Genomic DNA, 72,089 nt, shown 5'->3' with positions numbered 1-72,089 from the left:
AAGTTGCCCAGCAAGTAACTGGCAATGGTGTGTAGACCAGCTAAATTTTCACATAGTGGTGCTTGGTTATCAACGAAGATAAGAAATCAGCGCCGGCGTTTTAGTCTAAAATATCAAGTGCGCACTAACCGATAAAAGTGGTACACGCCTTTAGGAGAAGTGTCAGGTAGAACGTTCTAATTCTAACCCATCACTCTAACGAAGCACTCAACCACACGAATCGAGTTCAAACAGCATTCAAAACTTATCCAATCTGTTAACTGAAAGTAAACTCTGTGTTCGGCCTTTCGTCTACCTTATGACTAAATGAACTTTCTAACCAAGGAATTCTGAAGCGTATTCAGGCAATAGAATTTATTCTGGTATTCAGTTCAGGTAGGTTCGGCTTATCGGCTATGAACCTTTTAGTGAGCTTCTGCACAGGGCCGCTACGCTTTTGTTCATTGGGGACACTGGGATGACGGCGATGCATTGAGGGCCAGAGACTTAAGAATCTAGTTAAGTACAGTCGAGCACATTTCAATCGTTATATGGCGGATAGATTTGGGGTAGTTTTCGACACCTGAATTTCTACAGTGATTCTCGTTTTAGCTGGCAACGAGTTTATCCCTGAACTCAATTAGTACCTTGGCAAAATACAGGGTAAATTCCTCGCTACAACTGTTGTCAAATGATTCATTCAGAACTGCAATACCCTGAACGTACATCAAATTTCGTTGTTCTCAAACACAAATGCCGAGCGCGTGTGCTAAACAAAATGTGCCAGTAGAACTTTCTAAATCAGTCTTTGTCTAATGAAAATGTGGATGTTGTGCGGTGGACTAAGTTCTCAAACACAAATGCCGAGCGCGTGTGCTCAACAAGTTGTGCCAGTAGAACTTACCAAATCAATCTTCGTCTAATGAAAATGTGGATGTTGTGCGGTAGACTAAGGTGTCCCTTCCTCTTTGTTTCCAAACCATTTGTGGTGTTCGGTTTTCGAAACCGGTTAAATACGACACATTCGACGAGTGATGATTCTTTGGGATCACGTTTCAAACCATTTACTTCGCAATTAGTCAGGCGTGGGATCTATGGTTTGATTAACATTCATCTCTTTTTCGGTGTCCATTCAAGGATTCAGTCATTTTCAACTAAATCAATAAAGTTTTTTTTTTTTAAAATGAAATACTTTTGAAGGAGTTGTTTCGTTTTGAAAGTTTAAAGAATAAGCCGAGAATTCGGAAACTGGTGGGCACCAGGTTTTGGCATTTTATTATCGGTGCCAAGGCCAATAATAATAATAATAATCGAAAGAAACGGATTTCATTGAAACTTTCGGATAAGTCAGCCAAGCAAACAAAAATATGATCCGTTGCGCCAAGGCGTCTCTAAGGATGTGAACAATCGAAGCCCCTGTGCTGCGACTTATTGAGACGGTCTAGAAGCAGGAAAATTTGACTTGCCGTGTAGGTGAAGTACAATCCCGAAGAAGCTGTTTTCGAGTTACTCGGAGCGGGTGCATGTCTCAGATACCAGCAAGTGTCCCTTCCTCTTTGTTTCCAAACCATTTGTGGTGTTCGGTTTTCGAAACCGGTTAAATACGACACATTCGACGAGTGATGATTCTTTGGGATCACGTTTCAAACCATTTACTTCGCAATTAGTCAGGCGTGGGATCTATGGTTTGATTAACATTCATCTCTTTTTCGGTGTCCATTCAAGGATTCAGTCATTTTCAACTAAATCAATAAAGTTTTTTTTGTTTTTTTGAAATGCTTTTGAAGGAGTTGTTTCGTTTTGAAAGTTTAAAGAATAAGCCGAGAATTCGGAAACTGGTGGGCACCAGGTTTTGGCATTTTATTGTCGGTGCCAAGGCCAGTAATAATAATAATAATCGAAAGAAACGGATTTCATTGAAACTTTCGGATAAGTCAGTCAAGCAAACAAAAATATGATCCGTTGCGCCAAGGCGTCTCTAAGGATGTGAACAATCGAAGCCCCGGTGCTGCGACGTATTGAGACGGTCTCGAAGCAGGAAAATTTGACTTGCGGTGTAGGTGAAGTACAATCCCGAAGAAGCTGTTTTCGAGTTACTCGGAGCGGGTGCATGTCTCAGATACCAGCAAGAAACTTAGTTCAGCTGTTGAGGTGAAGGAAAAGCCTATTTTTAATAAGACAAAGTGAAGATTACGGTGTGTGAGTGCAACTGGCCAACTTCGAATTACTGTCTAACGGCCAGCCACTATGAATGTGGTAATCAAGGCCGTCTTCTGCATCCCTTAGACGGTGTGGAATGAGTATGGGCCGGATCCTCAGTCAATAAAGCGGGCTAAGATGGCACAATTGTATAAATCTGACCGGGTTACCTAGGCGTATGGGTGCAACGTGTTTGGTTTTGTGCGCCTGCGTGGCACGTCTGACCAAAAGTGAGGATGGCGATTAAGAAGATAGTGTGCGATCAATATATATGCTATACAGTGACGCGGGACAGTGGTGCACAATAACCTGGGTTTCAAAATTTACGACTTCCGGTTACTGCCAAAGCGCATGGGCAAATAAAAACGCAGATTATGTGGAAACATTTTACACATCACAACTCACGTGTCATCACAAGTTGAATAATCAGGTTCGTCAGGAAGAGGGGCATGTTTACTAATGACCAATTGCTTCAGTTCTTCTTTGAGGGATGACAGCTTTTCCGGGGTGACTTCTTTTACCCTCCGGCGTAGACCCATAGTGCCACTGCCCACTTTGTTCATTTGGAGAAGAATGCACTTGAACGGTCTGCAAAATGTTGAACGAATCAAAACCATCTTTTGATATGTTTAAATCAATCAAGTGCTATCACAAAAACAACAGTGGTGGTCTGTTCGCTTTCTTTTTGCACTGCAATGCACTGAACAACATGCAACATTTGATTATGTAGAAATGGATACTACGAACGGCTCACCATGAATAGCAGGCCAGAGCACTGTTGTGGACCACAGTCCCTTAATGCTTTCTTATTACCGTGATCCCCGGTCTGGATAGCCGACTGATCGTCTGGTACGCTTGACCAAACCAGAACAAGTCAACGAACGTGCGAACCGGCTTATATGTTGATCACTGTCGCGTACAAGCGGGTCAAAAAAAGGGATACTAAGACTACAACTCATCTGTCAAGGGCGAATGAAGAACAACCAATGAAATCTGCCTCAACGAAAACGGTTATTCCAGTGGCTGTTATGTGGTCCCGTTGCGTTCGGAGCCGGTTCTCCTAATAAGCACAATGACCGAATTTGGATCGTCACATAATTTTTATCATCATCTGCTGCATAAAAAGCTTTTTCTTCTCGTGACAAAGGTACACACGGCTCTATTCAGATGAACTTTCTTGATTGTTTCTTGGTAACCGGAAAACTGAATAACCCGAGAGCTGGCAACTGTCACTGAACAAATCGGAGGGAACATTACTCTTCCAACTCCATTTAGTGATCTTCATTATTAATTTTGCGTTCAGAAATGCCAAAATGCAAATGAATTAATTTAGTATGAATAAGATAATGACTATTCCGATGCTCCTTACTGTTAAATAGCAGTACGGGTGAACAGAATGGAGCAAACGAGTGGAGTGTAGCAGTAATATCTTATCAGGTGAACTAATCAAAACCTACTTTGGTACTTTCGTACAAAAATCCCCATAAATGTCTTTGATATGTTCAGCTTCACAGGCCGGGTTATACTTGGTCAGGCGATGCTGTATTGCCAACGGATTGACCAATCATATAAGTGGTATATGATGACCGACAGGCAGGTTGAACGGGACTCAACTGTCGGTCACATGACCGGGGAATCTGAACAGACGCTACCGCCACAGAACTCCTGTGGTGCTTTCTGACAGCTTCCTGCATTTGTCCACCAGTGGTAATGGAGGACAAGTGCAATTGTCTGAATGCTTCAACATACACAACCTGACAATTCCTAGAGACTGTAAGCCATCCGGCCTTGAAGATTGAGCAAATTACCGTTGGTGATCATTCAAGCGCTGGTGAGCATGCGCAGACAGAAGAACAGTATAGCTGTCATTCTTTCAACAGGTCAGCTCTAGTAGTGCGACATTCAGAGGAGATCATATTTTACGGACCCTCTGAAGCCTATACTAGATTGTTTTCGAAAACGTTTGGTGACAGTCGCTGGATTTATTGCTGGGCATCGTTTCGCTTTTGACACTAAAGCTTCGTCACGCCAAGTGACTAAGTTCCGATATTAGTCGAGATTTAAGGCTGAAGGAGAACCAATCAGCTAAGTCAAGCTAAATCTCTGTTGGGTGTCGGCCGAGGGATTTTAGTGTGTTAGAGTGGTTGAACAAGTGTTGGGTCGGTGGGGAAACCTACATGTGTTTGGGTCCTGCCTAGGGTCTAGTTCTTCTGGTTCGGTTCATTTGATGGTTCCTCTTGAACTTCGTTTGAACCTTCTGTTAGTCTGTGTGGGTGAGCTAGTGCTAAGAAAGTTGTGTAGGAGGGATGCTGTGACCTTTGGTCGGTTGGGGTTTCCACCCCTACCCCCCGGTTTTTTCTAATGATCCTAAGTGGATTGACAACCACACCGTCACGTGTCAACTCGGCTTATCTAAGACCGCTTTCCATACGCTCGCTAGCTCCACACCCTCGATTCTATTCACGCTGTGATGCTTAGTGATTTCCACCGCCTCGGCTATCAGCCGTTGTGGTGTGAATCGCAGTCCCCGTCTTAAGACTTCCACATTCTCCAGATCTATTCTATGTCCCGTGTCTAAGGCATGTACCGCCATCGCTGAGTCTTTGACCAGCGTTTGGTATTCTTCTGCATTCCTTGGTGGTTTGTTAATCCTTCTTTTATGCTCACCAATTCTGGTGTGCAATTCCCTGGCAGTTTGTCCTATATAAACCTTAGTATAATCGTTGCAGTTAATTTTGTACACATAGTCTCTAGTCCTTTCAACCGGCAGTGGATCTTTCAATTGCATCAAAAACCGAGCGTAGAGTCTTTCCTTCTGAAAATCTGCTCGGATTTTGGTTAATTTCAACGATCTTCGAATAACCTCCGATGTTCCTGCTTTATATGGAATGACTGCTGTGCCAATCCATTCCTTATTGGATCTAGATACTGGAGCCAATATCTTTCTTAGTTGATGCTTAATGAAACTCATTTGGTATCCTATTTTCACGTGAGTGTCCATACTAGATGGTTTGATGCTGTGAAGACCGACATTCAGCTCGGACTACACAGCACTTTTCGAACAAAATTTTGGTGAGTATACCTCAAGAATGACTTGAATTCCATGGTCTGCACCTGTCTGATAAACAAATTGACGGCCTCGTATTTCCTTGAGTGATGTACGTTGTTGGTCTGAGAGACCATCCGTGGGGATTGTAAACCAAAGATATTTTGGGCGCGCTATCCCAACCGGTATGTAGTTATGTGTGTAATACGGCTAGTGAGGGTGCGTCAGCGGTTACACTGGGTATCACGTTCCTTCAGGTCTCATCTAGGATTACTAGCTGCCTTGTTGCTGTGTGACACTCAGCGGTTTAGCAGTTCGCTACACGCCAGTGGTCACGTGACTTTCTGTAATGCACTCGATAATAGATTTATACCCAGACGCTGCGTTTTGGTTCCAGAAATCCTCATGTCAGCGCAGCAACCACCTAATGACAACATTGTGGATGCAGTGGAGATCTCATACCGCAATCATTTAATCAGCTTGTACAAAAAATCGGTTATATATTTTTACACGAGACTGCAGCAAGGCCTACCCCGAACCCGCTTTAGGGATAAGCAAGTTAAATTTTTGATTCTACTTGGTAAATGGTCATACATAAGCGTCAAAAATAACTAAATTGATTCCAATCCAGGTTCAGGAACCATCGGTTCTCGCGAATTTATGATTCTGTGGGTTTTGCTGAATTCTTCTTATAACATATTTCTCTGTTCTAATAAACGATGTTTCACCTTAAATTCATTTGTAACTCGTCAGTGGAGAGCTGCAAAACTAGAAAATAATGATCGATTTGCTTTCGTTGGCAAAATACGGTCGATGTGATGATCCACCAGCTCATTAGTCATTTTTGGATGTAATGGTGATTCACTGAAATCTTAAGCGTTCACTAATCGAGCTGAAGTGGCCAAAATGAATGGTCTTTCAGTTTCATACAAACAATTTTTGGCCAGGTTGGAGACATCTACAGTTCTAATGACTTAACCAGGAAATGAGAACTAGGAGCGGTTAATTACTCGCTATTCCGAAAGTTTCGTCCCCTCATAAACCCCGTGACTACTGGTGGTAGTGTGTCCCATCCTGGAAGGTCGACCAATTAATTTGGTTTATGCATCTGGAAGACATAGCCATATAAAAAGTTGCTAAAATTTCCGAAGACACGTGCCTGAACTGGACAGACTAATACTGGAATACCCAATTTCAAACAAACACACTTGCACAAAAAGTAAGGTTTCATTCTGCAGTATTCAGGAATTGAAGTTGATTTAATCGATGATGAGTAAGGACCTGTTGTTGGGCAGACAGATAAAAAATAATAATAGATAGATGTATAAACGGATAAATGCATGGATGGTACTGGAGGTAAATAGATAGATAGATAGACAGATAGACAGATAGATAGATAGGATAGGATAGGATAGGGTAGGATGGGATGGGATAGGATAGGATAGGATAGTGACCTCACTGATTTATCCTTGAAATGCCTCATCTGGCTCATCTGATGTAAGCACCACATCATGCGGTAATTCATAGAACATTACTTCGTTATTTATTAACATTTGCGCAAGCAGTCGTCCTTCATATCTTCACATGAGCTGATCACGCCTTCTAGTTTTAAGTAATTTTTGAAACTATGGCCAATTTTATTCACTGAGACCACACCCAGATCGTTTTCTGGACATATCATCATTTCTTCTTGACAGCGTCATTCTGCGGGAGCTTGAATATGTTTCTTAATGGGTGAGCTCTTGTGGTTAACAGATATTTGCTTCTAGGCGCTGGACGCAATGACCAGGTCTGTTTTGCATAGCTCGAGGTAGCAAATGGACATTGTTTCCAGTGGCTTTGTTTGTAAATTTCAATTCTTAGAATGTACCTCGGTTTTAGAAATGCCACTCATGTTTCCCCAGAAGTTGTACACTACAGACTTGCCCAATTCCGGTTTGTCGAAAGAACGCACGATCCGCAAACTGTCTAGGAAACAGTAAGCTCCTCATTTGACACATTTGACTGTTGAAAAGTGATCCATTATTGATCGCAAATTTTTGGTCTGAGTGAACCAAGCTGGCCGAGCATGTGAGATTTCAGTGATAATTTGCTGTACTTTTGGGCTTTTACGGGATAGGTTTTTTTGTTCACAGGCACACCACTCTCGTTTGAACGGTCGTCCTCCTGTTCTGGTGTAATTATTCCGGTGAGTCCACACCAAAGGGAAGCACTGGATTCGAGTTTCACTCTTATTAGAGCTCATCAGCAAAGCATATCCAATGGCCGTGCCGGGATTTGTTGCTATGTAAACCGAAAGTCTTCCAATATGGTCATTGGCTTGTTAACTGAGCTGGGCAATCTGACGTTTCCCCACCAGTCGAGGTGACACCATCAGTATGTTGTTAGGATGCGTCTGGAGCCTCCAGGTGGTGATGAAACGTTTGCAGTCAAAGCACTGAACTCAGCCGACAAACCAACAACCCTCTAAGCCGCTGGAGTAAAAGAAATTCTTCTGAATTTTAGCACTGCTTCAGATAATTATATTTAATATAATCTCTACAAGAGCATGAAAATCAGCTAAAAATGTTTTTAATTTTTCAAGGGTAGTTGTGATGACGTTCTCGCTGTTTTTGTGCTGGAGACCATGTTATAGTATCCCATATTAATTATTATATGATAAATAAAAATGAACTTAATTTTCGAGAAATACACTCGTCTGCGAATCAATTTGGTTTTCATGGCAGACTCAATTGAATCTCTTGTTTATGATGTCCTCCGGCTGAATGTGCTGCAAACAGGCCGCCTCATGATTCAGTTGGCACGATATTCGAGATATCGCAGTATATTTTCATAAAGGAAACTACTCACAGGGTTGCTGAAAACTCTTCGACAGCCCACAACCGGTTTCGGCCTTCTTAGGGCTCATCAGGTAGGTAGTCCCCGATTTCCGTCAACCTTATAATCTACTTGAACCCAAATCGGACTGATTCAATTGAGTCTCCCGTGAAAACCAAACTGATTTGCAGATGAGTGTATTTCTCGAAAACAGTGCAATTTGGGTTCAAGTAGATCATAAGGTTGACGGAAACTCGGGGACTGCGCCTACCTGATGAGTCCCAAGAAGGGTGAAACCGGTCGTGGGCTGTTGAAGAGTTTTCAGCAACCTTGTGAGTAGTTTGCTTTATGAGAAATTAATTTACCTTTGCTTTTTCTACTTTTGATTGGACACTTTTCCATCTTAGTTTGATGCTGTCAGAAAATTATCCGGACCAAATTGCATAGGAACAGTTGAGTGGAAACATTTAGAATATTTAAATATATCGAAGATATTTTGACTTATTACTTCACTCATCATCAAGCTTGTCCACGTTACGCTAGCAGATCGCAAATGTAGGCTAAGATGTGACCTCGACACGCTGTCTTTGTTGTGTGAATCGTCCGAGACATGACATGATCATCACGTGTGAACGAGAATAACTAGGAATGCTAACGGATTCAGAGTGCAAAAACGCATTCCGCACACTACTGAATGGCCTGGGATTGAAAAAATGCGTGAGCACCTTTCTAGCTGTGAAGCGTAAAAGCCATGAAGCGGCATTCGATCGGATGAGGGGACTTGTTGTAACACACTACTCATAATTATGCAGAGACTACTATGACAGCCCATGACTGGTTTCGACATTATCGAGTAGGCGCATTCCTCGGGTTTTCGTCATCCCCATACTTGACTTGAATACCAAATGGCATGAAGCTGGTGAAATACACTCATTTGCAATCGAACTTCACGGTAGTCTCGACTTGAGCTAGAAATCAGCTGAGTTCACCAAACTTATTTGCAAATGAGTGTCTTTCTCCAAACTTCATACAGTTTGAGGTTGATGGAAACACAATGACTTCGCTTAGCTGGTCAACCACAAGGAAAACGAAACCGGTCGTCGGTTGTCAAAGTGGTTCCACAACTTTATATGTAGTTGATTACATCAGAAACACGGAAGTTGTGTGTGAAGCACATTTAGTTGAAGAATATCACACAGATGCAGTTCATTTGGGATCGATGTTGTGTTGGTTTTTCTCCAAAAGCAATGCTACTGATTAGTACGAGGGAATTTCTTGTCACATTCTGTGCTCATCATGTGGTGGCAGCCTCTGTGTTATATCCATGGTTCTTTGAATGTTGATAACAACTGCATGACATACCCAATTTCACACACTTTAAAAAGGTAACTTGTCGAATGTCAATTTGGATCATACTCCCACCCTACATAGGCTAGCTTGTCTCTATAGCGATGCATCTTACGTCACCGCTGCTAGTCCTGATCCGAGGGTCTAGCTTATACGTACCAATGCATTGAAAAAGATGTGTCATACACCTGCTCATATCCTTAATAAACTGACGGGAATGTGCGTTAGGCGATTTGGTAAACGTGCTCTACAACAATCAGAAGTCGCTCGTACACTCCCTTGTGAGCTGCACAGGATAACCTGCCAANAGGATGGGCATTAACGGTGTGCAGCAGAACCAAGAAATCTGCTTATACCGTCTAATTTCACACTTCACTGATGGCGAACTGTTGAGATTAGAAAAGTACGGCGGCACGTAGGTGCATAGGTAAGCAACCCGGGCAGACAAAAATTGTGTATAGGGAGAGGGATAACTCTCAAGGTCACAAGACGAACTAGGTGAACAGACAGAACACACGGACGTTCAGGACATCAAGGAGATAAAAACTCCCGAGATATCTTCTAGGTATACGCAATGTTCTGAGTTCTAATCTCAATTGAATATCGATTTTGGTCAGCAGCGATGACATGAATATTCTAATGCTATCAACCGCATACGCTTTAGATTGATATTCGGGTTAGTTCTCTGGAAACAGCGATGGAAATCCAACCCATGTTTACTAGACATTCTTTGTAAATAGGCGCGCCGGAAATCCTCAGCTTGTGGAAATTTGACCACTACCGGTGAAAAGAAGAAGACGGAGTTATTTATTAGGAATTACTAACTGACCGGTGACAGACCATTGGACAGGGAAGCAAAACTCTCACTTGCATCTTATTTGTAAAAACTGGACACCCATATTCTCCTGAAGGCGTCTTCTTGAACTTTCCTGGATATTCATTGACTCCGATCATCCGTCGCTCAAATCTAAACAAACGTCACAAAGCGACTCCTCAAATTCCGCAATAGGTCTCCCCTTTTCAAAAGACGCAAAGCGAAATTCCACGAACAACACATACTACTCGCGTGTCTCCCCATCAGTTATATCAACGTTACACTGGTCTCCTCTAGGTTTACAGCAGAATCCATATTTTGAGCTGGCAGATCAAATGACATCGCCCCCGTGGTAACCCCACCTCCTCCTGGGTATTTATTGGTATCTCCGACTGATCGCCAACTACAAGCAGTTTCAAAACCCTCCAATTTGGTGTCACCGCTATGTTTACGGTGTGTTTAAAATACAGGGCAAGAGAGGAGGGCCTCGTAGTATTTTACGTGGGCATTTGATGGAGGTAACCTATCGTCTACTCAGAACGGTCGTGATAATTTGCCTTATCAATACCCCAGTTAGTCATCCTGTCACGTCTTTTAGTAGTTCCAACGTAATCCAACGTCCGCATCAAAGCTGTGAATATTTCACGGATATAGGGGTCTAAGCAGTACGCCGTTGTTTTGACCAGGAAACTAGTGACGGTGAATTGCTATCAGCCTCTCTTAGCAAACCACTAGAAGACGTGTTGATGTAACACCAAATTTGGGCTTGTTTTTCGATGCAGTTTGATGCTAAATGAATAAAAATGACAAAGAAATGTCTGATTAGATGGCAAGGTTTTTTTACCACTTCTTCAGAGTGCTAGTCTGGACTGAAAAAGGCATAGTTCAGAAGATACCGCTGTATGTGACCTCGTTGCACGTAGCGGGCAATTCAATCTAACTGGCTCATTACTGGTTATCTTAGAAGAAAACCATAAGAGAGGCCTAACCTAGTGATGATGCCTGTTAAAGTAGGTAGGCTTGCGGGGGAAGTGGATTCAGGAATAGTTTCACTGAATCAGCGACGAATTTCGCTAATCGGGAAGACGTCACAACCGAGGTGGCAACCAAGAAATTCAGCGGCAAAAACTTCAAGTAACCACTTACTGCAATAAGCTGTGCAACATAAAACCGTACATTAAATTAGTTGACACAGTGTTTTGGAAAAGTGCTTTCAGGTTGACCTAATGCTGTGCGGTGCAGCGGGGCGTGTAATTAGCATAAGTTAACCTAAATTTTCACGAGGAGACTGGACCTTACTATGTTGTAACGGTCTGTGCACCTGAGCGACTGACTAAATTTTCACGAGGAGACTGGACCTTACCATATTGTAACGGTCTGTGCACCTCAGCGACCCGTTGAGCTATACTGGGGGTGTCCCGCGACACTCGTCGTCTTTCATACCGGGAAGGTCAATGGTTAGAGGTCTGACAAACACAATCTTCTGGTCCTCCACGCTGGGGGATGAAACATGTGGCGACTGGTTCTTTAGAAATTGTAATGCATTTGCATTTTCTCCAAAACACCGCTGCCTTGGCAATGTGTTGAAGTATTGGTAGCTCGGTGAGTTTAATGATTGTTGATCAGGTGGCTATTGATCTGTTCGATGAGCTTGCCAACTGACTTGCAAGCGTTTCGTCACCATGCGAGGAGATATCATCAGAGCGCAACGGTGTCTCCTCGTATGATGACGCTTGCAAGCGAGTTGGCAAGCTCGGCGAACAGATTAACAGTCACCTGATCAACAACCGTTGTTTTGTGGTTAGGCTTTTGAGCCGAAAGCTTTGGTTGAAGACTCTAGTAGTCTCTCTGTTTAGGTCTGAGGGCCCTGACAGTATTCCAGCCCACATACAACCATGACACTTAAAACTAACAACACCCTCATGCCATATCGGCCGTCGTGCAGTGCCATCAACCGGGTCGCCTTACTCGCTGCATACAGCAGGGCGGGTAAGCGAAAACAGGATATTGCTGATGCCTCTCTTCTCTTTCTTTCACATACTTTTTTCCCTCTCTTCCCATCATTAATAACTCTCTCCTTGTGGGCCCAGCACTGGACTGATGGCTTCATTCGTCGTGTATTGGCTTTGCGTGCAGCGTCTGCTCATCACATGGTGCCGACTTTCTCAGGTAGCTCAAAATGGATCTCCAAGCCTCGACACCCAGTCTATCTAGCCACCTTCAATGTCCGCACTCTGAAGCAGGCAGGACACTAAGCTACTCTTGCACTCACACTGGACTCGCTTGGATGGATGTGTGCTGTGTCTCAGAAACGAGGATTCAAGATAAAAGCACAGTGACTGAGCAAACCGCTCCGTCAGCCTCCACTCGCTTCCGGCTGCACACATCTGGTGATCAGGAGGCTTCTGCGGCGGGATGTGCAGGGATCGGTTTCGTCCTAATTCACCGGGCGGAATTATCCTTGCTCGATTGGATACCTGTTGATTTCTGCCTCTGTGCGGTCCGTTTGGCAACGTCTGTGAATGGGTTTCACAAGTGGAAATTCAATAGATGCCTGCTTTCGTGTCGGTTTACGCTCCAGTTGAATGTAGCTCCGACGCCGTCAGGCTTAGCGTATCTGAGACTCATTTAGGAGGTCAACCTGGATTGGACGTGGCACGTACGGACAATGGAGGACGATCGTTTCAGCAGTGTGCTGACTGGAGACTGATTTTATGCACTACTAACTTCCGAATTAGCTGAAGTCGTCAGGCCACACTGAGTCTCTTAAATGCATGCAGGCCACATACCCAAATCGATCACATTGCTATCATTCACCGGTGGCCTGGATCTATAACTGACTGCCGCTCGTTTTGGAACACATCTGTGACCACGCACTCGTCCGGAGTCACCTCTCACTACGTTTTCCAGGACCATATATGGTGCGGACAAATCGCTTGGCAACTGAGAGACTGGCAGATCCGGATGTTAGATGAACTTACCAGATTTGTCTTCTGGATTCTCTTCCAAATGCTCCACCATCAGGTAAGAACTCGAGGTGGGACGAGGTTGCAACCTCATTGCATAGTGCTGGGAAGTTTGCCTGTGGCATGACACCAGCCGGTGCACTCAAGCACTGGATATCAGACCGAATGGTTGCACTGCTTAAATCTCGGAGAAATATCCCAGCCGGTCCCGAAAATAACCTGGTGCGAGGAATTACCAGGCTTCAAGGGAGGGTGAGCGTCCGAGCCAACCGTGAATTGTGGTGGATACAGAAAGCAAAGGAGACGGAATAGGCCCAGAAAGGCACCGAAGATTATTTCAGTTGATCCGGGAACCACCTGTGGCCAAAACCATCAACCAACGGAAACCAGTGACTATCCTGGACAAAGAAAAACACTTCGACCTTTGGACCGAATGCTTAGAACAGTAACTGTCACTGCCACCAGCTGCTACACATAGTTGACGTAGGACCCCGGACGGTGGGTGTGGAACTACCTGCAGCCTCGGAGGTCTACGACTGCGTATGTTCTCTCAAGCGGCACTGAGCTTCTGTTCTTTATGAACTCCCACCCGCATTGTTCAAAGATGGTGGTGGAGTCGGCGCTTGTCTAATCGGTTTGCTTGCATTCAGAAAAAAGGGTCTGTCCCAGGCAATTTGGAAGAGTCGGTGATAGTGCACATTTTCAAAAAGGGGCTTGTGGTCAGCGTGGCAATCACAGGGTAATTGGCTTGACCCCAGTCTTACCGAGAGTGTTGGCGTCACTTGTGCTTTGTTGCCTTACGATGGCTCGTGGGACACTGACGCAAGGCCCGGGCCGCGCGTTTGCTAATTTGAGACACCCATGGCGTCAAAGTGATGTATCCTTGGATCTCAAAGGACGTGTGTATCAAGCTAAGATCCGGGCTATTTTGTGCTATGGCTGTGAAACCCTGCCTATTTGAGCAGCGGAGCTGAGACGTCTTCAGGTGTTCGACAATCGTTCTCTCACAGCCATAGATTGTATGGGTTGGTGTCGGCGAATCCGTAACGGGGGGATTAAAAAGCGAGTTTTCGGTCTTGTAGCGGGTCCTTTCATCGAGGAATGTATCCAAAACCAGAAGCTGCGTTGGTTTGGACTTGCGTTGCGTATGACTGAACCATCGTCTGCCGAAGTGGATGCTGTTTTCCATGCCCAGCGCAGAGTGGCGGATGCAGAAAGATGGCCAACCCTTGATCTGGCAGAGGGGCGTGAAGGAGATCAGGAAACGCTTGGGTGCTGTCGTTGCTACTCACCTTCCAGGATGGAGACCGCCTGATCCCCACTGCGCTTGGTTGGATGCACTTCAAGTCATAGCTTCCAACCGATGGCAGTGGCGTTCTTGTTGTCAGTTTCTATCCAGATTGTCTGAATGCATGCCTAGAGGTGTAGGCACTTGGAGATGTTTGTAATAAGCTAGCACTAAATCCACTCTGCGTCCACTTTTATTCTTTCCTTCACAATAGACCTTCAAAATAAATCATGATTGTGCGGCAGTGAAGCATCGGTGCTGAACACTAACGTCATGCTGTTAGAGTTGATGATGATTATAAATTTAACTGCACGACGCAACTAAGGAAATACTCAGGCACACAGCTGAGGCAAGCAGGTGTTACCTGATACTGACTGAGGAAGACAACTGACTCTAGACAAATGTTTGCGTAGTGGACCATTTGGTTGTTGGACCTAATGATCACCGGCGGTTATGACGGCCGATCGGATGAAGCTCCTTTTCACTTGATATGCATTTGGTATCACTTGGCTGCTATAACTGGCCTACCCGTGGGAGGTGTGATTTGAAGCCTCGAACGGATAGTAGCGAAAAGTTACGGTATTGCGAATGGTCCACGCTTAAGGTTGATTTTGTGTGTTGGCTAACTGTAAAACTCCGGTGGTTGGTTGTGAGAACTTGACAGCCAACGATCGGTTTCGTCCTTCTTGGGGTCCATCAGCTTAGCGAAGTCTCCATCAATCTCCAGTTCTCCTCTGAACATCAAATTGTGTGCTTCACACGCAACATTCTAAGCCACGTGGTAGTAAGCCTGAACTTTCATAGTTATAAGAAGAGATGTTCTTCTGTCCTCGCGATTCCATCCACCCTCATAAAGTTAGTAGTTTTGAGACTTTTAGTTAGTGTAGGCGGCGAGTAACAAGATACATATCACTTCCGGGGGCCGCGCGACAACAATTCAACTTTCTGAACAAAAACTCCTAATGAAACGAGAATTTGACGGTTGGAACAAAAGTTTGAGACCAATATTTTCTTTGAAACCGAAACAAATTGTCTAATCCCTCGTGTAGACTTATGCTTATGTCAGTTTTCAGTCCAAAGTTATGGTGCAAAATCAGAGCTGTCCAATTAGCCGCTAGTGTTCTGTTTCTCATCGAGCAGATGCATTGACAGAGAGAGCTTCTCAGTTAAGATTTCGCACTGCAAGTGACTGGCGTACTAGTGTAACCAGAACTGCACGTCCCCTGAATATCTTTGGCGACCTACCACTGGTATTTTTAAGACGCCACTATCCATGAGGTTGTGAGCTCGAACATTTTTATGTTAATGATCTCTCATTTCGTCAACACAGATCTACAGTGCGTCACGAATCTTTTGCATATACTAGTTTCACTTACACAGCAAAAGATAAACTGAAACTTGACGGTACTTTCTAAAATCAACAGGTCAAGATAATCCTTATACAGAGATACAAAACCAATGTGTGCAGCATGACAGTGACTCGCTGAGTTCGTTCAATGGAAGTAATTTTTTATCCACCTAATACTGCTGTCTCATCGCTTCCTGGAACTAGATTTTGTCCATCAGAATGGGTTACGAAGATGAGTGAACAATTTTCAACCCCATACAGACGCACACTGTCTAATCGATAATGCAGAGCAATGTTTACCGCAACCCCTAAACATGAGCTCAGGCATTCTGGCAATAGCCTAGCGAACTCCTTTGCAAAGTCAGTACACTCTTGCTGCAACAGTGCGGATATAGCATGGGAAATGTAAAGTCACTGAAACAAAGTTTATCGATTGAGTCGCTGTTTAGACATTCCATTTATTAGAGACCGCTTATATTCAGTGAGATCCAAAGTCAGTCCCTCTGATCCGTGACTAGGAGTTCCATGAGATATTTCCTTCTATTTGCTGACGATTGGAGGGAACGCGTCGCATCACACTCGCTTTGAAGGTCAAGAGGAAGAAGAGTTCAACACCAAGGATTCAGATATGATAAAATGAGAATTCTAGGGAGTTTTACCAACCGTTTACGCACAAGGACAGAGAGCACACTAGTTCCATAAGTGTATTCATAGCATGATGTTACAGATCCCACTGTATGTTAAGCTATGAAATGTCTGGCTACATGGTCTGTGGCCTGGATGCCTCATGTTCTATGTAACGTGCATGAAGCGTCCAATCAAAGTGGATATGTCAACAAGCAAGGCGGACAAAATCAATAGAATCAAGTATGAAAAACGTCAATGTCCAGATTCCATTTTGGATAGCGAGTGGGATTAGAGGTCTATCTAGGGAGTCGTACGTACTATTTTGTTTTGAATGCTACAAACTTCTGGTGATTTAGAGAGCAAATTTTGTCAGAAGGAAGAGGTATGTCATAACACCGAGTGTGATCTATTCCTCCAAAGAGAACAGGGGGCGTCCCGCTAGCCAGGGAGTGATTTCCACTTATTGAAATAGACTTTCATTTACAGTTACATGACATCGTGTGATGCTGGCCCTCAATTCTGCTGAGTAGTGATTAGGTCATATGAAGCTGGCACTCGTTTTTCCTATCTGTATCAGGGGTACTGTGGACTAATCAACACGATCAAACCAGTTATATTTATTTGGTTTCTGTAGCCGGCAACCGTGTTGTCCATTTTTGATCTAGGCGGCCAAACACAAGGTCAAAATACCCCGACTTCACTTTGTTTTAACCAACTGAAAAGTTTTTGTGGAGTGTTCTTGCGTGAAATTCTGACCGGTTGTGGGGTAATAGTGTACAGTGGGGAAAATTTTCTACAAAAATATCACCAGTTGAGCTTACTCAAAACCGAAGGCACCGGAACAAAAGTGAGTCCGGAATTCGAGCCTAGTAACATGACAGGTAGCATGGGACACAACATGGGAACTCACAACCTAACACGCTCCTGGGAGTTCAACAGGTGGGATTCGGAAAAAGTAAGTTTATGGATTCCTTGATCACGATCAGAAAATTTCAGGTGATGATCATAACAAGGTATTTTGTACTTAAATAATAACGGACTGCTTGTCGGTTAATCGTTTTGTTGATCCCGATCGATGACACTGAGGGGTAGAATTGTCACCAACCTTCTGAGCAGCCGGAATCAGGCCAGTGACCAAAAAATTTATTGCAGAGAACAGAGAGCCTCGTCTTAAACCTCATAAGTGTATTTTTCAGCGTCATGGCGTCTTCTCTTACGGCTTTCATAAGGAGGTCATTGTCTGAATGTGTGTGCCTGAAAAACCAAGCTGTCCATATTAAGCCGTTCAGGTGGATCAATCGAAAAAGCGTTTTGGTTTCTTGAAACAAAGACTTATAGGCTTATAACAGTTACTGTGCTTTCTGCATGAAATCGTGACAAAACACGTTGTCCCCCGAGGTAGTCTTTCTTGGATACCTTGAGTGTTCTTTCTTACAGTAACCCACTGAGAAATACAGAAAAAACCTGGAGAACTACTTTGTTTCCCATACACAGATTTTTCAAGAGCTAGTTTGGGCTATTTTTCTACTAGGACATTACACCAGGTAATCAGATATAAACGATGTTGTGCAGCAAGAGTTAAAGAAAACATGAATTTGATGTGACCGAGTCGAACACATTTGAGTCTGCATGTCGAAAAACGACCGACAAAATGGAACATACCCTCGTCAACTGGAGTATATTCACCGGGTACAGCACGCCAAAGTCGCGAAACGGTAAACAAGTAAAATACATATTTATGGTAACAGTTTTAACTCAGCTGTGGAACAATTGATTGGGTCCAAAAAAAGTCACATCTCACACCCACGCATGTGAATCTACCTAGTAGTGAAGGCATCCAGTGCGGAATTATCCTGGTACGGTGTGTTTGTGATTTGTGTGCTCAGCAAGAGACAGATGAGTGAGCTCTGTTGTATGGCTGCCTTGGTCTTCACAACCCGTGGAAGACCAGCAAGCAGCAGTTTAAGTGGTCATAACTGTGAATCTATAGGGTCGTCTATCTTACGACTGCAGCTCTATGTGTCACTCAAAATGAAAATCGATATCACTCCGTAGGTAAATATCTGCATATGGAACCGTAACTTTCGATAACTTTAAGGCTCGACTGTAAGTCAGGGATTGACCTCCTGGGCTTTGTGAAAATACGCCTAATTGATCAAGCTCAAAAGGGTCAAATCCGGCGCTGGGTTGTCTGCGGATGTTGAGTATTCGTCAAAAAGTTCCTAATTCAAAAACTAAAGAAAGAAAACAAAAGATCTTCGCAGCAGAGCCTCAAAACAGCGTGCATTTCTTTCACATCATCATGCGAAAAACGCTGGTGTGCTGTTGACCACCACAAACTTTACTGACTCTTGAGCTCAAGCATTTTGGCAGTCGCGCATTTGAACTTAAACATAAAGTGATCATTTGAAAACATTTCAGCTACGTGCATTAGACTTTATGTTCACTATTCGTACATTCTCGTTCTCTAATGGTAACGAATCTCCGACCAGCATTTACAAACATCGCATCGAAATCACCAGATATTTAGACGGGAAATCGGCAATTTTAATGGTCGTAGTTTCCTAACTGTAGGCTGCTCAAGATTTTCGGCTCACAGTGTACAGCCTACATGTGATTGGTAGATGCTGGAGGCTTAGGGCTATACACCAGAAAGTTGTTGAATTCCCGTGAAGCCATAGAAAACGTGTAGATTAATGAAAGCTTTACTTAATTCTTCCTTTGGTCAATGCAATTACGAGGTTATAAAAACCTGATTCAACTCGAAATGGGATGATTTATCAGGATATAAATAACGAACAGTCTGAGGAATCGATAACTTCACTATGCGTATTCAAAACACGTCACGTGGTATGGTTTGGTTGTCGCTCTGTGGAAACATCTGTACTGTTTTTTGAGAATGTATCAAGTGCGGTATATTTATATATATATGTATATATCTTTTGGTTGTAGTGGACCGGGTTTCTCCACCTGATGGACTCTTATTTAAGTAAAAATATTGTTTAATTGACTTTGATTGATTTGTTGGATCCTTGCAAATGATTTTGAATGCAGAATTCATAATGGTGTTTGAAAATCTCTGTCCAATTGCTTAAACATAATCGTTTTACTGATTTCTTAGATTAATTTTTATGCAAAAGCTGATAACCCATCAAAAGTTAGAAGTTGAATTTTTTGAAATAGTTTCTAACCCTATTTATTGGAGGAAGCAGTACCGTAAACTGCCGATTGTCAGCACGCCTCGTGTTCAACACGTTCAACACATCTTCCGTTAACTCCGTGAACAGGTTTAGGAATGCTCACCCGAACACAGCTTGCTGATCTCTCAGTAAAATGGAAATTTAAAGTTCGAGATCCGAACCGAGAAAAGGCCAGAATATCACAAAATGTGTCATAGCGACATAAATGACAGTGACTTGTAACGGTTACAAGAGGCATGAAACAGGGATGGTATGGTCTTTGATACGACTAAGGCGTGAACGAAACAAATAGGTTTCCAAAACTGCGCTATCCATCAACAGTGGTTCTGTTATGTATTTTCGTGATGAGGGTACAATCAGTACCTACAAAATCTAATTGTGTATATCAGTGTCATATCACCCTGTGCCTGATGTTATTTCGCAGCAGGTGCAAACATTAGGGCATTAAAATGCTGGACTGTCTGTTAGCCGAGACTGTGGTGGGATCTGCGGGGCATGTTCAAAACGTAATAAAACCAGTCTGGATCATCGAACGTTTTGAAATTGACCAACCTTAAGATAGTAGCCTATCCATTGAGCTGGATCGCTTCTTTTTGTAAATTAACGGTAACGCCACGCAAGTACGTCGAATTTTGCTGGGCTGTGAGGGGAAGATGTTGATTTCCTTCCTGATCACCGCACGATGGTGGTGGTGTTTTGGAAACCACAGTTTGCATACAGTTAAGGTGATTATACAGAAAATGGAAGAAAATGATGAAGAAAGATATGGATCCAGAACGTGCCAAGTTCCACAGATTTAGGTCCTGTCCAGAAATCTTTCACCTTATACAAACAAGGCGAGCCGTCTATCGACATAGATTTGACGGTCCTCGAAGAAGCCCACACAGAATAATACCAACATTTGGCCTGTTAATGTCATTGGAAGATGGGCTACTTAGTCAATATATCGTAAACAATCGTCAACTGTCAGCAAACGTGTGATTACAATGATCTCCGATGCAAGTGGTTCCATAGTCGGCGGCGGATATACATGATGATCACTGGTGAAGGAACTGGACCTTACCGCTTTGGTGGCTTGCGCACAGTACATGTTACACACACGGTTTCACATAGTAGGTCGGTCACTTAGAAGCCGTTTTACCAACGCCGCGTTTTGGTCCCATAGTTCTGGCCTCGGAGCTTATGCACTGTTTCTTGGACGTTTAAATACTTCAGCTAGTTTTCGAAGTCCCCTAGTGTATCCCACTTCTCTTCTATCCGTTACAAAGCACTATTCGGATAGACTGGCACCGGTATGCGGCAAACGAACGCTGATGTAGCTACCAACGACTCTGTTGATGACAATAATGGTGAAAAGGAGGAAAGCTCTCGACTGCAATTTATTGTTAGAATGCACTTACCAAAGGGCTGTTAGACAATATAGTAAACATCTCATTTGCAGAGAGTTTTTGAAAATTAAAATTTCCGAGCGTCCTCTCCGGACGTTCGTTGAATATTTAACAGTTATAAACGAACGATACAAAGCGGTTTCAAGATTTCCGCAGCAACCTTCGCTTTTCGTCGGAGGGCGGAATCTGGACATATACTACTTGCACGCCTCACCAGTAGTATACACAACTAGAACAGTAGTGATTAGGGTAATCATTAACAGCAACCTACAAGCTGCTTCCACATTGGTTAAACATACCAGACTTGATCGCCTTTGTTGCGTGCGGTGTACGCAATGCCTGGTTCTGCACCCGTTATTGCCAGAAACACGAAAACTAAGTTTATTCTGTTGGTTAGATAGAACCACATGCAAACATCAGTTATCGTTACCAACGTGATGGCTGACATCAAAACCAGGAAAGGATGTATGTGCCTAATGAAATACGACGTGAGTAACTTGCATCCCCACAACAGAACCGTGCAAGGTGGCAATGGGGCAGGGGTTAAGCATTAGTCTACAATACATTACAGAGATTCCTTTCCCTCAGCACTCAAACGTACTTGATAGAACCTAACTGCCTTAAACCTACTCAGATCGGTTGATCGTCGCCTATATCGGTAACCGTAACAATGATCACGTGGGTTTCAGCCAGGAAAATTAACCGGACTGAAAACGCCCATCGAATTCCCACAGATAATATGTCACCCTTATTTTGGGTACTGAGAAGTGCCCCCAGAAAAGAACGCGCTTCTTGATAGATGGTAAGCTGACATGCTACACACATGACCGATATATTTTTGCAGTGCTCAATGTGTTTCTCAGTTGAAGCATGTGCTATTCTACCAAGCATCTATTTCTTCAACACCTTAATGCAACTTCTTTGGCTCCAGTCAGTCTGAGCAATAATTTTGAGAGGTACGCATTCAGATTGCCCACTAGTATTGGCTAAGTTCTGTGACCGTAGGACAACACAGTTGGTACTGGCTTCTGATACACGAATCCCATGAGACCCATGGACGTGACATTTTGATGCCGTAAGGAACGCTGGCCCTGAGATTCGTGGACTGACCTCGTGTTTTCTACTGACGTCCAGATAGTCCAAACTGTGTGGTACCTGCGGCCCTCAGAAGGTTTCCCGAAATTCTCAGAGGCGTGCATAAAACCTAGATGCCCCGCTGTGGATGCCAGGTGCATGCTTAAGCATTAGGTAAGTCTAATCAGCCCTTCCCAAAAAGTCATTCTAGTCCTTTGTGACAATCCGACCAAGACATTCATCTTTCCCGCAAACCTTTCCTTTTGAACTACTTAAGAGTGTTTCCAGAATTTGGACCGTTTTTGGTGCCGGTAAGCATATGTGAAGTGTTTGCTCATGATCACCTCAGCTCGACAGTAGCCCGGCTGTTAATGACTGAGGAGGAGTGAACACAAGGTCAGCGATTGTCTGAAAGGAAGCAGCATGGTTGTTCAACTTCAGTGCAACTCGCACTCACTCAACACGAGGAAACAGTGCTTCGGTTTGTGTTTGGAGTGATCAAGGTGGAAAATTCCTCAAACAGCTGAAAACATTCTAGTGGAAAAGAATCCATTTGAACCGAGACATATTTTGGGAGCGCCGAGTTTCTAGTAGTCAGAACTGTGTGAAACTTTCTTGCTTTGCTGAGTTTCAACCGTGAGTCATACAGTGTGGTTCAATGTTAACTACGGGAATACGAATGCACAGGCGCATTTTTGAAGTTGTTCACGCGAATCTCCCCTATGGTCTTGTTTTTACGGTCCCAATCCTTGAACAGGACACACGGAAATGACTTGAGAGGAATTTTATGATGGTCCGTAATCAGGTGATTGTGGATCTGTTCAATAAAAACTTGGTAATCAATTTGCGAACGTTTATGTCCCAACCCAGGAGACAGTTGAAGGATTAGGGGAAGTTTTATGGCATTCAGACTGAAAAGCGGTATCGTTGACGTGATGTGGATAACCATCCACTCACTATGATCCACATGCAAGGGGAATCCATGTGTCCTCGCATTATGCTTGAGTCTCATTTTATGAACAGTGGGCATTTCTGTGAGGCTAGTACTACGGTCACTTTTGGAGCAGTACAGGCTATGGGTTCCTTTTGCCGTGCAATGGGCGAAGCTATTCTGATGCCAGTTTTCAGTTTCTACAAAGATAGACACGCAGGTGCTTCTCACGCAGTCTCAACTTAGATATCTGTACCTTAAGCAGACATGGTCTCTCGTTCAAACTAGAGGATCAGCTGGGATGAAGTTGAACCCCTCGTTAACAGCAACTTGGTTTGGAAATTAGTGCATGTTGTCCCCTTTGACGTTCATTAGCGGAGTACTTCTTGTAAGTTTCTACCAGACTGCCCTTGGTTTGGAAATTAGTGCATGTTGTCCCCTTTGACGTTCATTAGCGGAGTACTTCTTGTAAGTTTCTATCCAGACTGCCTGAGTGATTGTCTGGAGGTGTTAGCACCACAGAATTAGAGTAGTAGTTCTGCACTAGGTCCCTTCGCCTTCAGTTCTTATCCTTTTCTTCGCATTGAGGCTCTCGAATAACACATGGCTGTGTGAAGGGCGAAGCGTCAATGTTGAACGCTAGTGTTGTGGTGCCGATGATGATGATGATGGTGATGATGATGCAGTGGACTCCCGCGGTGTTTTTCACGACGCTTTCATTGAACGCACATCCTGCCTGCAAACCAGCTGTGTTTTAAACGGAATAGTACAGTCATCTACAGGCTTTAACAACTGAGTCCGAATACGGGGAAAGTAACCGAAATCTCGGCAAAGTTCTACAACGAAAGAGAAGTGGTAAACTGAACTCACCGTGGAGCGCACTGTTTCAGTGCGAAGGAATACTCCGAGTGATTGATGCACACACACTATACACGTGATGCGAAAACCACTTGGGGTTGATATCGATCAACTAACTGACGATATGGTACAGATATGTGACTGGTATCCGTTGGATGCAACGGCTCGTGGGTATATGGTCTTCTCAATCCACACCCAAAACAGTAATAAAATGTGGACGCTGATAGTTTGAATGATTCTACGCAACAAAGATGTCAACAATAAGACAGGTATTTGGCATGTCGGACTTCAACACGGGTGTCGATTAAACCATGAAAATGGGGTCATTCACATTCTGTGATTCTCCATTCTGAAATGCTATTAGAGTATCCAATGCCTTCTTTTCATCCACTGCGGTCTAGAGAGGGAGGATAAACCCAACGCAGCCAACTGCGGTGGTCACTCTGAACCGGAACGGGTTTGGTACCTTACCTTAAATTAAACGAGCGAAAAAGAAGTTCACGCGATCACCGATAGAGAATTTCCTACCCTTTCTCCTCTTCCCCAAATAAGAAAGCTAGCTGATTAGTAGACAAGGTTCAACATTCGAATTTCATATTCATTTCCATACGACATCTTCCACGAATCATTCCGAATACAACAATATGAGGAAAATCTAGAAAAGAGGGGATTGCAGCACTATCAGTTTAAGGGGAGACACGTTCGGGCGAGCATGGTTATTCCTATCCAACCAGATTGCATAAACTTTTGCTTTCAAAACGTCAAAACTTCTTGCAGCAACTGGGACTATTGTAACCTGTACACGGTTTGCAGCTGATAAATTCAGCTGAGTGCCGTAAACATGGAGCCCTTTTTTGAGACCGTCACGTGACACATGCAAACAGTAGCTGTGACGACGCACATGGCAGTGCCATTCTCGCGTTTTGACGGAGCGGCATGCGAGTGGTGATGCAAGATTACGTGAGCAATAGTGACTGGCGTCCGATTCGCACAATATTGATTGACAGTTAATTGGATTTGTTTCGCCAAACCTGGCAGTTAGCTCGCAAACTTTTCGTCATTGGCTTCGAAACCATAGTTCGTTGTATGTGAAAACCTTAGAGTTGCACATAAATGACCGGAATGGTTAACTGCATTAGATCTGCATTTTTTTGTGAATTGATAAACTTTGATCTCTTCGATTAAAATTGTTGTAGCTTTGGGTTGAAACACCAGTGTCCATTGAGGTAATTGTGAAAACATTTCTCAAAGACCAACATGACAACGAGTGTTCTACACCTGAGCCGGGTCTGCGTTATGTGACGTAAATGGATTTCGTGATCACCTTCGTGGATCAGCTCATATCCAGCGCCTGATGTTGCTACCGACGGCGTTGAGATAACTATTTTCAGATTGTCAGCACTTTTCTTCGTTGCCTTCCAAATTTTTTGTAACGATTTATTGGAACAAAATAGCCACGGAACAGCTTGAGTTCGAAGTATACTTACAAATTCACGCTCAAAACGTTATTGCTCTTGTTCATCCTCACAGTAAACCACTTACAACATCGGACGAAATCTCGAGTACTTTAACATATCTGCAAATCCACGCTTTGAATTCTTTTAGCCGCATTCTCTCATCATTTACTGCATTCGTGAACGCGTTGGGTAAAACAGGAGAATACCGACTATCTGCTATCTGTACGACAAATACCATTCTCTCTTTGAAGTCCATTGAAGTTTTTGCCGGATACCAATCCCAAACACGGAATCATTGATTTATTTTTGAAGGATTGAAGAGACAGCACTGTAAAGACCGCTGTCGAGAAGAATAAAGTGGGGGAAATCAATAACATGAAGAATTTTTTTTTGTTAGAACTGTCTGATTCGACCAGGCATTCCAGCTCAAACTAGTGAGACCGGGGTGTCATCAACGTTTTTGAAGTCAAACACACAACACAGATTAAGTCACTTGCGCAGTTCGAAGAAGCAACACTGCTGCCGCCACGGTCTGATCAAACAAAAATGTGCTTTTTGCATGTGGCATAAGGTTTTCTGACTACTGTTTGATTCCAGCTCACATAACTACAAACTACAAAGAGCTAACATTGCCAAAAAAAACAAGAGCATAACAAGAACCTAACATTATGAATACTGGTTTCTTGATAGGTGGGTCACAATATTGGCTTCAAAAGTACGGTCAAATTTCCGTGAATTGACAAAACCAACACGTACTTGCGAAAAGCAGGCTGTGCACAAGTGATCAGAATTATAGTTCATCACTGTTTTCTTCTGGGTAGCTTGCTCATGGAACATGCGTGTTTGTCATGGGCAAGGTCAACAACTGACCCAGTTTCAGGGCCTGGTAACGCTGTAGCCATTCGATCCAGTACTTGAAAACAAGAACTTGTGATGGAAAGACTCAGTGTTTTCAAATACCTTGCATTTTTCCAATGTACACGGGTAGTTCTAAAGTCTTTCTGTCAATGTCTAGTAACGTTTTGACATTCGCTTTCGGATATGGTACCTAAAGTTGCTTAATGTACGATAGGAAACACCGTGCGGTCGTAGGGAACCAATACGAGAGGCGAACTCAATAAGGTTTACTCAGTTAAACTTTTGTGTAATCATCCCAACTCCAATTCGGATCTATTAGCGGCATTCTGGAATTGTACCGCGGCCCATTATCTCCTAAACAACACAAAAATTAGAGAGTTTTCAATTATCGAGAGCTCCTGAGTGTATGGGGGTTGTGCAATGCGGCATCAAGGGTCAACATGCTCCGACGAGTCGAACACACAAAGTGGGCAGAGTTGGTAGAATTACGTTCCACTCACAAGCTAAATGCATTGCAACGGTTGACTCTGCAGAAATGGTTTTTCAGTTCATCCCAGTTGAAACTCATTATCCACCAGATGTAGATAAGCGAATTATTATTACTCTTCTATTCCATAAAAATGGGGAATCCAAATATATTGCCCAGAATTGAGGTCTATCAACAAATGTACCATACTCAGAGATTATAATTCTAACGTACCTGGTTGATTACTTGTCTATCTGAACCGTGGCACTTCCATAAGCACCGATCATTCGTCGCATTATGCCATCAAGATCGAATAGTATCAGCTCAAATTGATTCAAACTGAAAATCGATATGTTCTAATGTGCGTAGTGGAATAAGTATATTCCGCGCCCATCTCGTGTTTCGCTCTCCGGCCCTGTCTCTCCCAATCTCAACCTGTCCCAAATTTTGTACGGACGAGTTTGGACTGTCTGGCCAACGATCTCGTGTCTGCTCGCCTGTCCCTGTTTCTCTACCCGCGTCCAACAGCCACGCTGCCAGTTATTTAGTCAGGTCTGTATCCGGAGCCATCGGTTGGTCATTCGACTTACTGCTCAAACGCTTCACCGTTCTCATTCTCCTGGTTAGGCAGACTGGTTTGGGACACTCGTACCACGTGCCCTAAAAACAGTCCGGAGTAGTTACTGTTGTCAACGCCTGAGAGTGGACCTCGAATCCAGCGTGAATGAGAGAAAGACGCAACCGCGTTTGAGGATTTTATAATCAGATCCCCCTTGGACTTTAAAATACTTCTGTTTTCTTCATTGGACCTGGAGATCTTAAGCGTAAGCCACCTGTAGTTCATTTTTATTCAAAATCACTCTGACCGTAACCACATCAAATTGGTTCGCTGAATTTCACCCCCAGTGTCTACAACTTTTGTTAGAAACTTTCCGGATTCATGTACACAAACCTAGCGTATCCAGTAGTCTGTATTACCTTAGGGTGAAAATGAAGGAGTGATATGGGGAAAGCACTGATCATTCTCACTATCTTTTGAAGTGTACTCGATCTGATTACAAATCGAAACGCTGGTCTTCAATCTTCACTGATGTTGCTGTTACTGATGAATTTCTTTACAAGTAGGAAAAAACATTCTTGGTGACATGTTCCGTAAGAGATTAGGACAAGTTCGTCTGCTTTGTTTTCTCAAAGACCTGAAAAACTGGTCATTTGCATTAAGTTTACGGTAAGGCCCCATTTACTTGTTCACCCGCTTAACCTCAGCACAAGGACACACTGAGCTTCACATAGTGAGAGTTTGACGTAGTTCTTTTCCATGAAAATTATTCCGTGTCGCCAATATCCTACCCGCATTTACTTGTTCACCCGCTTAACCTCAGCGCAAGGACACACTGAGTTTCACATAGTGAGAGTTTGACGCAGTTCTTTTCCATGAAAATGATTCCGTGTCGCCAATATCCTACCCCAACACCAGTTTATTTAAGCGCAGACATGGGAAATATCACATTGGAAAAATTTAGGACATGCTTACAGCTTATGTCATGGGAAGTGATGAGTCATCCTCTCACATTCGACAGCTTGAGGCTTTGGAAACAGCGGGGCTAGCTTCCTCTGTCAATTCGAACAAAACTGATCGATAATTCTGCATGCGGCTCGCGATGATCTGCTGGGAAAAGTAGAAAATGGATAAATAATTCCTCCATTCTGACAGGAATTTCATATTATGGGCATTTATCGATTTGTGTTGAAATATTTCAACCCAATAAACCAGGTATAACAACAGGGTGATACTAAAATACAAAACTTAAACAGGGTTAGCCGCAACCTCAAACTTCCCAGGTCATGGTCAATCTAACCAACTCGGGCGTTCGGCCGCTCGGCATAGCACGATTGGAAGCGACAAAAAGTCACTCTTAGCCACATATTATATAGTTCTTAGGAGAAATGGCGGCTGGTTGAGCGCCCGCGTTTGGATGACCTCTGGCCTAGTGTCTTCAGGTGAAACGTGAACCATCTGCTCAGATGTATTACCCAATGCATGTCCCACGTTGGTAGTTTTTTTTGTGGGGTACTACTTTACCCACTTCTGAAAGAATGCTTCAATAAGGATTCACAGCGCTGCTGGGAATAAAATGATATCGGATGAATTCCCCGCCAAGCATCTTCAAAAGAATTCCAGAAAAACAGACGAAGAGTGTCAGTGAAAACAATAGGCTTGATTTCCATACTGCAGCGCAACCAAGTCGATAAAGGGAGTTAGTCATTGCGTCACTCAATCTAACAGGCTCCAATGGTCCAATTAGCAACAAACGTGCTCGTTTCGCTGTCCTGCTTGATTTCGCATACAGAGGGACAATCGGAATGAAGTGGAATCTAACTTATCCTGGTTGTTTTGTCCTCCAGTTATCCCGCTGACCTCACCGACAAACATGCATACCCGAAGCCTCCTTTGTTCTCCTATGTTGTTGACCTAAACCCCAACTCATTTGTGTAAATACAGTCATTGTATCAGGTCGGACTGCTGGCGCCAAGGACAAGCTATCAACCAGGCTTATCGACGATTTAGTTTAACTGTACAGTTTGCTTTTTACACGCTACTTCTTAACAGCAGTCTGAACACGTAAAGGCCGGAATTTTTCATTTCAGTGTTCATTCTAAACGACACTGGTTCTCCGACAAAGTGGCCCCATTTTTTGGGAAATCAGAAGAGTGCTACACTAAAGCGTCATTAATGAGTAGTATGTAAGGAGATCGTTATTCACGGGCAATTTATCTGAAAAGTTTACGACAGCTGTGAATAGGGCAACTTGGATTACCCCCCAGTAACTTTGGAAGAATACTCTGAAGTGGTTTTGAATAAGTGGCAGCAATCAATCAAGGGAGCTACCCTCGAACTCGACAACCTAGACAAGATTTCTCAATGAGTTTGACATGAGAACCGAACTTGGTGACAGACTGGGAGTGCATGGGTGGTTTAAAATTATGGTGAAAGTTTGAAACAGTAAACTATCCGTCCGTGATACACTTTATCGCCTGAGGAGCTCTTATTACAGCAGCGAAGTATTGAAGCTGGATACGTGTGTAAGCATGCAGTTGTTGAACAATGGTTGCAACAGTGTCCAGAATACTTGTCAGAATGGAGAGACGGAGTTTTAAAAAGTTTTATTACTGCAAGACACCTCAGGAGTTAACTTAGAAGCCCATCGTTGTTATATTCCCGAGATGCCAGTTCGGTTTGCAGTGCACGAAGATGAACAGATAGTATTACACTTTCGTAATGGATCAATAACTCCCTTCCTCTATTGCGCATAGTAAGCTGATTGGAGGTTGCGAGCCTCCAGTTGTACGATCAATGGTCGAGTGAACTTCAGTAACCTTTAAATAGGATCTCGATATAGTCAGTATCCGTTTAAATCGGTACCACTTCACTCACAGCACAACATAAGCGCAGAAAATTTGGAACTGACAAATAAAACTAGCTGATAATACATACTGGTGGGAGTCATGATGCGATCACATGCCCTTAGTGAGTGATCGATACTGGTGCTGGTTTGTGTAGGGCCATACGTGGTCTGGTCACTTATTTATACCACCAACTCGCCCACCTTAATGAGTGAAGAAATTTACTAGTGAAACAGCATAAGCCTAGTAAGTGACCTACTGTTCATTGAGTAAACAAGAATGAGTAAAAACCAGCATAAATAGTACTATAACGTGTCCTCCGGGTAAGAACACATCAAATACGCCCGCAAAAGTCATCAATCAGAAGGTCAACAGCACGTTGATGTTGTACCACTAGAAGTTATTAAAAGAGATTCTCATTTAGTGCTACCCAAAAGATCAGCGAAAAATCTGGACAGCTGACTAACTGTTTCGTTCTTCTTGGGTTCATTCGGTAGACAGAGTTCGTTAACTTTCTTCAACGTTGTTCCTCGGGTAAAGATCGAATTCTGGAATAGATTCAGATGAAGTCCAGCTAAGTACCCATGAACATCAGGTAAGTTTGCAAGGGGGTTTTTACCGCAGAATACAAAAACCTTGCAGTATACATATAAGATAAGCTTGAAAAAAGTTCGGAGGCTAGGCAAGCCTGACGTATCTCAAGAACGATGAAAGTTGTGAAAACCCATATTCTTTGGATGCAATCGGCCTCATGAGTAGTGCTGAAACGTACTTCGATATGTTTAACACCCTTTCAATCAAAACACCAGGTGAACTTTGGAATCGAACAAGGTTACGAATGAGAGTTCCGGTAAGTTTTGGCTGAGTGTCTCTTAAACACTAACTGAAGGTAGACATTTTGTCAGCTAAGGTGGAACTACGGTGGTACGATATCACGGTAATTCTTCCGCTGGTTGTCACACCTTTAAATGACAGAAGCAAACATGTCTTGCATTCCAGTAACACGTGACGAACACGTGGGATATATGGTAAAAATTGCGCGTTGTACCAAATTGAAGTTTCATGGCATGATCTGAATTGAGTTAGTTATCAACCGAATTTAATAGTAAATGGTAAAACACGTTCTCTCATGAAGAGTAATGTGACAGCAGGTGAATAATTGCAGGTTCTCAAACCTCGATCGAGACTGGAACACTCTTAGCACGGTCAGTAGATGATCTTTCTGCAACTATATTTTCCGTCCTGACATTTTTCAATAACTGATGCCATGTGTTGTATGCTGAATCGATCGTGAATACATGTACCGAATATTACCTCGTGTATGATTGGGGGTGCATCGAGAAAGCGGCCCATAGGACAAAAATGACCAGCCCAAGCAGTTCCAAAAAGTTAAGAAACCATTTACCAGTTTGATCATTTCTGAATTCTCAGCAACATTAAAATTCCCGCAAGATCTAATAGAATTCTATCTGGACTAGTTGGTATCTCGACAGATAGGAAATCACGGAAAAATACGAAACGTATCGACTAAGAGAGGTCTTCCACATGTTTTCACAATAGAATTGCTGGAAATGTATTATGGCTTCTTCCGTGAACCGGATTTTGATGAATAGATCGTAGAAATCCAACTGTGAGTTTTGTACTTAGTGTATATGTTGTTAAGAAATTAATGATCTAGTCCGGTCCATATGATTGGCAAATAAACGGTCCTAGTTACATTTCCATTGATCCGAAATAAAGGGACTGTGCGTCTACCCCTCTTTTACACCTCGACGTAATTTCAAACCGACACAACTGGCCAAAGTCTATAGCTGTTAGAATATACGTGGTGATATATGTTCAATGAAGGTTCATAGTAAACTTAGAATTTTTTACGTCCCAGCATCGATTTGTGCAGACACTGTAGATTTTTCAATGAAACAGTGTTATATCAAAAGCACCAGATACATCTGTGCCCCAGATAGCAACCTTTTATTTACACAGACACTCACTTGGGCTAAAACCGCCCAGGCTTTGGTAGCAAGTCAATTTATTCCACCCCAAAGAGACTATAACCTTGAAGGTCAGTATCGATCATTGACAGAAAAAATCAATAGCAATGCCTCTCAAAAATTCGTACATCGAATTCATTCTGGTGAGAATATCGCCTTATAGTAGTCGTCTAGTTTATGATTACTTTGGGTCACAAAACTAGGGCCTGATTGCTCATCTGATTGTACATGAACTTTTACGTAGGTCCATGTATGTAGGTACCCGAGAAATCGTGCACTTCTCATTATTTTTGCAAATAAGAACTGATGTATCCGGTGGTCTCCATTATCCGCGGGCCACACTTTACTCACACAAACGGGCTAGCTGGTTTTAAACATCCTCTGCTTGATCAATAAAACGGTGGATGAGGAAACTCATGTCTGCCACCGTTGACGGCTTAGAGCTCGAGAATATTCAGGGCGATAGGGCTAATATTTGCTGACACGAATGAGCACAGACTAACAGCCGAAACCAAAGGTATGAGCCTCATATAGACCAGAGGGCGCATTATTTATCAGCCGAACTTTGAGTGCCTCCGCTTACAATAATAACTATTAAAAGTCACTTCTAGCACCACCGCGGGCTTGGCACAGTGAATCACTCGGTGTACTAGGGCATTCTGAGGATTTTGATCCTACGCCGATGGCCACGGATACTCTTAGCACCAACACAAGCTCAGGTATCCGCTAAACCGAGGAAGCCAATGTGGATTTTGTAAATTCACTTTGTCCGCCCACATCTCGCCTACAGATTAATGTGCCAGCATGGGGCTGATCAATTCAATGCAGCCAGTACAAACAGGATCGGAGTCAATGCGAATCCAGCTTGTTTGCTTTCAAGATCCAACACCGCCAATGATATCTTTTCGTCCTACACGCTCTCTACTGTCTGACTTGGAGCTGGTGATCAACAACTTGAGGAACTTCAACTGTTATCGTTTCCGTTAATCCAGCTTTGTTTTGTGCTTCCGCTTTCCACTTCGCCAGCTCCACGGAAGTAACTTTTAGATTTTCGACCGCTCTATTCAAATATCGAAATTTTTGTCTATCAAGGCTCCGTCTCTTCGTGTCCAGCCGTACATATAAAGCTGCTCCAGAATTCTGTTACCATCCGGCAAGCTTAACCCAGTCAAACAAATGGTGGCGTGAGCTCGCCCACATCATACCTCTTGTAGAAATTCCGAGTCTGAGACTCATTCTGTGCAGGCGGTAAATTTGACACTGTCAGTGAAAACCGTTCAATTATCTCAGGCTGTGCCGGTAAATGATCAGTTTTTAATGTAGTGCGAGGGGACAGATACTACCGTCGTCTTGTAGATGTAGACCTTTGTCTCCATTCTTAGGTCGCAGTCCCCTCACCAGATTGTTGATATTGTCAAAAGTCTCAATGGCCTTGGTAACAGAGGTAAGGGTTGCCGGCCAGGTCAACAGACAGTGCACTTTGGGTTGTGTATAAATAAGTCTCTTCAGTAGCTCACAAATTCTGCTCCACTATTATTGTGCGGATGAGTTCTAATCGCTGCCATGGTCATGTAGAGTATAAACTTCGCGACAGCAGTGCGTATATGCAAATAACAGAGTTGTCTGTAGGCATAAAGCTGCAGAACCAGATCTGCTGTTCGGGCGTTTCACGAGCCAACCGTTAGCCATCTCCTGAGCAACCTGATTGCCTTGGACTGGTCTTAGACAGGAGGGAGGGATCAGTATGGGCTGTTTTAACACCTCCCAGATGCTCAGTCTGGTGGGAAAGTTGAGAGAGTCTGGACTCAGCAGACTTCCCTTAATAGTGTCCTCTGAGTTTTTATTGGTTTCCTTAGCTTCTGTGTTTTTTAACCGTAATTTTACTAAATTGTGTTGAATTACGTTCAGCTACTCATCCGGAAGGGATCGCACTGCAAAACTGCCTTTCACTGGCTCCCTTTCTCAAGCCAAAAGTAAAAAAAAGAAGTGCATGTCCTTGCTAAGCAGCAGATATGACTGTTTCAATTGAGGGCTATGTCTTCGTTGTCAGTGGTCTCTGTGTGCCGGTATAATGAGCTAGAAGCTACCCCAGCAACCCAATACGCATAGCATCTTAGCCAACGTATTTGCCATGATGATGGTCATAGTCGGGTGATCGCGTAGGTACAACTCGCAACAGAATTCTGAAATAAAATAGACTGACGAATTGATGAGAAAATTCATCGACTTTTCTGGAGGGGTATCAATTAGATGAATAATCCTAACTGTCTCAAGACAGCCTGTTATCTTCCCATAAGGTACGTGGCACCCCTCGTCTGTAGCTGGATGTAGCTAGGTGTTGAGGTTGAATGGCCTGCTCTGCAGAAAAGTGCATTTGCAAACATCTGGAAGATTCTGGCCAATATCAAGCCCTTGGGGTTGTTCTGGAAGCGCGTATCATGCTTGGACATGATCCATCTGGTTCATATAGTCTATTCATCACGAAGGCTAGGGTTTGCTATGTAGCTAGTCCGTTAGCTGAAACAAGACAGACTGAAAGGAAACAACTAAATTGGCAAGCTATCAACCGAAGTCGGAGGCATCAGCGGAAAACGATAGCAGGTCCTTTTGCCTCAGGTTACTACACATACAATAAAACCAGCAACCCCTTTTCAAAGACCTCTGTGTTGTCTACCACCACTGACGGCACCCAAAATTTAGTAAAACTCCATTATTATTGCTAAACATGTGCCTTAATGCAGAAAGGCTAGGATCACGAAGTTTGAATCCCGGTACTTATCGGAAGGGAAAATTACCTCTCGGGGTTTCTCAGCAGGTGTCAATCCTGAAGCTTATTTTATGAGACTGGTGTGAAGCGGCCTTAAGTGGGGAGTGGTCCTTCTAGAGGGGGACGCCATATTGATCAGAATGAAAGCATTTAACCCATGTATGTATCCTGTAAGTACGTGTGAGTTCAGTGGCCTACGAAAGAAACCCACCTAACAAAATGTTGTAAGTTGGAGAAGCTTTCTCGTAAAGGCTATTCTGGTAGACCCGAGTAGGTGTAGCGCAGAGTTTTGATGGCACTGCGCGAAAACCTTATTGACAGGAGAACATCAAACAAAGTAGTGCACTGCATGACATAAACATCCTTCTCTTCAGAATTACCTCGACCGGCACAATCCTAAGATTGAATATCTGACAGTCGTCGTAATTGGCTTTCTCGACCACACCCAAAAATGTCAAATATGGTTGGTTTGAGACCTGAGGCCCACGCACACAATATGTACAGTCTGACACATTCGACAAGGTGAGAGAATCAATCAATTTGAGCATATTGCTTTCAACATAATCACTATCAAGTTCCTTCCGCAAACCTCCTCTGTGAAAGGATGCAACTTATCGGACAAGTGTATTTAGTGGTCGGATGTGGAAAACGAGATATTTCGGACCCTGCTTGATAAACCCAACTGTCATTAGGCCGTTTTCTTTCTCAACCACACCCAACCGGAAGTGCTTAAAAAATATCTCCAAGTCCACATTCTGTCTGGAAAACATCACAAAGCTTGCGCTGTACGTAGCTTGGACAATTCCGTCTCGTCTAGCAAAAAGTGAAAAGACACATAACCATGGTCCACGTACCTCCTATTGCCCGCCAACATCAAGTTAACACGGAGAAAGCAGATTTAAAGCTCGTGAAAAAACTGCCTTCGCGAGGCACACACAAATCAGGTCGCTTGATCAACCGGATATAAGGGACATGAGCTGCTGCGTTGCTAGGACCAAAACATTTGGAATGCCAAAATAAAGCACCGTCTCTAATCAGATAAAGCGGATTTCGATAGACTGCACGCAGGAATGATCGGAACACAAGAATTCCGGTGACAAGGAGCAATGGCAATTGCTTTGGTAACTTAAATCTGTTGACTTGCCTCGCACGACTTGATGTGGGTGACTAGATGGCGGAAAAATAACTTTCAGTCCAAAGTAACTCGTGCTTTGCAAAGTTAGTTTAGCGAATTCCAACCGAGCAATCTTACTCAAACCTTCAGGCGAATCTTTACACAGAGAGTGTTTCTGCCCCACAGTTTTGATCTCCCTTGATACTTCCTTAAGAACGATCGGCTTTTCTGCACTGTTTTTATGAGTTTCATTGTGATGCTAAGCGCACTGTCTTCGTATGCTGTGAGTACAGTTCACTGACAGGTGGAAAATCCCATGATGTGTGGCTTCTGATAGCTCGTTGCCTTATATCACAAAAGGGTGTTTCAAGTGAATTTAAGTTGAGTTTCCCGTCAACATAGAACCTTATGTACAAACTGGTGTATAAGTGAGTAATGAGGTTTAATGAAATTTTGGGATGAAGCCCGAAGAATGGTCCAGCCACTGGGGAGCTATTTAGAGTTTTCATCGGTCTCATGAAGTATACTGAAGCTCGCAGGTTGTTAGCATGCCATTGTAGCGGTGAACCTGACTGACAAGGCATGCGAGTAGTATGTGGTTTCTCGTAACTCCGTCTTGATCTGATGGAAGGTAGGGCTTATCACGGAATTAGTCAGTCTGCTTTGAGGCATTCGTCTACAATTGCGTGATAGTCAAGGAGCATCCTGGAAAGTTTAGGAGGACGCGTTCAAGAAGAAGACGGATTTTCCGTTTTTAAAAACAATATGCTTTAAAAGCAAGAGAGCTTTATTTCCTGTTCAATATTCTGTAACTGTTTAGTTGTTGTTTCCTAAAAAACAACGCAGCGAAGTTCATTTCTCCTTCCACTATGTCGAATGAATTTGTTGTATTTTCATCAAAAAACCACTCGCGAGTTTGTTGCAACCTCTTCGACACAGCAAAACTGCCCGTGGGATATCGAAGTGATTTCAGCAACCTTATTACATGAAACTTTTGCGATGCCTGAAATATCGTACCAACTGAAACATGAGACAGCCTCTGTACGACACATTCATTTGAGGAAGAATATCGCGGCTAATTTAGTCAGCTGGGATTTAGGGGTGTATCCCCAAAAAACCCAGTGGTATGCAAATGCGTGCAGTTGTTAAAATCTGGTGGAGTTTAGGCGATGATTTATTTTCAGCCGGTATAAAATGTGACATGCATGATCTGAGGCAAGCTCAACATACCTATTTCATATTTGATTTTTTATGAGGAAACCGCTCTGTTTTTATTATTCCAACCAAAATAACCCAGAATAAAGCTTCAAATGTTGTACAATATTTAAGCGGATGAGTTGAGTTACATTTATTCAAAGTGCTCAGAATACCGGTAGTTAGGCTCGCACGAAGTTGAGCTGGTTGACTATTAGTGTCTCCTTTTAAACTCCGGGTGAAAGAATCCTTATGAATGACCTAGGTTTATATTGTAAACCAGGCGTATTTTAGCGTTGTCTGAGAGTGACAAACGCTTCTCTTCTATCCATGGGCTGCAGGAAGGCTAGTCAGGAATTGGGAAACTGCCAAATAGCACTGATTTAAGAAAGGTGGAATAAACATGCAACTGCTCTTGAAACTTTCCCAAGGACCTTAGACTCTTCGTGCCACCCATGGCTTTGTCTGTGAGTCTGCTCCGGATTGGCAATCCCACACAGGTTTTGAAACAAAACATTACCACAGGTTGGCAGGTTGGCCGAGGGCGTGTGTCGTTTCCGCTGTTGTGTATCTTGATGCTAGTAAGACCGATCAATCACAAGCTTCAAGTACTCGTCCCAGACAGGAGTACCATGCGTTTTACCATTGTGCCACCCGAATGCACTTTTTATTCAATGTCGGAGTACCAGTACTCTAATGTTCAACATATTTTCGATGTCTTTTTGGCTAGGTGACTTGAAGCATGCCCGCTCTACTTCCCAGCATATCCATACTGTTCGCTTCACACTGGAATGCATTTTCCTGGAAATGGAGTCGGTCTTTTGCGAAAAGCTGGGAAGCACTGTACACTTGTTCGATCCTCAGTGGAAATCATCAGCGCTGCGCGTCCCACAAACTTACAAGAAGTTCCAGGCGCGCGACCTACAAGCTAGTAGTTTGGCCTCTTAAGCTTTCGGCCACAGCAGCTGCCACTTAGAAGAAGTTCCAGGCGCGCAACCTACAGGCTAGTAGTTTGACCTCTTAAGCTTTCGGCCACCAGCAGCTGCCCAGTAGTGTGGTTAGCTTGATTAAACAGAATATATCACCGCTCATCCTTCATTCATGGAAGACTTGTAACCTGGTCACTCGTTTACTGGTTTCTCAAGGAAAACGTTTCGGGCGCAGGGCCTATTCGTCGTGTGAATTATTCAGGCAATTCTCCAAAGGTAGAGATGGTCAGACACTGAAAGCGTTGAAAAGTCCTCAGCGCACGGCGACAAGGATTCTCATCCATATTACAGCGTGTAGCGCACCCCATCACTGTAGAATTGATCCTTGGCACATGACCCCATGTCACGTCTATGCCACAGGCAATGCAGAATTGCAAAAGCTTCTCTAGCCTTCCCAATCCGGATGAAAATTTCGTCTCTGGTTAGGCTGCCGGAAATGACAGAGCTACACAGGTAGACAAACTGGTCTTCTACTTCTTCAGACCGCAGGGGTTTTAGTCAGTCCAGTTCTACAACAGTAGTGTAACTATTGGGGCATGCCGTTGCAGGGCACAATTTACCTGAGTTTTCACGGATTCACCTATGCCTGTTTTCAGTTTAGCTTTGAAGAATCGAAGCAGAAGGCCTTTCGATACCAGAGTTTTCACACGAAGTTCGATTACACTTTACGAAAACAAGAATAATTGTCAGTGAAGCCTCTTCTGCAGACACTTTCAGCTAGCGCCAAGTTACAACATTAAGCTTTTTTAGATGGGGAAACGAGGGCTTTGCCGTCTTCTTTGATATAAATCATCTCGTCCCAGTGCCTTCTCATGCTCCAGTAGAGATAATTTATACCTTATTTTCTTTTAAACATTAATCAAGGTTTAAATCCCATTTGCTTGTAAACGCTGTTTCCAAGAGCTATGTTGCAGGAATCAAACTAAACGGAACTACAAGGTGTTCGGTTCATCTTCCCAATCTGCGTTTTTTCAAGCCATTTTTACTAATCGCTGCACTCTCCGTTGCAAAATTCTGTCGTGACTTTCCAATGTCCACCAAAGCTGATGATCTTCCCCATTTGGCATCTGAGGGATTTGCATGCGCCTGGTATGGATTTCCCGGCATCGATCAGGATAAGCAAACTCGACGATATCTAACTGTCATTGAACCGTATTGCAGAAGTCCGACAGACAGAGCCAAATGCAGCTAGGGTGACTCCATTCACATTTCACTATGCTTAATCTACGTGCTCGCAACCAGTACAGCGTTGGTTTATTGAAGAGAGCATTTGGTCTAGCTCAGAGTGATACCCTGGGTCTATGGTAATTCTTCAAATATGGTGCATTTGCACACCTCTTGCCGACTTGTGAGGGTCTATATAAAACCGAATTGTCGGGATGCTCGCAGTTCCGCGTGATAGAAATCAAGTTTTGTGCCTCAAAAAGAACGGCAGTCTTGGAGTGTAACGCTCCGGTAGTCGCTACTAGGCACGTGATTCATTTGGGGCAATGGGTGAATTGGAGTTAGTGGCCACCGAGTTAATCGATGCGAGCGTTCATGTTAAAAACCCGTGCTTACCAGAAACAGTTGATAATCAGCATATAGCTGCAAGAGCCGCTGTCTGTTGTCCTATCTCAGTCCAAGGAGCTCAGGTGAACGACTTGTGCGTTCCTGTTTCCAATATCAATGCTTCTTGATTAGGAGATAAGTTTGGAACTCGATAGAAAGTACGCTTCCTCGCATTGCAACCGCAAGCAGCAGAGGCCTGTTCTGGCATATGACGCAGACACTGGTTCTTACGTTGACCAACCTGGAGGTGGATAAGCGCAAGGTGCAGAACTGCCAGAGCTGAGGTTGCACCACTGATTAGGGGAACGATGCTGTGTTTTTCTAGCCATCTACAGATCTCCCCATCGAGCTGCGTACGAAAGACTTGGCCGAGTTCAGACGTGCGCTAGCCCCTGATGACATTTATCCTGCCTTTTCCAAGGAGAAAATTCCTTACGGAGAGAAGGACCTCAAAGTTACTGCTGTATTATCAACCGTCAGGGACAAACTGGAGGTGTGTACTGATAATAGTAATCAATCGTGGATTCATTTCTTTGAAGAAAGTTTTTCCAACAGTTGGCTAATTTCCGATGCTTTAATGCACTCGTTCGTTCTTTGGTTTCTTCTCAAACTTATGTGTGATGGATAAAGGGGGCGGCTGAACAGTAAGCTATGAACAAGCATTTGTCTCTCTTTCCCCGATTGGAAATACAACTGTTTAAAAATCTACCTAAACGTCAATGGTTTACCCAGTTCAGTAGCCTTCAGTTATGTAGGTTATCTAATCACTAATTCAATTTGCCCACATTTCAGGTCCTTCAATGAATGTCCGCGGTTTCTTCAAGAATGTCCTGAACAGTGAGCAGGCTCAGGATACATCCGCTATTCCACCGGATGATCCAAACAGCGGGACACTCGGTTCTGGCGTGAGTGGATTTTTGTCCGGCACTACACGATTTCTAGACACTGTCCAAAACAAAAAGAATGGTTTGCTCAACGATTTGACAACAAAATTCAGTGGGATAAAATTACCCGGTGATCAATCCGGTGGACGCACAAAAAGAAAGAAAACATCTCGAGTGCAAGAAAATGAGGGAGATGAAGAGAGTTCCGCTAGCGAATATGGCGATGAAGGTGACAAACCCATGTATGCAGAGCAAGCTCCGTTAGAAAGTCAAGAATCTGTGGACAGTGTGGATAGCCTACCTGAACAGGAAGCGGAACAATGCAAAGCGGAAATTCGAACAATCATTTCTACCATACTACAACAAAAGTAAGCCACTTTGATTTTAACGAGCGACTAAACTGGATCTGTTTTCAACTGAATGTGCTGCACACAGGCCGTTTCTTTTTTCATTGGCAACGATATTCCAGATACCGCAGTATATTTTCATGAAGGAAATTACTCACAAGGTTGCTAAAAACTCGTGGATAGCCCACTACGGATTTTTCTCCTGTTGAAACTCATCAGGTAGGTGCAGTCCCCGAGTTTCCGTCAACCTTTAGTTTTAGTTGAACCCAGATTGGACTGAATTCGAGTAGTACACTCATTTGCAAATCGATTTGATTTTTACGAGATACTCAACCGAATCTCTCGTTTACGATATTCTTCAGATGAACATAAGGTTGATGGAAACTCGGGGACTACACCTACCTGATGGGCCCCAACAAAGGCGAAAGCCGTCGTGGGCCGTCTAATATTTTTCAGCAACCTTGTGTGTAGTTCCCTTTATGAGAGCGTACTTATTCTCATAAAAGAAACTGCAGTTTGCACAACGACTTAAGTGTGTTTTTGATTGCTTGTTTGCTTCATCTAGCAGTAAGATGAGGTGTTGTCCTGATAGAATGTAAGAAGGCAGTTGTACAACCCATTTTGCCTATAATTACGCCGTGAAATGACAAGAATTCTCGGATTTTAGTCAACAATATCCTGCGGTCCGTTATGTGTTGCTCATTTTACTGCGCCTCTGAATTCCAAACTGTTAACTGCTGGAGTGGATAGCAATGGCGCACCACAGAGGATTTGCGTATGCGATAAAGAGTCGAAACTCGGCAAAATCAGAATCGTCCAGTCACAACAATTTTGCAAACAGTGGTGTATATGGGACAAGACTGTCTGCTGACGGCTGGGGTGAGTCGGTCGGGGTGTCACCAAATCGACACACAGCGCTTGACAGAAAAAAACCTTAAGGGTGATCCTGACAGACAATTTTCGGCGGTCTCTTCAATACTGATGTTTATTTATGACAATTGCCTCGCAAATATCTGAACTTCCTTCTTGAAACTTTTGTCCCTAAAAAATAAACAAAAAGTGGATTGGGGCCAAGAAACAAAAACATTTTCAGATTGACGACTGGCGACGACTTGGGGGTACGGACTGTACAATGTTGGACGCTAGGTACTCAGATATGCTGACTTGGTATTAAGCTTGAATTAAGCCATATTATACTTGACACAAGCACTGTAATGATAAGAACGAATAGGTTTAAATCATCAAAGCTTGCTCCATGCACATTTGTGCTGAGCGTTTTCTCTTCTGGCATTCATTTTTTGAAAATCATATCCTTATTCTCGTACTTGAGTAACTCCGGTTTTGAGGCTTTATCGCATCATGATATGTACTTTGCAAAATGAACTAATTAGTACTCTGTTATTGAATCGCATACCACAAAATTTCTTATCGACTCTGCAATGAAGTTGTCGTGAAAACCTATGTGTGGTGCACCTTCACATATGATCATTGGATTGAGCGTGTAAGTCTCGTGAATTGCGACAATGTTTTGAAGGCATGGCGCAAGACACCGCAGTTGTCCGTGGGAATAGAGTTTCACCGAATTCTTTCTTTCAGGCAACGTGAACCGTTTTGTGCATCTGGGACCGGAGGTCAATTGTAGGGTAAATTCTGAGGCATTCCGATTGGTTCTGTCCCACAAAGAGAACTCATCGCTTATCGTGGGGATTATCTGACCTAAGTGAGCTACTGACTTCTTTCGGACTGCACTGTTTCACGGGTCCCACGCTTCAACGAAGTGCTTATCCTACTATAGTAACTCCACTTTGACCACCGGTTACCTTTTTCCAGACGCGACTAAGTCAGCTTCCACGGTAGATTCCTTGTAACAAGGAGACCACATTGATTCTGCTCCGTTGTAAGTTGTCATGTTGGAACACTAGGACACCGTGAAAAAAGTTATCCAGTTATACCAACGTGATTAGAACTCTGAAACTCCTTTCGCTCTCCTGAATCACGGACATAAAAATAAGAGTATTATGAAATGAAAACAGGAGCAACTGCTTTTGTGCACTCAGCGATTCGTTTGTGGCGTTTGCATTACGCGACAAGATTCGAAATGAGTTTACAGGATTATTTTAATGGTCTGGCTACAAATATTGCATGACTGTTACTTGACCTCTGATTCAACATTTTCCTGACACAATCTGGATTACATACTTTGAAATATGTCCAGCGGAAGTAGGATATTTGACACTGCAGAGGAACTCGTAGGCTAGCTCAGGTTTTTTCAAGACAAATCCTTCAGGGATCGGTACACGATATGGCTGGGCAGCAGTACAAACAGACTTGGAAGCAGACATCAGCTTACGTCTTTTGTCAGTGCTTATGCACTTTCTTCCAATCGAGGGCATTGGTAGGTATCGCAATTGGCTGGATTAACTGGGCGTGCTTGTGTTCGAACTCTAAGATGAACCTTGCTGAAGTGCTCTGGGTAGCCGTCTGTCATCTTCAAAAAATACCTCTTCTTGTTCAAGCTGATCCGGGCAACACTGTCCTCGAACCATTGTTTCGTGCTTGCGGGTGAACTGATTGAGGTAGTAAACAAATCTGTTTACCCGGGAAGCCGTATCAGTCCCGGTGGTCTGGCGAAGGATGATATTTCCATCCGGACTGGAAAGGCCAGAGGAGCTTTCATGAACCTACTTCACCTGAGGCGTAGGCATGACACCAGCTTAGCCGCCAAGGGTCGAGCTTACAATGCTGCGATGCTATCCAACCTACTATACGGATAAGAAACCCGACCGTTGCCGGGTTTTCAGTACTTGACCATCCATGTCTTCGGAGCATTGCCCGAGTCTGGTGGGAACACCGGATCAGCAATGCTGAAGTACGTTGAATGGCATTCGGAAGAACTAACTCACCCACGATAGATGAACTAATCACACTGCACAGGTCACGCTGGCTATGCCACGTGCTCGATTTCCTTGAAGGGTTCTTTTCGCACAACCATGTATAAGTGATGGGGTACAGGGACACTGATTCCTCCAGTGACCAGGCTTGCCACACACGTAGCACCGGCTGGTTCAAGCGTGCCTCCATGATTCCTTCTTCACAGCTGCAGGCTGTTCTGCGAGTTGGTCCACTCTGGTCTGCAGTTCCTCCATTGGTGAACCATCCCTTTTCTTCTGCGACTGCAACGTGGCCAGTGGTTCCTCGGGCAGTTCCCGGGCCAGGCGCACCAGCTCTTCCACACCCAACTGGCCAGTCGCTCGCGCCAACTGCAATTGGGCACCAAGCGCCGGCTGCACACCTTCGACGAACTGGTCCGACAGCAACTGGTGGCGCGACACTCTGTCCAGCCCCGGCAAAGCGCGACTCAACGACTGCTGCAGGCCGGCGAAGAACACGATCGGGCAAGATCCAGGTACCATCCTGGCCGTCTTGAACCGTCTCATAGCCTCCTGGCGGTCAGCCGGCGTGCCGAACTCCGCAGCAAAGCCTTCTTCCTTTCATCTGGTGATCTAACAATAACTTGGTATGAAAGCCATTACTGACAAACTCAACTGCGCTAGCCGTTCCCGTCCTCCTGGATAGGGACCCCGAGACATATCACATCGATGGCTGGGGACACTGTCAGACATTGACTAGTCGCTCCCTCGGTGACGCTCATGTATCCACGCTCTTGTCTTTAATGCGTAGCTCCCTTCCCTATTTCCCCACTTGAAAGTCCACTGACAGTGTTTTATTTATACACGACTTTATCAGTTCCTGTACGGCAGTGAAGCATCAGTGCCAACAATGATGTTGCTGTCTTTGATAATGATGATGATCATTATCAGCTCCCGCCTTCAATGCGCATCCATCTACCTCACCTCCCTAAACGATCGGTGAACGAAAATATGGCAGCTACAACTACTGACCGTGATGTGATTTGACGCGCATCCATCTACCTCACCTCCCTAAACGATCGGTGAACGAAAATATGGCAGCTACAACTACTGACAGTGATGGTGATTTGACTGTGCAGAAATGCGAACATTTAACAACTTAGGAATTCTGTAAGTTTTATGAGATGGAGCCAACCTACACAACGCGCTTATGTGGCCAGTCTGGTGGAGATGTGGATCATCTTATGCACAAGCTTGGATGGTATGATGATTAATTCTCAGAACTCTCTGCCACCTGTATTCGGTTTCTTCGGCCCAGGGGTGATGTACCGACCAACCGACCGACCGTCTGATATTTGTCGCGGTAGGAAGGAAGCCAGCTGGAGAGTTGGCTGTGAAAAATCGAATTCCAGACAAATAGGAGCGAATGAAATCATCGGTTTGCCAAACAAATTTGCAACCACATCATCGAACCTAATTTGTTTTTTGATCCGAGAAAGTAGGAGACTCAGCTCACTCTGCCAAACACTTGTGCATTAAGATCGTCATTCCGAAAAAGTCAAGAAGCTGACACTTCACACAAAGAGCATTCGTGTATTGTGATCCGACAAACGCTTCAATTCACCTCCCGGTAGTTGCAGAACGCCACTAGAACTGCACTGTAACATAATGTGTAAAGCATAGTTGGCAGCACGCAAGTTATGAACATAAAGGGGAGGAATTTCAGTGGAGAGCAACCCAATCGAAAATGATCAAGCTAACACCACAAAGAGTGTTTGTCCGATTCCACATTTCCATTCAACAACCAGGAATCCTTCTCAGTTCATGGACTGACATTCAACTGGGAAACACGTATTTGAGACTGTGCAATTTATGAGTCAGTGGTTTCTGAACAGTATGGATCTTTGGCTGAAGGCAGCCTACCCATAAGGTTACTGAAAATCCTTCACGACCGCTTTCGCCTTTCTTGAAGCCCATCAGGAAGGCACAGTCCCTGAATTTCCGTCAGAATTACGTCCTACTTAAACCCAAATTGTACAGAACCTGTGAACTACATGCCGATCAGATGTTTACCACTGAATCATGTCAGTTTATTCTAGCAGACCGAACGTCGTCCTTGAAGAGAAAAGTCAGCAGTGCACGTCTCAAGAAATTCCAAACAATTTCGGACCCGTCAAACCTCGGCTGCTGTCAGCAATGCGATTCACTCGAAATTAAACAAGAGATAGCGCCATTGGTCCTTCAGACATGAAACTCACATCAAGTGTTCACGTGTTGTATGCTCCTTCCTCCACCCGTGAAGACAACATTATCGAATGACTGAGAGCTGAATGGCTCTAAAACCCCTCTTAGCAAGATTTACCCGGATTGTTGGTCAATCGCTCGTGGCTGAACTACTAGCCCGGGGTAAAAGGAGTAGAATCATCTCAGTTATTCGGGTCAGATGCACACTACTTACGGTTTCAAGTCGGGATGAGACGAACGTGCAGCAATTGTTGACTGCCGAGCATAGACTGGCTTTGTTGCAATTTCAATCTTTCCTTCATACACCACCCACTTTTTTCGTTGAACGTCTTCTTCAGATATACGTGTGAGTCCCCACATGTGACACGCACAAAAGACCGCTACTCTGTGTATATTCTTTATGCGTGTGGGCGGGTTTTATTGATCCCCTCGAAGCTTCATTCTATGATGAAAAGTTGTTTGCTTAATTGTGTGGCTCAGCTCCTGATCACCAAGTGGTAACGTATACGCTAATTTTGTCGGATTCCCATAAGTTTAGGAGGCTGTAGGTGAACATCCGAAAGAACAAGTTAGGCTGTCTACGATACCAGAAAGAAAACGAATAATTAGCTAAATAGTGCCCACTTCACGTGGTGTCCCACCAGAATATCAACAAGGATGTTAGTCGTGATCAAAGAGTGTACGCAGGATAAACTACCGCACACGTTCGAACCTGAAAGATGGACAACGAATCTAGAAAATAAAGCAGATTAAACATGAGCTAAACTATGGATGGGATTGTGTACTCGGTACCATCCACAAGATCCTCCACGTTTCAGTGAATTTAAGAACCCCCGGTTGATGACAAGTCCTGAAAAAAGAATGCTGAATCTGTTTTTAGTAACCACTCAACCACGGTATTTCAGGTTGGCTACCAGTTTATGGATCGTTTTTTATTTGGCTTTCTGTGATTTGTTTTATTATTTAAAACCTAAATTGTGTTCATTTAACATAAAGGGGTTTTCAGTAAGTTTGTAGGACTTTCTCAGTACATTCAAGTGGTATTCCACACCACTGCCACCCTTCGTCATCATCATCATCATCATCATCATCGTCATCATCATATCCACTGCTGCGGACCAGTCGGAATAACTGAAACAATCAGTACTTGACTTTTGGGCCTGGCGCAGGGGGAAAATACATGAGACTTGCTGTTCAAATTCTTGGGCGGAACACTCGCGGACATTCTTTGTGCAGAGGTTTACACTTTTTGCCTTCAAATCAAGATTCACATCTGTTTTCATCAAAATGGATTTTAGCTGTTTTGCGTATTTGGCTGAAAGCAAACTTGCTCACTCGAAGAATTGTTCATTACCAACTTCCGTTTTTGTCTCCACAGCGCAATATCTCCGGACTTGGAGGCTAACTTTCAGAATTACTCAATGGTGAGTTCAATGTGCCATTGCCATGGTAGTTTATTAGATACTCACACGGTTTTGACAAAAGTCTATGGGATGGGGCCTGACGCCTCGTGATTGCAGCTGCATTGCTCTAAATGGTGATGAATCGTACGCTTGATCTCTCCACCATCGTAATTGGTTGTGCATAAATTTTCAATGCAACAACGTCATCCGAGACAACAACGGCCCATCAAGACGTCCTATAAAAAGAAACTGGCAGCACAAAAGCCAGTGACATCGTTTAGCCACCATTTCTTGCAATACCCCTAGCTAGGAGCTGAGGGATCGTGAGATATTAGCAACACCTAAACTCGTCGTTCCATCTTTCACACCCATGTGCCATGTGTCTATCTCACAGTTTTCTTCATTACAAAGGTGAAAAGGAAACCATTGTTCGTCTTGACGCACAATGTTTCGGCATGCGTGGGTTATAGCCGCGTCAACGCAGATGACGGTGCTGAATGTGTTCCACGACTGAGGTACCTGCTACACCGTAAGGAATTCGCTTACGCCATCCGACACCAGTGTGGCTTTTGAAACATGTGTGAAATGTATACACAACTCATCGTTCCATTTGTTCAACCGATTCAATGCTCCATAGAATGGGGGGAATTTTTCGCACGTTTTTTAGAGCCCCTAGTTACAAGTGGTATATAAAAGTTCGAGACGAAATCTGACAATGGGTCCTCATGAAGCGTGCGATGAAAAAGTGTGGATTTTTTCTGAACCTGTTAATTTAATTCAGCTGATACTGGTGGCTAAAGGGATCTCTTCAATGAGGATGTTCTGCATTCTTCTCCCCTGAGTGGATGTCTGTAATTCGCCGAGAGGAAGCGCTTCAAAAGCCAGTTATGATGAGGTTAAAATATTCCTCGAGAGTGGCCGTACAATAATCTTAGACCAAAGAGTTTATTTCAGAAGCGAAATTTCCCGAGAGTGTGCAACTGGGTGCAAACCTAAATCATGGTAGTTTTATTCTGAAGTGGTTACGATGCACACAAAATGCTGTCAACTTATCAAATGTGATTTTCTGGGCTCCCGAATTCCTCGGAAGTAATGAATACCAATACGATTGACTGCTGTCAGTCCTGATTGAAACGCGTCTCATATTGGGACACCAAAACACATTTAATTACCCCCCGAATAAAACATTCCAAAGTCTTGTAAAAATTACAAATATATTTATCTACTTTGAAGGTTAACTCCCATTATGGAACGAAAATACCCAATACTCTATTTGGTAAAAACACAAATTCCACATAAATTCACTAATAAACGGGACCTGTTCAACCAGATCTGGTTCGCCTCGATTTGCTGCAACTCACAGCTTGTAGCTGAGTCCTGTACCTGGGCAAGCAATGCTGTGGGTGACACTGCAGTCGCTCACTGTCTGTCCAGTGACTGCACTCACACTTCTGAGAAGTCTGTGATTTTGAGTGTTGCTGTGGCGAAAGCCCAAGTTCTGTGAACAGCGGGTGTGGTGAAATTACTGTTGTGCCGTCAGCCGCTGTCAGAGCAACATCTTGACAGTTTGGAAACACCCTGTTTCTTTTCCAATTGCAAAACTGTGTATTTAGATAGTACAGAAGCGTTGAATTGTTAAACAACCACCAGAAACATGAACGCGCTCCGAAATCTGACCACGGATCCAGTGCACACGAAACTCGTTCAAAAGATTACCTTATATCTTGTGAAATTCGAAGAGTTGGCTTCTAGTTACGAACAGAATACTGGGTAAAAATGTCTGGATGGCATCTTCGATTTTCTCATTACGTTCACTTAGTTCTTGCATTTTATTTCGCGAACCACGGAAAGATAGGGAAGAAAGCTCCCGAAGTGCGACATTAAATTCTGCGTGAAGCTGTTCTCGATATTTTCCACAACGAATGCCCCAAGCTTATAGCTTGGGTGGAAAGATTCATTTGGAAAAATAGAGATATTGGCAGCGCGTGTGCACTGATTGATTGTAGATAAGGTGGTTGTTTAATTTGTCAACTTGTTAGCAAACCATTGCCGTCACCATTCATGAGGACATCACCGTCCACCACAAACGGTGCTCTAATGAGTTCCAAACGGTCAGTGGGGAAATGCATGCGAGCAAATTTGCCAGGCTTGCCGAACAAATCAAAGCCTCCTGATATAAAACTAACTCATTTCGGCAGTGTTAACGTGAGACTTAACTGAAATGCAACTGAAATACCTACAAGTAGGCTTCATCTGAGTCAGGCGTAGGTGCCAGGCTAATCTGAAAGCGAACTATTTTCATCATAACCTAAGTACCATTTTGCCCCCAAGTTAGAAACTTGCTTGATAAAAATTATCGATCATATTTCCCTGATAAGTTTAAAGATAATCGAAACCAGTGATCGATTTTGTGAGTAGTGTTAGACCAAGAAAAGTCGCTTGAAATTTTTTGTCCAAAGATATATAGTACTTGACGCGTGTCAAAATCCTAGCACGTCAGCAGTACGTCACCAGAAGTATGTCGTAGAAGGTTTTGTTGTTAACTTGACTTTCAGCGTAGTCATCCGATCAGCGGTGGATAGGAGTCTTTTCAATCATCTGACGTTGGCTTTGAAATTCAAGCTTAGTGTTTCATCTCAGTCGCAGTACATTGTGCACCATTTTTCGTCTACTTGGTAAGTACAAGTAGTCAAACGTGGGATCATCAAATATCGGTATAAAATTGTGAACGAGGGAACAGAATTCTTTTGTTTGCTGGCTTATTTGGGTTTATTCACAGAGTTGCGTGAAACGCCCTTCTTTGAATGAATAATTGAAGGACCACAATGTACCAGGAATTTGTATGAAACAGGTGTCAAAGTCCTCGGTAGAGAGCCGCTCGAGGATGTGAAGTTACTCCAAGATGCATCATTTAGTGTCGTGCAATTGACCTACTATCAGCTTATTTTTTGATAAGCCTTTTTTCACTGTGATCAGTTTTTGTTATAGTTGCGCATATATTCGCGTCCACTCATACACTCCCGTATGCTCACGTGCCCATGAAAACATCAGCAAGCTTAGCCTGTCTGGTAGATCGATTCTACTATCGTTTTAGCGTTAATCGATCATAGGTCGGATCAACCGAAAGGTTGTCACGTGCTGTCTGGGAGTCCGCCTATATTGTGGCATCTCCGTAAAAATATAACAATGATATTACGTGGCATTATACGAGACTAGAGAATAAAGTTATGCGGTGGTAATGGAATTCAGTCGCTCATTATCAGACTTGCGCATAACTTGTACGTGGATCTTAGGTCCCGCACACAGTTGGCGTGAAGATTAAAAGGCTTCAGGACAACACGTTGACGTGGAGGACGTTCCTGTATATGCATAACACTATTCTGGCCTTTAAGGATGCCAAATGACTCGAGTTAGTTATGAAGCGTTTATATACATAACAGGTCCAACCCTATGTACATCGTACAGGTAAGTTGAAAGCAAGGGGCTCTTCGACAAACCTGAGTTGGAGGTTTCATCTCCGTCAGGTCCATTTCCCTTATTGACTACAAGCCGTATGCCAATTACTACAAGATGTCTTGAGATCCTTGAGTTGCCCGATGTCTGAGTTACCGGATTTAGTGAATTAGAAAATAACACATTTTTGGCTATCACTGACCACTATATTACTGAGACGGAGTTCAAAACGATAAAAAGATGAAATGTAGTACTCGCATTGACCATGGTTTCTTCGTAGAACACAGGTACGCTTATTGACAACTGGAGAAGGGGGGCAGATCACGGATCGACGTACAGATTGGTGGCTCCAGGTGACCCATGGGGGGCAGGTTAGTCGGTTGTTACACTGAACACGGGGGGATCGACGGATGAGACTGACAACTAAACAGTAAAAAGTAACTGGCGCCATTTGACATTAGCTAAAGATGGTCTGTCAAAAGTCGCTTAAATTAACCCATACTATTTCTTCGTGTCTGCAGTGGGTTTTTTGTTTTACTTTGTGATATTGCTTTTGTAGTTAAGTTTTGGTACACTGCTTTACGACTTAGAGAGGTCAGAAATTGTGGACAACACAGATACGTCCGCTCCATTTTGGCTGATCACTAGCAAACTGTTATTAATTGAGGGACAGATTTTTGTGGTTTTCACACGATAGGGAGCAAATAGCTACGTGAATGCAGACCGATGGATAACGGATAAAATGGATGATTATAAACCTCATGCCAGTCCAGGATAATCCGCAAATTATATCGCTTTTCTTTTTGAGCTCTCAATGAGGTACTTTTCCAGTTGATCGTTGTGGCCCAATAAACCTCGGATTACCTGCATTCTAATGAAAGGGGAGGACAACAAACGCTCAGATGACCCGTGGTCGTCAAGTAATCATATACCGATGCCTGTAGTGGCCGATGCTTGAGCAAATGTACCGGATTTTGGAGTGTAATTTGATTTTAGACAGAGGGACCAAAGGGACAAAGGGAGTGGCACAATAACGGGGAACCGCGGTGCACGACTGAACCTCCATCTACTGGACCTCTCCTTGTACCTGACACCTGTCCACTTTGGGCGCGGGTAGAACTTGGTCTATCAACAGAGTAACGAATGAGCGTGGAAGAGCTTGCGATTTGGAAACATACATCATTCAACTAAGAGTCTAAGTGGGTGTCCGGTCAACCGTATTCACAAAGAGGTGGACTGCACTTTGTACGCATCCGTGCACTCCAATTAACCGGTTTACTAAAGATCGATTTGGATATATTCTAGCAAGACATTATGTCCCTTTGACTACAGAAACTTCGGGAAATTCTAGAATGGGACTATAATCTCTCCGAATCAACTGTTGTAACTGCACAAGTTCTTATCGCATTCATCGGTTTAAGGCCAAGATAAGGTAAGAAACCATCTTTGTAACTCAAGATGGCGAATATTCATTAATAATATCAGAGGTACCTAGAGGAAGTGCTAAAAATGGAGTCTCTGCTTCACTAGTTGATCTCAGCCCGTAAGCTCATCGAAACGTAACTCGCGTACTAGACAGTGTGGATGACTGCGTTTTACTTGACGTCGCTTATGTTGAGTGACATGTGCTCAGGCTGTAAGAATGAAGTCTTGTGGCTTGGTGCGACGACACGTGACTCTATTGACTGGGCTGATCGGCAGAAACGTAGGTCACATCGGCTCTACTAAACCTCGATCGATTTTAAAATAAAAGCAAGATGCCAGGTTCGTAGAAGCATATCCCACAAATTCTACATAACACATTTATGTGAATGCTAGTTGCCGGTATCTAAATTCACCTTTATTTCGGGAACAATAGTTTGGGATAGTTGGCTCCCTATTTTTAGGATTTCTGAGTACTACTTTAAGCTGACTGAAAGTGAACGGATTATTGGAAGTTGGCCCATAGACGATTGCAAGAAAAAAGGGCTACATAGAGTGAACCTGGTGAGCTGTTCTACGTGGCACTGAAAAATTGATCCAATTGACTAGACAGTTCTGGGGATGTTTGATACATTGGCCCACTAATGAAACTAGACAACTATCCACCTCGTTGCGGTTTTTTTTACGTAGACGTAAGACTCAACTTAATGGAGGTTTATATTCAAGAGCATTGTGGGACATCTCAGTCTCTTCCCAAATAAATTTCCAGGAATCTGGGTGTTTCTCTATTGCTTGTAACAGCCTCATCACCGGTGTTGTGACCGTTGGTGGACTTGGCAAGCATTTTAATAGTTTTAGACCCGAGTGTTTTTCACGAACTCAAGACTTTTCTTATTTTGATTGCAGCACCACACAGGACGATCTGCATTTGCCAAGGAACTCAAGCGCCAGGTAAGTTTATCAAGATCTGTTTCAAGGCAAAACGTCGATGTTTTATTTTGCACAGTACATGCTATGGAATTTGACAAACCATAGCACTCATCGCTGGTCTCTACGAAATGTCTGAATTTGTGTATGCAAGACCCAATTAATCAATCTGAGTCTGGGCACTTAGGTGTCTCACTAATTACCCATACATTTAACGAATGGTTGGAAACACTAAGTCACTTTCATACTCCAAGAACCATGATCCGCTTTTTGGCGGAATCAGTCGTATGAGACAGCGATGAGGATATAAACCCTAACTTGGACACATGGTCCGTAATTTGTAGTGAACTGAAGTAGCTGCGTAGCTTGTCAAGGAGGGTCGCTGTCTCGCAGTCAAAAAACAACCGGCTTCTGTTTGAAACACTGCTATGATCACTGCCCTGACTCATAAAATGCAAGGCATCTGAATCATGTATCACCGCAAAAGACATTACATTTAACAAAAGACAATCGCTGCCTAAAATGCTCGCCGTATGGTTTCCAAACAATGAAAGCAACCCGAAAACCTTGCTGTCGCTTACGTTTGGGTCAGCGCTGTTGGTTAAATCTGTCAGACTGTAAAGACGCTCCCATGCGTCCATTTTGTCTCCCTTATTATACGTATGAATACACGTATTCATCCATTGCTTGTACTTTTGACTAGCTGCGACACCTGACAGTTACTACAGATGCAGTAAATGAGATTGTAAAATTTTTGTGCAACTGTGGCACGCACTTTCTTGCAGACGAACCAGACGAAGGAACTTCCCGCATCGGTTTTGAATCAACTTGGCCAGTACGCTTCGCATGTTTTGGTTCACTGCAACGAAAATGATGATTTTGCTCCGGCCACACAGATTATGCAAAGAAGCTTTACTCTGTACCATGAGGGTAAGTTTCCGCTAGACTGCGATTGTAACATGCAATTCATGTTGAACAACACGGTAGCACAAGGATCAAACGGGATTTCTGTCTTCGGGTTGGCAAAGTGACAGAAATGTACAGATAGACGCATGAATCTGCTGTTGCTAAGCTAAATATGACTGTTGTGCTGCTGTTTGTACCCAAATTACAAGACAGCTTTACAAGACAGTCACATGAAACTCAGAGAATTTAAATAGTTGAGACTCTACGATCAATCGGAAATAGGTCCCGAGTGATTGGTTTTCGAACACTCTGTTCCACTGCAGAACGTGAAAACCCGTATTGGAGAGGCACATCACAGCGCACTTTCCATCCTTTATGTGGGTCAAAACAACGTGATTGATCTACAAACTTAAAGCATTCTCACAGACTTTCTGGGCGAGCAGAACAGTCTTGAAGCGAATCATCCGCATTTATCGAAGAAACCCTGGCCTGCGTGGCCATATGGTTACTGAAAAAACTTGGAAGGACGTGTGGGGCCCAACTAGAAGTGGCGATGCATAATTAGACCTTGGGATCATTCACAGTTTTGTGGTTGGGTCAACTGCTTACATATACAGTTTCCCGGTGCGTTCTTATCTTGCGGTCCAAGCCCACCACTGCTTCTCATACCAGCGTGGTGTTAATTACGCTGAATTGTAAAAAATAAATTGTATACTGTAAATTGTAAAAGTAAATAAATAAATTGTAAGTGGTTGGGTTCTGTATTTCTCCACGCTCCTCAGGTTGATGCATTCCCTCGGTTTTCATCAACCTTACCTTACGACTGAGTGTCAAGCTGTACCCAACTGACGCACTAAACTCATCTGCAAATTCGTTTGGTGTTCACGGGAGACTCAACTGAGACCGAAGAATACATTTGACAGGAGATTCAGCTTGTTCCTCAGCTAACACCGACCCAGTCTGAAGATGAAGCTAACATAGTTGTGTGACAGCAGTCAATCTTTCCAACCACAAGTGTATTCAGGGTGTGACTAACATAAACGAGCTATTCAGTTGTCTTTCAGCTGAGTCTCCGGCGAAAGCCAACCTAGTGTGGAAATAGATTAAGTTCGCCTATTCCGTACGACTTGGATTAAGGTAGAACATAAGGTACCTATCCAGTGAGTACCAAAGTGTGTAACACCGAATGTGATCTGCCGAAGAGTTTTCAGTAACCTCATGAATAGCGACATTGTCTTGCATACTGTACCAGCTGCAACGCAAGACGATCTTTGTGCAGCATTCATTTGAGGAAGGTTATACAAAGAGACTCAGTTAGTTTTCGGTCGAGTCTCACGTTGAAACAAAGTCTGTGTGCTAATGGCTGCAATTCACATGATTGTATAGATCAACGCACACTGAGAAGACCGTAAAATCTGAACTTCTGTATCCTCATCGTTGGGTGTAATCACTACTGTACACTCGTGGATCGATGAGGATATCTAAGCCTATGTATCTGCAACTGCTCCTTGGAATTTACATCAATGGATCACATACGGCTAATTAATGAGGTAGCACCGTAAGTTGTCAGTCGCAAAGTACTCCGCAAGTGATCTGGTAATGACCGGATCCCCGGGAGGTTTCAGTCTCGAATCCCCTTGCACATTTTTGGTATGAAGACATCCGATAAGTTAGAAGAGCTTCTCGATTTGTCAGCATAGAATGGTTTCATTTGTGGAACAGAATAAATGCGCTGACTTCAATACACCCTTCGTCAGCTTCAAATGAAGCTTATTAGAGACTAATTATTCCCGCCATCAGCTGTATCTTAACCTGGATAATATGTATATCTAACGGATTTCATAAAACCAGAAGTGGTTGCGCCAAATTTTCTCCCGAAGCGCGAGCGCCACGTATGGGAAGCTCTGTGTTTCTACAAGAGAATGGTCCTTCTACGCGAACTCTTTTGGCATCACTGCTGCGTTGTTTTTAACCGAAAACTTTAAAAGTAGACAACAAATAAGCAACTTACTTTGCATTGTTCGACTTTTTGTCAGATGCATTTGTTTATGAACTGCCCTAGCCCAAGTGCAGATGGCTTTTGTTGAAAGTCTTAAAACATGATAAGAACTGATCTGACCGATGTGTTCTTTCACTACTGACAAACCCCACTTTCAAGGCCTATGTATACGCGGAAACTAGTCTGCCTGGCTTGATTTTAATGCTGTTCTTTATTGATGAGATTCACCACCAGCAGATCTGTTTACTGGGCACCAAATTATTAATTTGGTGGAACCTTTCATCCAAGTACGCGCTACGCCGATTTCGACTTATCTTTTAATGTCACCGTCCGTGCATGGACGAAACCACCGACGTAGCGAAAATTGGCTTGGTGAATTTCACAGAAAGCTGGGGCACCACTCATTAACGTTACGAGCTGTCCAGACCATGAAAGAGTAAATGGTGTGTGGGTGGATACTTTTGCGTGCTACCTTCCATATACCGGTTAATTTGTTGTAAATCGAGTGAGCGCATTCTCGGAAGCCGGTTGGAGCCCCATTTACAGTGAGTACTAGAACCGCCCTAAACGAAGAGGTGTCGGTGCTGACCATCCTTCACACTTTCAGTCTGCTTATGCCGGTGCATCCATAAGCTGAGTAGCTCATTAAGTTTACTGGTTAGTGTCCACTGGTCGCTTGTCGCTCGTGGCTCATTGCTTACAAATAGACCCCTTATGTTCAAGCTTTGAGACGATTCGACTCTCAAAATTCTCCATGCCTGTGTGTATGAAACTGTGCCAAATGCCCCTGTCTAAGGACAAATTTTTCCATGATCCAAGTTCACAGTTATGTAGTTGTAGATGGCTTCGGTGTTGTAGATTTCCCGTTCACGCCAGTGTCGTTTAAACAATTTTTTTCCTATCCTGGCATATCCATTTTTGCATGTCCGCAGTAAAAGCTGAAAGCATGGGACTTGAGTTTCATCCCGATTAGAGCTCATCGGTAGTGCATACCAATCGATAAACCGGCCAGTCGACCAACAAAACCAGGATAGTTCCTGGGTTGCTGTTCTAGCTGTCAGGCCAAGCTATTACATCACTCACTTGGCTGCTCAGAAGTGAAAGCTCAAAAGTGCTTCGGTGGAGTTCAGATCCAGACACAGTCAAGGTTACGCACTGCTTATGACCTCCAACCATAGTAAAGGTTGAGTCCAGTGCTCTGACCCTTTGATGTGGACCAATAAGAACGACTGCTCCAGAACAGGAGGATGATTGTTCGAACGGCAGTTATGTAAACGTTAAATCTGCGAGTGCTGCAACTACCTACTACTAGTCCGAAAAATGTCCAGCGGGTTTCGGGTGACTCTACCTGACTGAGGAATCCAACCAATAACATCACTCAGAATGCAAAATTATTTTTCAAGAATCACATGGATTCTGTCTCTATATGCAATCTTCGGTTTTCCTTAGCTCCTCATTCGATTGTTCAGCTGGCCGTAAAGTTTTCCAGAAGTTCACTCCACATGTGAACGTGGCATATATATTCGTTCTGAATATTTTTTATGCTCACCAATCTCTTTTCAGTGAGAGCGCTCTCAATGGATGAACATGGCGAACAGCACTACTTGTTCACACTGCTCCGCGATCAACCAATTTGGCAGTCAATGCGATTCTGGAATGCTGCTTTTTTTATCGCCCTGCAGACAGAACGCAGAAATCAAACCATTCCTGCCGGGTGAGTTGAGTTGTGATCCGTGTAAAATACTTTTCAAAATCTCGCTTCATAGTTATCATTAAGACAGTCCGTTTTGAAAAAAACCACTGCCCAACTTCGCTTTCTTACTGTTCTAAGTGGAGCATTATGGGATGGTGAACTATTCAACTTTGCGTGAAAAGTTTACAGAAAGTCATTTTTGAACAGGATTATGTTCACGGTGGCAAACTGTGTGATAAGAGTCGAAACATTTGCGTTCTTCCGGGAGTTGTTTACTAGCTATCTGTAGGCAATTTCGGTGACCTGAGTGCCGTTTTCCTGTGGCGCGGTCTGTGCAAGAGGAACAAACGTAAGCCTTCAGCGAGTGTTTCGGGATTCGTCGCGGTTAGACACTAATCATTATTTATTGATCTGTTCTTCCGCGGAGCTGACGAAATGTCTCTGTTTACACATGACATAGATAGAAAGCAATGTGAACAAGGGAACCCCTAGTTCTGAGGAGTCTCCTTCGAGAAGAAGATCATCATGACTCTCAGATTATCTCATTTGTTCTGCTAATCTTTTAGGAGTCATCGTTTTACCGGTTCAACCAATGTCTGTCGGGCCACAGATGGCATTTTACGCTTGAGCACCAACAGCAAGTGTGTTAGATGACTCGCAGCCGACGCGGTCTAGTCCCGCATGAAACAGTTTAGCTGTAAATTTGAACATTGTGCAGACCTAATACACTACTCATAAGGTTGTTTAAAATCCCTCAGTAACCCCTGATCGGTTTCGCCCCTTCCTTCCGGACTCATAAGATAGACGCAGTCCTAGAGTTTACGTCAAAACTGTGTTCTATTTAAAGGCAAGTATCACAAAATTTGACTCATATGCTCATCTTCATACCAACTTGGTCTTGACGGAGGTTTCACCTGGAACGCAGCTGAATCACTGTTTTGTGATTTCTGCCTTACATGAGCGTATAATTTGAACTTCGCGCAATATGGGTTCAAGTAAAACATAAAGTTGGCCGACACTTAAGTACTGCTTCTGCTCGACAAGCCCCAAGAAGAACGAAACCGGTCGTGGGCTGCTGATGAGCTTTTAGTATCCTTATGAGTACTATACACAGTATATTGCGATGTTTCGAATATCGGACTAGGCGGAATAAGAGGTTGCCAGATGCAGAATATTCAGTCAAGTTAGAACATCATGAAAGGGAGAAACAGCTGGATTTCGGGTGGTTTTGCCGTCAAAACCAGTTTGGTATGCAGCTGAATGTATAAGGCGAACGCTGAACATTCGCTGTATCTCATACCTTATTCAATTAACAATTTAGGAGATGTTTCACAGTTGCATACACTAGAGACGCCATTGATTCGATTCTGTACTTTTCAGTCTCCGTGATGATGAGACACTTCTGGCCGAGAAAGAACAACAAGAAAACGCTGCTTTCATTCAGATCAGGTAGGTAGACAAGTGTCATGGTAAATCGGTCGGATTTGATTAGTGCTTACAAAGATCTTCTTTAGTTGCTCCATCAAATTCAACATTATTCACATGAAATGAAATAAGTTTTTGCGATGTATTCGAACCATGTTTGGTAATCTGTTCGTTTGAGGTTGACGGGCAGTATGATATATACGATAAGATATATATATATATATATATATATTTATATATTCAGCTTCTTCATACCTTTCGGGAATTATCAACAGTGTACAAACCCCAAGTCTCCAGGAAGTGTCGAAATAGCGACCAATTCAGTTAGCGCGTACTTAGACAGGGAATGGCGCCACCTGTCCTTCAATCACGCATTGCACATCAAACGATCAATTACTGATTATATCCTCTAGTGACGACTTCTTAGATGGAAGTTCCTCTTCTCTCGTGAAAATCTTCTTTCCGTGAGCTTCTAATGGTAGTGCTTCTAATGGTAGTGCGCGCAGATTTGCTAATTTCCAGTTGAAATGTCGCCCCGTTGATGAAGTTAACGTTTGCTGAAAGCCAAGAAGCATTGTGGCCACAGCTTCTCTGAGTGCGATTTAGTCCTATTACAGATCAGGTGTTTGCGGCCAAACGGTTGTATTCACACTGCTAGCCGCGAGGCCCCGGCATCCTGGAGTTTCGTGAAATGTGCACTGTTTATGATTCGTAGTAGGGATGAAACGGCTTCTCGGCTTTTTTTTGCATAGATTGGTTTCAATTGGGTGACGAACTATCAACGAATGACTAGTATCTGGTCGGTTAGCAAAATGACCCGCAGGAAATACACAGAAATTGTCGAGTATTTGTTGTGAAATGCAGCAATGTTGTGGGCGCGGAATTTAGTGTGTACTGGGTACATATTGTAGATATTAGTGATCAGAACGCAGCACTTCCTTTTCAGTAGTTGTCTGTCACTTCATAAGATGGTGTAAATGTCTTTCGCATCGTTTCTTTGTGGTGGTTATAACGCTGTTCCTTAGTGTTTGGTAGGCACGTCCAACGATGAAGATGGAGTAAGTCGGAGGAGTGTACCAAAATGTATAATTGGAGGAAGCCAAGAATAGAAAATACCATACCAATATTGCTTTACCTTCGTATCCTTGTGAGTAATTTCATGCCTGGGTGTACGGTCTAGCACGTTGAGGATGAACTTCAAGAGATTGAAATTCCCCATTTAGCAAAAGCATCGTTGAAATCCCAAAACGTTCACCCCATGAGTGAACCTAAATTCAGATGTCTCACGGAAGAGGAGCAGGTCGACTGGAATGTATCTCCCTTAAAGAACATCAGACACTGCACCAATTCAAGATGACAACACTTACACGTGCGACCATCGTGGCTGCCAGCTTGATAATGCTAAAACGGAAGTCAACATATGCACATATACAGCTGGATCGGGCCCTACGAGCAAACGTGCTTGCAAGACAAAGTTAGGTGTTACTGTGTAGTTATAAAAATGGAATAACAGGCTGATCGTGAAGTTTTAAGCGATATGTCATGTCCATCCTCTTCCCAGGTAAATTATTCCTATGGCATGCCTTTCCTGAACAGCCGATTTCTACCAGCGCCTCAAACAAAACTAATGTGATCCAATATGAGCATATAACTCATTCAGGACTGTTTAAATGATAAAATGAAGCAATGATGTACCTAATTTTACCCGTATTGCTACCGGGCGTCCACGTCACGGTACTCCACACTATGAAATGTGAAACTCATGTGGCCTCCGAGCTTGGCCTGTCCTGCCCTCGCCCCTCAGGTTTCATCGCTGAGGCTGGTTAACCTTTCTACAAAACACAAGACTCATTTGAATAAAAAAATTGTCAATGCCAAACCTGAATCGGGTTTGTACTATGGGATCATTTCTTACACGACCAGTGGACCGACGTCAGATCGTGTTTATTCGTCTTCATAGTGCGACTGGCTGATAACATATTTTATACCTACGGTCTCCTCATTCTACTTGGTCAGCCCATTCCGTGATGTGCTTTACCGCCTTGATTTGCAAGACACAGTCGTTCTAACGGACAAAGTATCCTGCGAATCTTGTGACCAAGTCGATGCAGCGGCTTTTGCCGCATTCACTGGATGTTGATTATAAATTTGGCAAACGACGGAGCTGCCTTTGTTCATCCAAAGAGCCCATTTCCACAGTTTTTTTACGAAGAAACAAGGAGGAGCTTGCAGCAATCGAAGAAGTTACCTTCAATGAACATCACATTCATTGGCGAGAACGTCTGTCTGGTGAGAACGATTTGGCAATGGTTAATAAACTAGTGGGAGAAATATCCCCTTCTCTGGATAGGGACGCAAAATATCGACAGTCCCCAAACCCCACTATTGATGAACAGTGACCAGGTTTTCTTGGGAACTTGAAGACCTGAAATCATCCGGCTAACGTGACTGAAACTTACGGAGTCCGAACTTTCGAGGACGAAGTTGATCCCCATTGGTACCTCCCTATGAGCATTCCTGATACTAACCGGTATTTTTACTTATAGTTGCCGCACCAATCGGTTTGCCTGTGGCGAAATACTGTACATTGCTAAGTTAATTGAGTAAGCGATGACCAATCTAAACTTCTGTAAAATAAACAAATGGTCCAGCCGTAGAATTCTTCTGGTACCTATCTGAAGGAAGAACGAAGAAAGAGGTACTGCAACCGGAGATACTGTCCACTCATAGGCAGGAAAAGTCAAGATGTCGAAGTCGGGTTCGAACCACGGACAATCCGGTCAGTACGTTTGTGCCCTAACCACTGAGCAAGCGCGAGCTCGACGTTTTGACTGAATACTGGTAATGCCTCAAATACTGATGAACCGAATCTTTTTATGACAGTTAAGTTTTACAGGTTACTATTATATTATAATTATTGTTAGTAGACGGCGTTACGAGCAGCTCAATGCGCATAAAATCCGCTCGCTGTTCGGGCACACTTGTTCATGATAATAAACAAACCCATCAGCCTATCGATGGACAACAATAATTCCACTAAGGTTTTCATGTGTTGCTTCCTGAATGTAAATGTGTATTTCGCCTTTGCCAGTCACGACTGGTCGCTCATCTTGATGTGGTCTCTTGAAACTACGATTCAGTTAGTTTCTTTCCCATTAAGGCCGTAGTTCATGCGTTGAGGAAATTGAGTATCTAAGACGGATTATACTCGTTTTCGCACAGTAATTCTGAGGAAAGTTATGTTTCTTCGAAAATTCGTTTCAGTGCCATATTTCCGTTAAAGAAGTCATAGGGACTGGAGAGTTAGGCAGGTGAGCTTGCGATGTTTCACACCACGCACGAGGCTGACAACAGCTCCGTAGAGCTCAATGCTGGTTCCACATTTCTTGGAGTTTATCGGACAGTTCTTCCGACCTACTTGAAAAACTAATTGTGATAGACAAAGTAATTTGTGAATTAAATTCATCGTAATGATAGATTGCGTTGGAGGCAAACTTCATGTTTAGAATTTCGTCTCGATGTTAGGTGGCATTCGAGGAAGGTATTTGGTTGAAGGTCGCCCTAAAAGATTGATTCAGTGGAACCTCAGCTGATTCTGCAGCAATAGGATGTCGACGTTATGCTGATAAGCGTTGACTCTTACTCAAGATCGTGTGATGTCACGCAACTCTGTATCAACTTAAGGTAACACAAGCTATTTTTATAGAGGGAACTATTCACAATATTGCTGAAAACTCCCCGACATCCCATTTCGCCATTCATCATATAGATGAAAACTTTGGGATTGCAGCTAACTGATAACCTCCAAGGAGGGCAAAACCTCTCCTGGGCCGTCGGAGAGTTTTCAGCAATCTTCCGAGTAGTCTCCTTTGTGTTAATATACTGCGATATCTCAAATATTGTACCATTTTATACATGAAGAGGCCTTTGTGCAGCAGATTCAAATGAAGAGTATGGTGAACGAGGGATGTAGTTGAGTTCCTAGTGAAAGTCACGTTGATATGAGAACGAGTGTACTTATGGATAACATTGGTTGGCGATACCCCCATGTCAGTTACACAATAATTGAAAGTTATTCATTGTTATCACAGTTAGATTACTCTCAAATGTGGAAGTTGCATCCACTGCGTCCAAGGTTACACTCTAAACGACGTACATTACGTCACTGAGGGCTCTGAGGATGACAGCCTCAGGGAGGATGATATGATGGGGTCCAAGAACAATGGACTGATCACGGTTGGAATGTTTAGCACCGGTTAAAATTCTGAAAACTACTGCCAGAAAGCTATGTTTTGCTATCGAGTTACTCACTAATAACCAAAGTGCCTTCATTCAAGCAGGCTAAGTTGAAGATTGGGTTGCAATGCAAACAGATTGTTATTAAATTCAACTCAATTCAATTTAGCTGATTAAATGGAGTCTTCCTCACAAGGAATCACGATGACCAGACCTCTCTAGCGATTTGTAAACTTTGAAACATTGCACTAGCTTTGCCACTTCCGAGTTTACACGTAATCCAGGAAGGGAATGGAGAAAAGCTAAAGACAAATACGTTACGATTCACGCAAGATGATCACTCATAAGGAATATTCTAGAATGTCTCATCTAGCGTTTGGGGTTTTTGAATGGTGATACTTTCGGCAACCGTCCTCTTGTAAAGGTCAATTTATCACTTGCACAAAGACAGTACAACCACCCGTTATGACTGCCCCCTCTAAAGACAATCGGAGGGAAACCCACAATTTTACGTGTGAATAAAAGCTGGTGCTTTAATCTATCAAAAATACTTCAACTTTTCGAAAAGCCAACATTGAATCTCCCACGAATCCACGTTCCTTCTTCACTTCTGTCGTCCTCAGCTCGCCACCAAATTTTGCCCATTAATTTCACTTTTAATGAAGATAACTTCGTTTGCTCTGTCTTTGGTCGTAAGGAATAGTAGACGGGACATACATTTGTCTCCGTGACGGTTCTCGGGGAGAGCGGTATTTGGCTGATCTCTTTAAATTTTTCTACTCCAAATTTTGAGACAACAGGAAGATCAGTCCTTCGCTGGGACCGCGGACTAGATTTGGAAGGAAACTGTTGTCAAGGATCTTCCCAGAAGTAAAAAAATATGGTCCGTTGTGCGCCTCCCGGTTGAATGAACTTAGTTGCTGGTTCTCAGGAATATGCACAGAAAGTAGAAAAACCAAATAATGTATGGTTCAGTTTTTCACTGTGCATTCATCTGTGCTCGATGATGAGAAACCACAGATAGGGCCAGCTACCAACTGCAATCACATCTCGGATTGCTGGCTATCCTGTTCCAGTTGACAGTGGCCGGCTTAAAAACTATTTACTTGTTTTTTTAAGGTTAGCTGATTTATTTCTGACCTGGATGTGAGTAATCCTGAGTAATCCCGCCAAACATTACTGAGGCACCGAAGCTTTTTCGGACGGAGTCGTATGATCGGTGAATCTCTCTAATCACCCAAATCTCTTAAATCAGGAGGTTACCATATTACTGAATGACACCATGATGATGATACGCCTGAACCGCATGTGTAATTTGGGAGTCTTAAGAACACGGTAAATGTAGCCCTGGGATTCAGAATTCTCTATCTCATCTCTACATAAACCATTCCCGAAGTTTTGTCCACTCCGTACAGGTTTAAGTGTAAAATTCTCGAATAGTTCAATTAGAACTAAGTTACTGTAAGGCTTTGGCCAATGTGAGTTCTCCGGTCAGAGCGTAAGCATTAGACAATCGTCTAAACCTTATTGTTTTATGAACCGCTTAGCAAATTCGTATGGAGAATGCACGCGTTTGGCATTCCGAGGGAATCATGCGTGGAATTCTTGCGCAAGCAAGCAAACGGAGAAAATTTGTCAAAAGGTGAGTCTGTGCAGATAAACGTCAGTTATTACACATACAATGGTTCTGAGATTCGGGAATCGAAGCCCCATTTTTTTCTGCAATCATTGTTATCCTAAACGTTGCAGGGATGACACATTTTCGATAGTTTTCTTCTCAAAATGCTCAGGAACTTTGACGAGTTCACTCGATACATGCCCCACAAGCAAAGAAACCTGTATGTCCAGTCATGGCGTGATCAGAGTAACAGCTGTTGTAAGACTGCCATTACGATCCATCCGTTCTGCACATGCTTTCAGTTTTCTAAGATTACTGATACTGTTATGCCTCTTTGAAGATTCGTACTTTCATAGGTCCGCGCTGACGAAAATGGTTGTTTTTACAACAAAAGATGAGGCCAGAATCGAAGTCTCAAAAGTTTTTTTTTTCATTTTTGACGTTCGAAATAAAGTTTACCGGAGCTGAATAGCTTTTTAAGTTTAAGTATACGAGCTGGCTCAATGTTGGATTGAGAAACTCTGTTGCTCATACCCGGAGACCTCAAACGTCTCCAGACGTTTGTTGACCGGTATCTCTGTTACAAAACAAGAATTAAGAATTAGGATGTACTCCACGAAGTATCGCTTAAGTGAGTGACTGATAAAGGATCAGGACCCCAAAGAAAGCGTTACTGTTCCTTCTAAAGCTGTCCTGCAGAGAGGTCTGTTGTGCTATGATGCTGTAACGTGAAAATGTACCTCATCGTCCTCATTGATGGGACCCACGCGATCCCTGTTTAACGCGACTGAAAGGCATGAAACCGATCCTCGTTGCAACCAGGTTGGTTTATCCCAGAACAACCATCAAGCCAGGTTTCTTTCATCACTGCGTACCAAACCATTGTTAACTGAGGTTTGTTCAAGACAGTACAAGGTAGTTCGTTTGACACCGCCCTACTCCGAAGTGACATCCACGTGTTTGGTTGAATACTGTTCAAAAGCAGTAACACCTGAAAACGTACCAATCATTAGTCTGCTGGATATTATGCAACAGTTCAGTGAGAGAGTCACTTGAGTCGCCAGTGACACTTCCAAAAAGTACATTTCGCCAGCCTCGTGAATACGTCACCGTTGATCATTTTCTCCAAAGTGGTTTGGTGCTTAGCACCAAGTTTCTACCTACCCATCTAAATTTCACCTGGCATTGCAGCATTCTTTCCCCGTGATTCTTTGTCACTTAAGCGACAATATCTATTTCCTTTTTATTGTTATAAAAAAATGATAAATTTCCCTCAACCTAATGTGTGCTAGAGAGCAGATTTGGGATTACCAATGACCTTGGTTTATGAATAAAGTAAGTCAGCACTTTTAGGTTGACTGTAAAGTCTCCCCCGAGTTCTTTGGATAGACAGATGTGATAATGAAAGTATTGAGTAGGTTTCATTGGTATAGCTGGGTAGCGTATCTGTCTTTCACTGGTTTCTTCCGTTAAAGAGCTTCTTTGTGCAACGAAGACAGAAGACAGACAGACAGAGTGGTGTGGCTATGAACAAACATACCTATCCCGCAAAAAAAAACCCAAAAATCCAAAAGTAATACTGAATTTCTTCATGACGATGTTTCAAATTTCCACGGCAGTTTGCTTCAATACGAAGTGATAGATTTGCCAGTCCGGTTTTTGACAATATGACCATTTTTTATGTTACAGATAGATGCCGGATACTGCACACAAACCTGCAAAAACTTTACGAGACTGAAGCAAGACCGAATTAACGGGCATATCTAGAAGTCATTTAACCACAATCACAAGATCACGAGATCACCAAGGTTCAATCAATGATCAATATCTATCATACTTGCATGATATACTTGATTCCATGAGTCTTTTTGGGTATAATGCAACAATCGACTCTTATACTCTTTGAAGCGGATCTTTTTTGTCTTGGTCTTTGTTCTGAGTTGACCTTGTCATTTAATTTTATATCACTTTGGCATTGGCTATCATCATGTTCATTCTTCTTGGTGTCACCTCTCAAATCTATTTAGCCAGGTTTTCTTCAGTCCTGTCACACATTCTTAGATGTGAGTCCGCGTGTTGTTATAAACATCATTACACTAATAAAACACCGTCGTTATCCCAGTGATAGTATGAAGGCAGCCGTTTATTTATTACTGTTGCCAATGGTGAGAACTGCTGCGGGGCATATGTGTTTACATTTCGGGTGTGATTCCATCGTGTGTGCTCACAAACACTTCATTGTTGTCTATAGAAAAAGACGACTTAAAAGATGAGAAAAATGAGTTTGACAAACAAAAATCATTTTCCGCAACTGGTGTGCTTGGCCTAAAACTATATATGATACCAAACAGAAATTGCGTGAAACGTTTGTGTGAAATTCACAGTCTTGAGAAGGATGCGGTAAGTGTCGGATAATCTTATGGAACTGAGTTTTTCCTGGACCAATTCACGATCAGAAGATGCGTAAGTTTCTTTGGGACGCAGAATCGCGTTTCGTAAGGCAGGATTCCAATCGCCCCTGGGAACAATATAATAATATAATATAATAATAATATAATTCTAGCGGCTACCCAGCGTATATTTTCGGACACGTGCGCTTTGTGTAGGGCTTGAGAGGTTTCGGCCAGATGTGGTGCAATCGAACTTGAGCCGATACTCTTCCAGCCACCACCCAAAAATACGGGATTGTGTTCAACTATTCTTCCAGAAAGACACATTTTTGGGTGTCTAAGTTATCTTGCTTGACAGGAAGGCCTTTAACCCAGACATAGACCAAGTCATTATTCTATTGTGTTTCGGTCAGTTGCAAAGTGACGGCGGTTAAGTTAGATGCGCGTTTTCCATGAGTCAGCAAGGAAGAGCAGATTTTGCTTGTTCTCTCAAACAAACGCCTCGGTTCACAACTCAAACATGCGAAAAAGCAAACAGAAGTTGGAGATAGAGCATTCCGCCCAGCCGAAAGGAACTTAAAATTAGGGCTGAAACTCTAACTCAAGTAAAGATTAGCTGCTATATATGTCACTCAAAAGGGTCAGTAATTCATCAACCGAGTTGCCTATCGATGGTACAGCCTTGACTACAAATCATGCAGAAGCTGTTCCACAGAAATACATATTCTAAAGGTGAGTGTCCTTTGTGACTAATCGAAGGAACGCTTCTTCATTATCCTTTGTCTTGACAACGTGGTCGGATTTATCGACCCAGACGACTGATGTGTTCTGACATAGCTCAGATGTGAAACCTCGTCATTCTTCTGCAAATGTTCCACTATCTTGAAACATTCATTTGGTCGCTGATGATTATTCAGCGACTTTGTACGCCATAGGGATATGCAGTCTCTGTGCATACACCATTAACGGACTACCCTCACTTGTATTCTCATTGCAGAAACAGACAAATTCGACGGAGGATTCGCTCACTTACAAACCATCATTAAGCATATCAGAAATTACACTAAATCACATAGTGACCGAACTTTTTAAACGAGGACTGGTCACCTGGGAAACCAGTCAACGCGAGGCTAGGTGATGTGATTCCCGTGACTGAAAAATGAGTGGTTCTGCATCTTATCTAGATGATTAGCTGATTAGCAGCTCGTGGCCAAGTTGGCTTCAACTACTAGGAAGAAGGTTGCGAGTTCGAATTACCCGGGAAATTTGTGGGATGGGAACTGCTGATCATTCCCAATGAGGATGAAACTGCTTTCGGCTTGTGGACGTGGGACATGGGACTTTATATATGCAATCATATCTACAAGGAATATTTTTAAGTATCCTCACGCTACTACTGGTAAGTTGCTCTGTAAAAAGAAACTTGCAATCAATATGTTTAAGTAATCTTCCAAAATTGGACTACCGTGTCACGTGACTAGAACCTGCATTTTTGAGAGTTAAAAATGTCATCCACGCGTCATTGGTAAGACATATGCATAGGTGTTCAAATTCTGTTTGATGGGTTCGGAAACCTTCTGACTGCACCCGGAACAGAATCGTGGGGACTCGAAGGAGCCTAATTTAGCTGTAACCTTCCGTCGAGTATTTCAAAGTGGACTTTCGAAAGAACATATATCATGAAGGGTAAAGTAGGACGGGGTTTACTTGCCCCCAGATTTCGAAGTAGCTGAAAACAAATATATGAATGCGACATGATAAACAGCCTCGAATCTGCAAAAATATCATCGTCAAAGACAGTGTAGAGCAGGTCGGGGAGAAACTGGTTAGATCCACATAGTACAATTACTAAGTCTCCTCAAAATGTGCAACAATACATCATCCCAGATGCTGGCTCCATTTTCCATGCCATTATCCCAGGAGACCGATTTTCTTCACCCACATCGCAGAGATATCTGGGGACAAAGGTAGTCAATAAAGGATATAAAAATGGGTTTCTAATGTAGGAAGTTACGTAAAATTACTCCAAGTGTAACAATAAACCATATTGAATGGAAGCCGCTCATATGTTTGCTGGAAACTCTTTGACAGCTCACGATTGGTTTCTTCCTGTTTGGGGATCATCAGGCTGACACAGTCATTCAGTCTCCGTCAACCTAATGTTCTACTTCGGTCTTCCAAATTATTGTGTAAATCAGTGTCACCTGCTAGTCAAGTTATTGTGACGAACCCACCACACACAAAACCGGTACAGTTTTATCTTCCAAGGAAATGAGGCTAGGTATGAAAATTTGCTCCTGTTCAGTGTTTTCGTTCACACAAAGAGCCAACACAGTAATCATAAGTTCCCACCACCACACTAGCTAATACACCCGTGTAACACAAGCTACAGTTCTTTTTTTCACTGGACTGTGGGGGAATACTAATGATCCATTTGTGAGCGATACGGCTGCGTCTGTTCAACCGTCTGGCATGCAAGACTGTAAAACATTATTCAAAACCGGACCACATTTTTCGGTTTTGTTGGATGGCAGACCAATCCATGTTGGCCTACACTCGCAGGTCCTTGCCTGCAGTTTTCAGACCACTGCGACAAATCTAGAAGCAACAGAGCGGAAGTAAGTTATGCCTCAGTAAGCTTCAGATCCAACACAGTGAACAATATCAAAGAAATGCTGGAATAAAACAAGCATCCCAGCCTATTTATTGAAAAATTAGTTTGGGGTTGATTCAAGCACCAGAGGTGAACATTTCAGACATAATGCGACGAAAGAGCTTCCGAATGAATTGGATTAATGGAGCTTATTCTTGGACAATTATTGTGGTGGAGCAACACTCCCTTGCTGAAGTTTTACCTTGAAGAGTGCGTTATGATGAAATCGCAAGCTCCAAATGCACTCAGAACTCACACGCAGAAGCGCCACGAAAATGATAGGCGCATCAGGAAAGCACAACAGTTCCTAAGCATCGCAAGAATGTTTTACAAAGCTCTGACTTGACAATCAGGAGGGGACTGTGCCTGGTCAACTGCCAGCAGCACTCGGCTCATGCCCACAAAACTATTCAGGTAAGTTTTGCGACTTTTGACGTTCTTGACCAAGAGTTGCTCCAGTAGTTCATAAAAATTTGAACAAAACGTGAACGGAGCACAATTTGAAACCGAGTGAACGAGACTGATTAGACAGTAAACAGACAAAAGGTTGTGGATGATATATCTTGAGACGGTACATTGCAAGACTCTGCATTGACGTTTGCTCACACTTCCGTCCCTCTAGTGCCCGTGACACTTTTATTCAGATTTGCGTGCAACAGAGGATCACTGTAGGCAGTGAAATTATAAGGAAGTTTACGTGTTTACCTAATGCGAAACCGTAGAAGAAACTGTTACGCTACCACGCAATCTCGGCTGAGAACCATTAAAAGGTTGGAAAAAGCCGAACTAAGGGCTCTTGAGAAGTGAGAAGTGATCACATGAAACTAGCAGCACTGTTATACGAGTCTTCAAAAACGCACTAACAGCACTGTCAGGAATGTAATTCCGCAGTCTCGTACAAAATGAAGGGATCCCAATCAGTCTGGATTTTGTTAATTTGTCTTAATACTGATACTACTAAGATTCCAACGAAACTAATGTAATTAGTTTCAAACTAAATGCTTGTTTCAGCGAGCACACCCGCATTTGAAATTACTGCTAGTGTATTTGGGATGAAGCACGACTGCGTAGATCCTAATAGACAGGAGGCAGCTCCGGTGGGCTAGCCATAGAAACTGGGTTTGTTTGCTGATTAGTGTTGGAAAACCAGTTGGTGCCGGTTTTTCTTATTTATGACTGGAGTTTGGCTGGCGTCAAACCTCAGACAGCCGAGAGCCCTGGTTCGTTTATCCCTGCCAAATAGACAATAATTTCCATGGTAGACAATGAAGGACGAGGCTGAACACGTACTGTTTCACCCTCTGCAAACAAACAACGTTGCTCATCTACGGAGAGCCTTTATATTGCACTGCAAAGAAGCAACTTAGAAAGATTAGGTCTGCTTGCTGATGGGGTATTGCGCTAGGACCTGCGTAGTGACTCTACTACGTCACACTACAAATCATTTTCTCTCCAAACCAACTCTGCACCCAAAGGTTCAACGCTGAATTCAACGCGGTTTCACACGGCGTTCGTTTCCGGATCGGCTTGCCATGTCGACTCATGTCAACCTGTAAACCTCATAAACCATTAGTGGTTTGAGCTAAATCGAGGTGTAATCACATATCACGGGGAAAAAGAATCGAGTGATGAACGGGAGCGGGCAGATCTAAAGCTATCAACATGGTCAACTGGTGGCATATAATAATCAAATCAAGTAGATGTAAGCTGGCGAGAATATGAAGTAGAATTTTCAACTGAATATAATGAAATACGCACATGTTCATTAAACTATACTGCAAGCAGAAGGACAACACGACAAACAATCCATGGGATTAGATGCGCAGAATGAAGGCTCCTAGGAATGACACTCACGGAATCCAAACAAAGTTCGTGCTGTTATTGGCAAACCAAAGGAAGAAGTTATAACCGTCAGCATGCCAACCAAGTGGCCGGTGATTTAAAA

General features: G+C 43.3%; 2 protein-coding genes across 2 annotated transcripts in view; one reads left to right on the top strand and one right to left on the bottom strand.

Moving 5' to 3' along the window:
• The window catches only part of T265_13241 (hypothetical protein), a gene marked incomplete at both ends in the record, with an annotated part of 34,842 nt that extends 26,457 nt beyond the window's left edge, over nt 1-8,385 (bottom strand). The window contains 3 exons of the mRNA XM_009167891.1: nt 2,584-2,756; nt 4,610-4,993; nt 8,313-8,385. Of these exons, the coding sequence (XP_009166155.1) occupies nt 2,584-2,756; nt 4,610-4,993; nt 8,313-8,384 (629 nt within the window). The remainder of the gene's footprint in view (nt 1-2,583; nt 2,757-4,609; nt 4,994-8,312) is intronic.
• An 18,850-nt stretch (nt 8,386-27,235) lies between these two features.
• T265_03406 (hypothetical protein) lies at nt 27,236-67,222 on the top strand (the record flags this gene model as incomplete). The annotated part of the gene is made up of 9 exons (XM_009167875.1): nt 27,236-27,487; nt 40,467-40,926; nt 47,398-47,443; nt 53,204-53,248; nt 54,010-54,154; nt 57,693-57,843; nt 59,203-59,271; nt 65,031-65,125; nt 66,791-67,222. The coding sequence occupies 8 exons, from the start codon at nt 40,475-40,477 to the stop codon at nt 66,853-66,855; spliced, it is 1,068 nt and encodes a 355-aa protein (XP_009166139.1).
• Nucleotides 67,223-72,089: the final 4,867 nt, after the last annotated feature.

Source organism: Opisthorchis viverrini, assembly GCF_000715545.1.
Source record: "Opisthorchis viverrini unplaced genomic scaffold opera_v5_48, whole genome shotgun sequence".
In the NCBI taxonomy this organism is placed as follows: Eukaryota; Metazoa; Platyhelminthes; class Trematoda; order Opisthorchiida; family Opisthorchiidae; genus Opisthorchis; species Opisthorchis viverrini.
This window is presented reverse-complemented; position numbering and strand designations above follow the sequence as displayed.